The sequence below is a fragment of the Sphaerodactylus townsendi genome, linkage group LG05 (assembly GCF_021028975.2).
Source record: "Sphaerodactylus townsendi isolate TG3544 linkage group LG05, MPM_Stown_v2.3, whole genome shotgun sequence".
NCBI classification, from domain to species: domain Eukaryota; kingdom Metazoa; phylum Chordata; class Lepidosauria; order Squamata; family Sphaerodactylidae; genus Sphaerodactylus; species Sphaerodactylus townsendi.
The window spans coordinates 103,260,755-103,332,843 of record NC_059429.1 but is presented as its reverse complement, the minus strand read 5'-3'; the positions used below and the strand labels follow the sequence as shown (position 1 = coordinate 103,332,843).

Here is a 72,089-nt window from a genome sequence, read left to right as displayed (position 1 = left end):
CTAGTCACTGTACCTAACTGACCCCTTTCCAAACAAAAATGTGACTTCCCTGCAATAAACAAAAACAACAGGACAAGCACTAAATCTCAAAAAGCAACAGAAACGAAAACCCAGGAAAGATCTTCAACGGGTTGAAATTTATCTCGAAATTTTGACAATAGCAGATTTATTCAGATCTCGGTACAGTATCAAAACAAATCGAACCTAACTACTATTTAAATTAAGTCGAATTGGCAAAAAAACCTCAAGACCGCACCCTTCCTATCCTAGGTTAAAGGGCCAGCAAACTCCTCAAAACGACTGATAAAAGATTAGGATACCTCGTTTGACCCATCCATTGAGGACCTTGCCGTGGGTACTTAGGGGAGGCCTATGGTACATCAAAGCCGCTTTACAAGGCATTTCAGCACCTGTGTCCTTGGACAACACCAAATATAAACTTAAAGGAGAGGAGGAAACAAGAACCCAGCAGCACCACTATGGGGTGAGGGGGCAGGGAGCGGGAAACGACCCCCCCCCCCCGCTCAACCCGACAGCACAAAGTCCAGAAGCCCCAAGGCAAATTGGAAGGAGGCTGGCGGGCTATGGGAAGCCAGCCAGAGACCCTTCCCCTTCCTAGGATACCTTCCCCGAACTGTTTCCCTCACACACTCTTCCTCAGCGTCTTCCTCCCGACGATTCCCGCACCTGCTGCGATCTCTCCCGCTCCGTCCACGCCGCACCGGCCAGGCCTACCTCGACCCCTCCGTCCGAGGCACAAAGGGAACACCTCACAGGGGAACGGAAAGAGCCGTCATTTCTCCAGGCCCACCCACCGCTTCGCCAAGCCACAGGAGGCGGCTCGGCGTACTTCTTACCAGCCAGAAAGGCGACGGCTTCTCGTCTAAGATGGCAGCCGGTCCGGGGCCAACGACAAACCAAAGTCGTGTGTGGAATGCGCATGCGCCAGAGAACGGCGGCGGGGCGGGCTGAGAAGACGGGCGAGACTACGACTCCCTACATGCCGCTGGGAAACGTAACCGCGCTCTCATTGGCTCCTCCGTGTTCGCTCCGAACTACCTACGTTCTCTGATTGGGTGTGGCTTTGTTGCTGTTATCTTGTTGGGCGGGGGTGTAGGTGGTCTTGGGGTATTCTGTTGGGAGGAAGGCGATGGAGTAGTGGTGCTTGAAGTACTCAGATTGATTGTGCAAATGCACAACGTCTTTCTAACTGTGTGGGCAAGCTGCTATTTTTGAGAATACAAGCAGGATCTTTGTGGCATATTAACGGGGAGCGAATTTTTATTCTAAAAACGTCAGCTTTTGTGTAATAATTTTTTTTAAAAAAGACCTATTAGTCCTGAAGGAACCACAATAACCCCGTTGGGTTTTTCCTGCAAAAGGCTATGCCTTCTAGAAATATGTTAGACAGATGCACAAAGATGATTTTACCTGGGCATCTTCGTACTTATAGCATTGTCCGGGAGATATGGTTGCCTCACATTTCTCCCCACTCCCACGCCGTCGGGAATCTTTTAATAGCTGGCACAACTAGCAGAAAATCAGTAGGTGACGTTTTTAGAGTAAACCTTTACATCACAAATCAGAAGTATTTGAAGTAGATGCTACAGTTAGATCCAAGATTTTTGAGGTGTACCCTCCATCATACTATACCTTTTTTATTTTCAATATATCTGCATGTAGGAAACAGGCTCTCCTGCTGAGTATATGCTTTTCTATGAAGCAGTAAGAGGAATATGAAAATAAAAACATTAAAAGGTTGTAATGATTCTATGGATGAAAACATTATTAATTTATCCTTGTTCAAAAACCTATGTTGGATGCTCAGCAAAGCCTTTTCCAAACTATCTAAGCTGATTTTGTCTTTTGCCATGTTTTCCATCCCATTTCTGCTATTTATTTCTAAACTAACCGCAAGACATTAGTTTGATGCAGAGAGTGTCAGACTATGAAAGATTTGGGTTCAAATTCTTGTTCTGACATAGGGTTGTCACTCCAATTTGGGAATTCCTGGAAGTTTGGGGCCAGCGTCTGGGGAGGGAAGGAATCTCAGCAGGACTGTGATACTCCATAGAGTCCACCTTCCAAGGCTGTCATTGCCTGTGCGAAAACTGATTGCCAACCTCCAGGTGAGGCCCAAAGATCTCCCAGAATTCCAACTAATCTCTGGAGGAAATGGCTGTTTTGGGAGGTGGACTGTATGGTTTCATATCCTACTGAGGTCCCCTCCTTCCCAAACCCCATCCATGAAAAGCTCCTAAATCTCCAGGAGTTTCTCAACCTAGCCAGATGCTGCCAAGACTCTGTTCCTGTTGGACAGCAACTCTACTAGCACTCTTGAACCATCTGCCAGATTTCTGTGCGCTGTCATTATGATATGTTCGCAAATGCTTACCAATTTTAATTCACGGTTTAATATTTTAGTTTTTTTATGCTGCATGTCTAAACAGATTTTTAAATTAATTTAACTTCCATTATGTAACAGATATGCCATTAAAGGTCTCATTTCATTTCTCAACCTAGCACTGGCAACCCTACGGGACATAATTTTTGTTTCACTTTAGATCTCTAGGGTCCACTTGGAGATTAGTTACTCTAGGCTAGCATGAATCCCACTAGATAATCCCGAGCCTGTCAGTCTCACCTACCCCTGGTTGTTTTGAGAATAATACATAAGAGCTGTTCTGATCTGTTTTGAGGAATGTTAGGATTAAAATGGCATAGATGATAGATTTTCCCCCTCTGTTGTTCATTTGACTAAGTTTATAGGCCTTCTGAATAAGAAAGTGGCAGCCTCCTCCAGGGGACTCCAGCTCAAGGTAGACTCAGGCTTCCATCCTGGGGTCAGTAAAATAAGTACTCAGCTTGCTGATAGCAGACAACTGGGGAAAGCAATGACAAACCATCCCATCTAGTTCATCTAATAAAGATCATGATATGACATCATTCCTTAGATTAGTAATCACCTGGTGCTTGCACAGGGTCATATTTAAATTTCCCTTTTTAAAAACAACAAAAAACAATGTGCAAGCTTCCAAGTTCTCCACATTTCTTCATCAGACTAGGCATTTTAAAAAAACACCCCAAAATAGAATGTGGGGGAGATTTTTAAAAGACAACTTATGCATTGACCTTAAAACATTTAAAGATACGGTGGATTTACTTAAAATTGTTTTCAATGCTGGAATGTTGATTCCAGTTAATTCCCAACCAAATCTTAGCAGCTCTACCTCTGCTGTCTACTTTGGACAAACCAGATATGCCTGCATATAAAAGACCCAAATCTGATATCAGAAATGTCAACATTTAGAAATTAATGGGAGACTTTTTCGTTCTACTAGTGAACCATAGCCCTGATCTGTAAGTCACCATTTGTCAGCAAAAGATCTTCAAAAGGAGATTCCAGCATGCTGAATTAGAATTAATCAGGAAATTTGAGATTAGCTAATTAAGGTCACAGTAAACAGTGAATTCCTATCACATCATCTCCAAGAAGATTTTGTTATCTGCTATTACTGCTGTTGTGAATCATCATTGTCCTTATCTTACATACCACTGAGCTTTGCATAGAAATGTCACAGCCAATTGTATTTCCTTGTAGCTTTGACTCCATTATTTTCCAGATGTGGACACATTTCCTGCATTTTGATGAAGCAGGCACGGTCAAGAAAAGCTGCTGGCTCAATAGCAATGCCATCCCAAGTCAATGGGCTTAGAAGGGTGTAACTTGCTTAGGATGGCACTACACATCTGTTAAGGTTTATGGTGCCACAAGCCTCTTGGCTTTGGGGAGAGCACCTGATGCAGTGGATAGTGAACAAATTAGGATGGACAAAATAGAAAATAGTTCTTTGCCATCAGAATCCACTGCCAGTGGACATAGTGACGGCAGCAAACATAGATGGCGTTAAAAGGTAGTTTGAAAAAATCATGAATGAGAGAACCATCAATGGCTACTAGCTATGGAAATGAAAAGGAAGCTTCATAGTAAGAGACAACAAACCCCTGAACACCTATGGTAGGAGGCAACATCTGTGGAAGGCCTTAGCCTCTCTGTCTTGTTTGTTGGCCCACGGGGACGACTGACTAGCCACTGTGTGAAATAGGAAATAGAGCTAGAAATGTGTGAAATAGGTCCAGATAAACTACTGGTCTGATCCATCAGGGCTCTTCTTATGGTTCTTAACCTTCCCAAGATTGTCTGTCTCATTCTTTCTACTTATAAAAAAGGAATAGACAAATGCATGCTGAGAGTTAGGTCAGACAATTGATTAAGTATGATATCTAAATAGAATTTTGAAACCATGATGGAAACTGTAATATATTTTAATTACTAAATTCTGGGAACAAATAGTCCAAGAGCTACCACTGCAGTCCTCATGTCCTTCCCACAAGCTGAAAAACAAAAGCAGCAATTGCATTCCATATTCCCAGTTGCTACGTTTTCTAGACAGAACCCCCATGAAAAGCTTTTCCATAAATTTACCTGCATTTTGGGAAACACTGGGCATACTGAATATCTTCTGAGCCTGCAAGTATTAAAAACCTGTGGCAACCCTATCTGGAGGTGTGGGGTTTTTTAAAAATCACCTTGCCCCAATAAATGTATGGCTTCCAGCTCTGCCTTTACAATGATCTTCAGTGAAGTGCAATCCAATTTTTATGATCAATATTTGGAGCAAACCATGTATACCAAATGCTGTCCTCAGGGTGGAGGTCAGGATAGTCTCACTTGAGGCACACAGGTGGGTTGAAGCAATCACTTAAAATTAAGCTATAGCCCCCCCCCCCCCCCAGGGACTAACACCTCTTTTTCTTCAAGATAACCATTGCTCAAATTAACTGAAAACTGTTGAAGGGAAATTGCACAAGTGCAGTTTCTTCCCTTCAGCCCTGTTACATCTGGTCTTCAGAAAGCCAAATAAATACTTAAGCAACAGATTTGAGACCTGGCCCTTCAGTCTGATGGGGCCTGGGTGCAGCAGCATTACACTACAATATTCCTTTCCAGAGACCTCTCCATGCCAAGCAGATTAACAGCATTAGAAATCCTTAAATACTGAAGAATATTTATTCTGGCAAACTTCAGTGCCCTTCCCTCAGCCTTTTCAGAAGGTAACATTGCAGAATTTTGTATGAGGGCATGCAGTATACATAAACAGATGGGTAACTCCTTAAACAAGGCTGGATTATAGTGACGCCTTCAAACCCATTTGTTGATCCCTGCATTATATCTGGCAGGGGTTTTTAACTGGTTTATATCAAAATAAACTCAAGCTAAGCTAAAAAATCCCCACCAACACTGGATATAACAGGATTGGACAAATGACAAGGGAGAGAAATTCTGCACGTGTTCCAAGACATATCCTGATTGTAGTATGATATATAGTTTAACTGAGCGAGGCAGAAAACACTGGCTGAGCTAACCACAATAAAGCAGTTGGACAGATGGTTGACTGAGCACATGTGAGACCACATGGTGATGGCAAAGCATGCTCACTTCTCTGCCACCAATGCAGTTGCACAATGCCATCCAGCATCGTGTGTGTGTGTGTGTGTGTGTGTGTGTGTGTGTGTGTGTACCCAGAAAACACTGTGATGCTTTTGCCATGCATTTTGCATGTAAAATAGATCATATACGCTATGGCTTAGTTTTCACAATTGGTGCCAATCAATGTCTGAATGCTATTGGAGTGCAGTCTGGTCCGAGTTTGTATAAATGACTATCAGTTGGTGAGTCCTGATGATGTGGACAAGCTGCCCAGAAGTGTGCGGCCAACTGCATTTAGACTTAGGCAGGCCAGTCTGGCTTGGCACCTGGTGAGGGTATGAGGCTGCTTCCCTGAATACATTTTCATGTTTTTATTATTATTATTTTTGTTTCTGAGCTTCCTCTGGGCAGTTCCTGGACAGGTGGCATAAACATGTATTAAATAAACTAATAAAATAACTGGCACAGTGGTAATCCAAAGGCAAAGACCAACTCTCTTGGGAGAAATGAAGCTGGCATTGCGTAACACTTACAGCTAAGTTTGACTCTGCAAGGTAACAGTGCCTTCCAGGCTCAGAAAAGCTGTTGTAATAGAAGCCAAAAAAATTGCTCTGGAGCCTTGATGAACTGGCAGCAGAGGTAAGACTAGAAAATGCTGTGCTGCAAAGCAACAGCACGTCTTGCCTGATCTGGTCTTGCAGTTGTTGTTCAAGCATTTAGTAAGATTCGTATGAACTTGTTAGACCAGACTTTGAACTTAACCTCTCCCTATATATCCATGACTGTCATTTCATTTCAGCACAGGATTTTTTTTTACCCTCCTTGTGGCACTCCTGTTCCAGTCCATGGCTTTTTTTCCCTCCTGCTTTTTCAGTGGACACATGCAGAAAAAATAGTTTTTCAACAAGGTAATTAATTGGATTGTTTTTTAAGCACATATTCATCTAACCCCCAGTGATTAATACGTTTATTCCCATATTTTCTTTCGAGTATTCCTGTAGCAGGAATTCCAAGCGTGGTGCCCATGGACACCATGGCACTTGCCACGAACCCTTTCCTGGTGCCCGGCAAGTGTTTTTAGAAACTGGGTGGGGCCAGATAGGGCTGTTGCTCAGCAGAGCTTCTCAAATGCCACTGGAAATTTGACTGGCTGTTTGGATTTTTTACAAGTTGCTTCGATAGCAGCTGCCCCTGCAGTACAAGAATCTTCACTGTATGACTGGAGGTAAGCTGTGTATGCAAGCAATTTTTTTACCACATGTCATGGTTGTGCTCAACACCACTTCAGGGGGAAGGGACACTCATTACACAGTGTTTCCCTTTTTGTGCACCTTCATCAGCTGCCGCAAGCCCTTTATGTAGTCTTTTTTGTACATAAAGCTACAGAGTGTTGTATTTTAAATCTGGGTCTGCAGCTGTTCCTCTTGGTTTGGGGCCTGTCTGCTTGCCCTCCACAATGAGGCATCCCCATGTCTCCTCTGAGAGAGAGAGGGTGTGCCTCTCACACATCTGCCAACTGTCTGTGCCCTGAGGGAATTTTTTTCTTCAAAATCTCTGACAGAACAGCCCTGACTGAGCAAATTTTTATTGTCAGAACAATAAACGTGTTGAGAATGTTTATATAAACGCGTTGAGAAGAGTTCATATTTCTCTTCAGTTTTCCCACATATATTTCTTTAAGACGCCATCTAAATAGTCTTTAGCTGCTCTTCCAGGGCACTTGTCTGTTAGGCAAAGCAGTATCTATGGAATAAAACTAAAATAACCTGTTGTCTTTCTTTCATGAACAAAATTAAGAAATGGCACCAGAGGCTTGTAAAGTTGAAACTGTAAATGGAAAGATTTTATTTGCAGGAACAAGTTTAAAAGAGCTAAACTAGCAAGGGATTACAGAGAAAAATACATATAGGTACAAATAAAGATGGTTTTAGAGAGGCTACTATGTACAAGATTTTGTTTAGTAACTTCTTCAGTTGATACAAATTACAGACAGGACACTATCTTCGTGCCTTTCTAATGATACTGTAACTTTGAGAAGTCGCTAGACAAAATAAATTTCTTATTTCAATACAGTTGTTATGGAGTTCTGTTTGGTTATTTATCCCTTTTTCTAAAAAACTTAATTTTTTACCCTCAGGTAAATACTATACACCACAGTTCTTTGTACACTAATACTAAGACAAACTCTCTTACAGTCTCCCTCTTACATAACTCCCCTTCTCTCAGAAACTTCATTGCTTCATATCAGAGTGGAGTTCTCTTCAGAAAAAAAAAATCAAGCCACCAGTGTGATTTATCAGTGTAACTGTGTTGTGTTTAACTCCAGGAACTCAAGTACAGATTCCTTTACTTATTTCTGCCCTTCGTGGCATTTAGTTCAGAGAAACACAGGCCACTCTGAACTGGCCCTCTGCTTCCAAAGAACAGAGCTACTCCAGAGCAACTGTTCACTCTGCCTCTCACAACAGAATTCTTTCTCTCTTCAGAACTCTCTGTCCTTGGGCTTTATAATGCTGTGCAGCTCTCACAGCCAATCTTGTGGAGTTCTAAATTAATCCATTGGGCTCTGAACATTCGATTGACCGTATAAAACCTAAGTGCTTGTAAACATTACACCCTCCTTCACTCAGTGAGCAGCTTTGCCTGTTGCTACTCTCTGATGCCTAGCCCTGTGATCTCCAGTCCAAAGGCACTCATTACACAGTATTGCCATTTTTGCTCACCTTCATCAGCTGCCGCGAGCTCTTTATTTACTCTTGTTTACACATACAGGTTATACTTTTCTTGACAGCTGTTTCTGCTTCTCTCTTGAGTAAGCTCCCTTGGCAGTAGGATTGCCAGGTCCTCCCTGGCAAACAGTGGGGGATTGGGGGTAGGGAAACCAACTACAGGCAAACTCCTGGAGATTTTGAAGTGGAGCCTGCAGAGGACAGAAACCTCAGTGGGGTACAATGCCATAGAGCCCAACCTCCATAACATCCATGTTCTCCAGGGAACTGATCTCTGTAGTCTGTAGATGAGCTGTAATTCCAGGACATCCCCAGGTCCTACCTGTAGGCTGGCATCTCTACTTGGCAGCTCCTTTCCTTTTCTTCCTCTCTTAGCTGGGTCTGCTTTTTTATTGGGGTCCAGCCTGGAAAGCAGAAAGCTGCCCCCACCCATTGCAGCTCCCCCTCTGGGCTGTTTTAAAACTTGAATGACCTGATGACAGTTCAGGGCCATGTTTGGTTCTAGTGGCCCACCCCCCTCACAAATGGGTTTATTTAAAAAGGCATCTTGCTAAACAGAACATCTGACTGAAACATTGAAGAGTTGCTATTAGAGTTACACATAACCTCTCTCCTTAACATTTTGATGGCTGACGGTGCATCCTGCAGCAATCATTGTGTGCTTGTACCCACCTCCCCGTGTCAGAATTCTAGAGGTACCCACAGGTTCAAAGACATCAGGGATCCCTGGCCTATAGGACGATTGCTTAGAACAGCATCCTAAATTTTCAGCAGAAGGCAGCTTGTGAATCTACAACTCAGAGAAGCTGGAGAAGGAGCACAATTTGCCATAGGAGCAGAGGAGCGAGCCAGATACCAGGATGGCGCTTCATTTGTGATGGATTTGCAGGGGAGGGTGATTGTTGCTCCGAAAGCAACTTGGGCAAGCTACCCTTTTACTTCCGGCAGGGGAAGGTGAGGAATGCCAGGAGACAAGTGGCTTGAGTTAACAAATTTTATTTGTCAGAGATTCTAGTGGCAAACAGGAGAGGACTGGACTGACAAAGGAAGTGAGTCGTTTTTTATAAGGAGGGGCTAAGAATACATCTCTGTTCAAAACAAAACCATAAATCTCATGATGAAACTTTACACTTCAATGTAGCACTTACAATTAACTAAGAGTTCTCTTCCATTTTGGTCATCCCGACCTTATGTAATATATCAAGTTTAGGGAGCGTGGCTAAATCTCAGTGGGAGTCTTCAGGCAGGTTCCCAAATCTTCCTGGGCAACTAGGCTTTTTCTAAAACAATGTGTGAAGCAGAGGCTTATCAACTTTCAAAGGCACAAAGAACATAGTTTTCACTATTCATTCATCATCAAGAATATATTATAGAAATTCCATTAATATATTTATTAAACCATACATAGAATAATTGTTCTCTAAAACCATTTTAATCCTAATATGTAACCTATTTAAACAAACTTTTAATACACCTTCAGCAAAATCCCTAAACTCCCTTAAACATTACATCAGACCTTGTTACAAAAAGTTTGCACCTGGTATTCTAATCTCCTTTCCTTAGAGAAACTATCTATCAGACAGAAACAAAGGGGTGTACATCAACTGGGTTCTGTAATTATCTTGGTGTGTGTATGTCTTGCCTGGCCTATGTTAAAACCAGAAAACTTTGACCAGCTGCAAGGGCTTCTGGACTGTATTTTACTTCTGTTATTACATGATGATTCCCGTTACCTCATCTTTTTGACCATAGCATGGGTGGTCTTGACCATAAATTCAGGGATGAGCAAACAAGAAGAGGCCTGACTCTTCAACATCCCTCTACTCAGCTGGAATGTAAAAGGGTTTGGAATGAGACTTTGACCTGAAGGCATCAGATATCAATGTAAATAAATAATGGAAAGAAGTTGGCCAATTTTGTCTTCCAACTGAGTCAACTGCTGTTCTTATTCTGCATCTGTAGGCAAATACGTATGAAGCTTAATGGGATTACGTACTTCTAAATTTCAAGTACCTAGGAACTGGTTGCAGTTACACAGTAGTATAGCAACACAGCCAGGTATAAATGACATTTTTATACATGATTAGACTTAGATTAGGTCATGTGTATTGTATAAATGGTGCAAGACATATGCTTAATATATGTTTCCACAATGTAATATTAATGTCTTGAGTCAGCCCCCTCGCTGGACGAGCCACCATGCCCGAACTTACCCATTACTGAATCACCTCAGGCCAGCTCAGGGAGTCTTAGATGGCTAGAAAACTATGGCTAGTTTCCATAACCCCAGGCTGCTGGCTGCAGCAGTCCCACCCAGACCAGAGGCCAGTTTATCTCCATCACTGCAGATGGCTAGTGGGCAATGGGCATAAGTCTCTTCAGCTGCCCGGTCTCCAGCTGCAACAGCCCTGACCTCAGCAGAGGGTAGTCCGTTCTACCTGCCACAGATGCTGGGGCTGGCCAGGTGACTGACTTGCTCAGTTTGAGTGGAGGGTAGCTGGGAGGCTGGCCAGATGGGGTGGAACACCAAGAGCACCTCCTGCTGGAGACCAGCTGGTTTCCCGTACAGAGGGCCACGCTGGAGAAGTGGCCCCAAGGAGAAGCCAGCCTGACTGAGGCCTCTGACACCATTTGGGGGAAGGGGGTAGGATTACCCATGATTGCTGTTCTACTGAGTTGAGTCAATTGATATCAATTAAGTCCAACGGGATCATCACGACCTTTGCAGCTCCCCTGAGGACTCCTCTCTGGACCTTTCACTGACTCCAAGCTTTTTGCCATTCTTGTACCAATCACTACAGTTTTATGCCATGCTTGTCTAGGCTACAGGCCAGCCTTTGAATGATTGCTATAGGGGGGAAATTGCCCCTGTCTCCCAATATTCTGCTTCTGCTGCAGAACTGCTAGTAGAGGTCTCTCCTCCAATAAGCTGGTCCTTGGCTCTTCCAGAGTTGTCCTGCAGCCACCTTTCACAATTCTTTTTAACGTGGCGACAGTAAAAAAAAACAGCAGTTGGGACTGAAGTTGCTATTGGATTGTTGCTCCTGTGAGGAAGGATTTTAGCCTGGCCAGTAAGATGGGAACTTTCTGGGGATCCACTCTCTCTCCTCACTGCTCCAGGATCCCTCTTTTGCTGCCGGCCACCAACATAACTTTCTCCCACAGGCTTGTGGAAAGGCAACTTTGTATCTTTGCTTTTTTTCTCAATGATCTATTTTGAGAACACAGCCACGTCAATCTAATCGTAAGGAGTCTGGACCTGGATCAGCACCCCTGGCTCCTCCAAGATGACTTGACAAAAGTGCTCCTTAACAATCAGGTCACATAAATTTCCTAAAGTGGTTACTCCAGCAGCTTGTATCTAGATGGCAGCGGTTCAAATTGACTTCGACATGAAAAATGTCAGCATCTCCTTTGATTTAGGAAATGCCCTGTGAAGTTTTAGCCACAGCTGGTTTTCTCACAGAGCAAAGTGCTGCATAGCCAATTGCTTGAACTGTCGGTAGTTCTGAGTGCCTCGTGCACACATTTCACTGAACCTTCTAGGCTGGAACAAATTGTCCCCTCCCAAATGGAACGGGCAGTTCACCCTTCCCAACTGGAAGTTTCTCAGCTGCATCAAATGTTCTAATGAGGACTGGCCTAGAAACTTGTCCTTGAAAATAAGCAGTAACCCCCCCCCCCCAGCCCCCCCCCCCCAACTCTGCACCTAAAACTGGAAGATTCTCTTAAGATGGATTCTTTCTTGAGAGGGGTGCCTCACAATTTGATAGTAAATCAATTCACTTTTTATTATTTGTTTTTATGGTTCAGGACTGAATCCTGACAGTGATAGTAGATTCCATCGATAACCCTGGGGAGACTGGACTTAAATCAAACTTTACATCAGTGAACCTTGCTGTGGCATTTATGGGTACATCAGTTGGTTTCCTCATTTGTTCATTTGCCAGACATCTTTTTGCCAAAGCAGAGAGCAACTCCTGGCTTTCTTCTGCTTTATTGGAGTAGAAGATTGCAGGGAGTGATGTCTCCCAAGGATCCGTTTTGCGACCAGTGCTCCTTAACCTATTCATAAATGACCTGGAAGTAGGGGTGGGTAGCGTGGTGGTCAAGTTTGTGGATGATACCAAATTATGTAGGGTGGTGAGAACCACAAAGGATTGCGAAGAGCTCCAAGCGGACCTTGATAAATTAGGTGAGTGGGCTAAGAAATGGCAAATGCAGTTCAGTGTAGCAAAATGTAAAGTGATGCACATAGGGGCAAAAAATCCAAACTTCACATACACACTACAGGGGTCAGTACTATTAGTCAGAGACCAGGAAAGGGATTTGGGCATCTTAGTTGATAGTTCCATGGCAGCTGTGAAAAAAGCAAACTCTTTGCTGGGGATAATTAGGAAAGGAATTGATAATAAAACTGCAAAGATTGTCATGCCTTTATATAAAGCAATGGTGGGACCGCACTTGGAGTACTGTGTTCAGTTCGGGTCACCACATCTCAAAAAGGTTATCAAAGATATAGAAAAAGTGCAGAGAAGGGCAACCAGGATGATTGAGGGACTGGAGCACCTTCCTTATGAGGAGTGGCTGCTGTGTTTGGGACTCTTTAGTTTGGAGAGGAGATGTCTGAGGGGGGATATGATTGAAGCCTATAATATTATTCATGGGGTAGAAAATGTTGACAGAGAGAAATATTTCTTTCTTACAATAATAGAACCAGTGGGCATACATTGAAAATGCTGGGGGGAAGAATTAGGAGTAATAAAAGGAAACATTTCTTCATGCAATGCGTGATTGGTGTTTGGAATATGCTGCCATGGGAGGTGGTGATGGTCACTAACCTGGATAGCTTTAAAAGGGGCTTGGACAGATTTATGGAGGAGAAGTTGATCTATGGCTACCAATCTTGATCCTTCTTGATCTGAGATTGCAAATGCCTTAGCAGACCAGGTGCTCAGGAGTAGCAGCAGCAGAAGGCCATTGCTTTCACATCCTGCATGTGAGCTCCCAAAGGCATCGCGAGTAGCAGAGTGCTGGACTAGATGGACTCTGGTCTGATCCAGCAGGCTCTTTCTTATGTTCTTAAGATACTTCAGAAGAACCAAGAAGACCTTTGAGTCGGCAATACCCATTAAGAAACAGCTGCCCCCACTGTAAGCTTGCAACATCCCAATATTTTGTCATGGCAGCCAGTTTTGTGGAGGTACCCATTCCTCATCCTTGGAATCCCGAAAGTGCCCACAACACTCCTGCTTTAAACAGTTGTACTATTTGTCTCCAGACCAGTGGGCCACCCTATCAATCACTCCATCTAAGCCTAACCTACTTCACAGGACTATATGAATTCAAAATTGAGAAGGGGAGAATGGAGGGATGGTGGGATACTGGTTAAAGTAAATACAAAGAGATATGCAAACAGGCTGGAGTCTAGTTATGGCCCACGATCACTCAGCAAGCTTCCATAGAAGAGTGGGGATCCAAAAGTAAGTCTCCCAGATCCAAGTCCAATACCCTAACCACACACCATGACACTCTAACTACAGATCCATTGCTGCCACCAGGGTGATTTTATCATCTCAGCAATAAGGGCGCCATTCATTGGGGCTGGGGGGATCTCCCGGTGCAGCTTTGATAAAGTTTAAAGGAGTCCAAGGGAATTTAAGTGTTGTGTATTAAGTGTCAGGAGGATCAAAATTGCTTTAATTTGTGTGTGCATTTGGACTAATTGGCCTTCAGATTCTCTAGTTTTAGTCTGTAGTCTTATGAGTGCATCTTTTTGGCAGTGTGTCACGTGTAAGAAGTAATGGGCAGGGTGTTGCAGCAATGACGTGGTGAGAAACAGATCTTTTTTAAAGACTAGAAACAATAGCTGCAAAGAGGGAATGGAAGCTTGTTTTCAAATAAGAGTCCCCCAGCTTCAAAGGTTTACCATATTGTACTTTGTGCTTTTGCGTTCCGCGTGTAGATTCTCTACTTATTTGGCTCCTTTATACACTGCAGATTAAAAAACAACAACAACAATGTTATGACTCATTTAAATAATTTACAGCACAATATGCAAAACATTATTAATAGAGGAACTTGTAAGTAGCAGGCACTTGCGAAAGACAGACTCCAATTACCGGTCTGTACTTGGGCACCATTCCATGAAATAAACCTGTTGTTATGAAAGTTACTTCCCACACAGTTGTGGTGTGCAACCCCTGATCCCAACCCTTATCCTGAGGGATTGTGCTAATGTGATTAAAATTGCTTCAGCCTCATAGGGACCACTGTGCAGGGTTTCCATACAAATGAGTGCCCACAATGTACCACATTCTGACAGTTGTTATAGCACAAATGTAATATACAAGTCAGCTCTTTCATCTCAATTGTGCTGCTTTTAATTTTTTTTACTGAGTCCTCTGTGTTTTAAAGTACTAATCAGTTACACAAGTATTGTTGTCACCTCTCACTTGGGACATCCTTGGAGATTTGAGGCAAGTGCCTCAAAATGGCAGAATTTGGGGATGGCAGAGAGCTCGGGGATGGGGGTGGGTGGGATGTGATGTCATACAGTCCACCTTCCAGAGCAGTCATTTCTCCAAGAGAAACTGATCTCTGTAGTCTAGAGGTCAGTTCTAATTCCAGGAGAAGTGCAGGCTTCACCTTGAGATTTGTAACCCTAAGGCAAAGGGTTCCCCCTCCCCCACAAATCATGGAACAGATCAGAAAGCATAAGTAGCATCTTCAGCAGGAATGCAATTATCATGTAGTGTGACATTTTTAGCCTTTAATGTTGCACTTCCACAGGATTGGTCCATGTGAATGGCACTGTAGCAATCATCAGGAAGACTGCATTTATTTAGTTACCTATTAGATGTGGAATGGGTGGAAGTGGGCAACCACATAATTACACCCCTACCTTGATCTGGAGGAGGTATAATCTCTATAGTTGTGACTGTACTTGTGTTTCCACTGGTGTTTGAAATTGCCAAGTATCCTTGTGCAATTGTTTGGTCTTTAGGTTTGCACAGCCTTGCAAGTTTAATTTCTGAAGCACTTCCTTAAAAAGCCAATACCTTAACATGAACCAGCAGTATTTATTTATTTATTTTATTTATATTTCAAACTTATAGGCCGCCTCTTCCCCTGTGAAATCAACAGGCTCAAGGCCAAAATACATAACGCTTAGTCAGATCTTGGGTACCTGACCCAACTTGTAGCCATTGGTACGATAGGTGCTCTGGCCTTGGGATTTTTGATTTGCTGGTTGCCTTCAAACTTACCCTGCAGATCTGACTTACCCTGCAGATTATCACTTGTCAGAGTCAGGTGCTAGATCTAGCACCCAAGGGATGCAGCCTTGTGAACTGGTTGATCCTGCAAGGCAATCTTCCCAGACCTCTGTCTAAATAGGCTGAGAGGCAATTGGGCCCAGCTGCATGGCAGGCAGGAGTTCCTGAGGCTGCATTGTGCTCTGGCCAGGATCTTGCAAGGAACTATCACCACCAGGGTACTGTTCTAGCTGTGGTGCTGGTGGTTCATTGTCAGAAGAGGTTGTGCCACATCAGGCCCTTTCTGGTCCCTCTGGCTCTCCATAGCCATTGGTTTTGGCACTTCAGGCTCTTCCCTTGAGGACTCTGAGTCAGAGGCCTTTTCTGCACACTGAATTTACACCATATTTTAAGTGTTGTCAGTCAAATAGTTTTCCATGAATGTTGTCTACATATCCCCTTCCAAACATTGTTTTTGTTTGGTTTAGTCAGTTCAATCTCGTATAAGAAGTGATTTGTTCGGGGTGGGCGGGGGGGAGGGGAGGTGCACATCACATCAGTCAGGACATGGCGAATGATTACATTAATTTTTAGCATGCAACCCAGTTCAGTTGGCCTGATGTGTCACTGCAACCATGTTTCTCTTTTTGAAAAATTGCCCCATTCTTCTCTGTGATTCTCTGATTTGAACTTCTAGCCAAGCACCATTTTTATTGCAGCTTGGAGAATCTCTCTGCTGCAAGTTTGTTCGGTGCATTTCCTTCAACTCCTTTGCATTTAGAAAAGTTTGCACTCAAAATGATGTGATCCACCATTATGCATCACAAACTGAGTTGTGATCCAAAATTACACATATCTGTATGGCCCCTCCCCAATCCCAAAGACACAATCCTCTATAAAAGAAAAGACTAGAAACTTTATGATCCTAGCCTTTTACTGAGGCAACATTAATGTAGCACTCAGTCACCCAGTTGCACTCAATCAATAGTCTCAATTTTAAAAAATAAAATATGAGGGAGGAAATGGAGGGGGAGATGGCTGATCAAGGGAAAACAAAAACACCTGAAATAGAGGGATGGACTGCTACGAGGAAGAGGGAATGTTCTCTGTGAAATTGAAAAAGTTGACCCAACCCATACAGCCAACGTATATTTCTTTCTGAAAATTAATTTCAGAAGTTCTGTATGAAATGGATAAAACTGGTCTGATCCACCTCGAAAAAGGGGGTGGGGGTGGAGAAACATTAGCACTCACTTGTCCATTTGCACAAGTGCTCTATCAATAATCTTTTTCAAAAATTAAAATATCCAAAGAGGCAAATGGAGGAAGAGAAAGGAGGGGAAAATGGCTAAGGGAAAGAGGAACTAGCTGGAAGGGAGGATGGACTGTCGAAAGGAGGAGGGAATGTTCTATATGAAATTGACAAAGCTGTTCTGATCCATCCAGCCTCTTTGTATCTCTGCCTTCAGTAGCATCATGTGAAATTGACAAAGCTGGTCTGATCCACCTGCAAAATGCAGGAGAAGGGCAAAAGGAGGGGAGGCTGGAGGGGAGGTTGGACAACTGCATGCAGGCATGGTTAAGAGCTGGGGGTTGGTGGGGTAGAGAAATAAAGACCAAGTCATGATCACATGCTAAAGGGAAGCTAGTTCAGAAATGAATGGAGTAAAACATTGTGGTAAAAGTATTAATGAAAACAACAGAGAAAACGTTAACTGGAAACCAAATGAGGAAAAAATGTGCAGAAGACCATGGAGAAAACAAACCATTTGCTAGCAAGGATTCATAGTAAACAACTTGTGCAGAAAGCCCCCAGTCACAATTGGAGGAACTCACCTTTACAGTATTCTGTTACTTCTTTTGGCTCAGGAGTGCTGCAAGGGGAAGGAGGGGTTTCAAGTCTCCCTCCAGTGCCATTGTTGCCATCGGAGATGTGGGAGGAGACTTTGCTTATAAGTCTGGTCAGGCACTGTACACAGTATTTTGACCCTGAGATCACTATTTTTACTTGGGCACTAATTCAAAGCAGAGGTCTTCTTTAATAATTCCTGTTTACCATTCAAAAATGATCTAATTCATAAAATAGCAGAAGGGTAAATAAGGTCATGCCTGCCTGCAATTACTTTCTGCATTAAAATCTGATCTAACTGTTCAGTAATAGAGTATGCATATGAATTAAGAATTTTCTTTCTTCTCTTTCTTATACCAAACAAGTTTAGGGTATTCCTGACAATGAAAATAGGTTGCCACCCAAAAGAGTAAGTAAATGTGTCATATTTTAAATTTAACTTCAGCTACTTCTACTCACTTCTGGAAGGGTCAACAGGTTAAAAGCAATTGACTTCCTGAGATACAATATCAACAAAATCTTCTGTGTAAGATAGATGTTATCACTTCCTGAAGAACAAGTAGGGTGAATTGAAAAGACAGGTTTTTTAAAAAAAATCTGGCAGTTAAAACTGCAGTAATAATATCAGCTCTCTAACGTGCAGTTGGAAGGTAGGCAAGGAAATTTCCCGGTGCCTAGGAAATGAAAAAGGTTGGATCCAGCACAGTGTTTCCATAGGCGCAAGGACTTCTGCCAGTCAATTATGACTTTCTCAGTTCCCCACTCTTGTGGCAGTGTGAAATACCTCATTTTGGGATTTGAGAAATGTGAGCAGTAAACAGCAATATCTAATATTCTGTAGGTGGATATCCTTGCATTTGCTGAATGCTGCACTGAATCCAACCTACCATCTAGAAAGTCAAATCCAGAACCTGTAACCAACTGGTTACAACTAGACCAACCCAAATGACCCAGAACTGTAAGCTTCAAAACTCTTCAAGATGGATGTTGTAAAAAGAGAAGGGGGAAAAACAAATGTGTTGTAGGCCATGATCTTAAAAACTGCTTTTTTTGTATGCTATCTAGAATGTCAGGCAAATTTGAACAGATCAAATGGTGCTGGGTTGCATCTTTGGCCTTCTGCTGGTTGCTGTTTTGGTTGGTCTTACTAAAAGTTATCACAGGGTTTTCATTATTGGATTGTGCCTTGGACCAGTGTAGCCACTTGCACCCTTTAACTTTTATATATATCTGGGGATCACACCCTCACCACTAACCAACCTTAGAGATAGTTGGTTTAGACCAGCGATTACCATACTATACCCAATATACCATTCAACCTTTGTTAACAACCAGGCACAGGCTTTGAAATTGTTTATTGTCTTTCCACAGACTTCTGAGAAATGTATATGAAAGGAAATCTGTGGGAGGCAGGAAACACCCAGCAACCACTTGAGATTCCAAAGCTTTGCACCGATGTAAGCCTCAAGAACAGCCAGGCAACCAGTCCCCCTTAGGCATTATTACAGGGAATGGAGTGGATATTCCTCAGAATTCTGAGTATTCCTCAGAATTCTGGGTATTTCTCAGAATTCCTCAGAATTCTGCAGGACAAATCCCCTGCTGGGACAACTGGTCTTCATATTCATCTTACTTTTGGCTCATGCATTGAAACTCATTAATAATCACACATTACAAATCCTTGTAAATGCTCCCCCCATCTCCCATTTGTCTGTCCTGCTGAGAGTTCTATGCTTGGAATTGAATTTGAATTGAGACCTTAATGTTTGGGGAGAGGAGATTGAAGTGTTACCCCTCCTCCACCAATTTGAAATAGCCTCTGCTAGGTACCCTTGTCCTGTTGGGGAAAATTGTGTGAACTGAGTCTGCACATAAGTTTCCTCAGTTTGGCAAATGGCATATCCTAGAGCCATTATAGGTGGGGAAACTAAGTGTTAATTTCCAAGCATGGAACTGTATTTCCAGAACCTGTCTGCCAACAGGTCTGGGGCAGACTCCTGGGAGACACAAAGGCTTGGTAATTAACATTGAATTGATCTGATCAGAAGAGGGCCCCTCCCTGGATGAGCTCTCGCAGCAGCTGCAGATGTCATTTAGGTAGACAGGCTCTGTTCTAAATTCTTGTTAATAGAAGTAAGAATGTGAGCAGTATCTAATATGCTCTCAGAAGAGGTGCAGAGGTGCTCCACTTTCATCTCCATCTGGAAAGGCGATGGAGCTTTATCTATCCCAGAGGGCATTTGGATGTTGAGATCTGCTGGGTAATTCCGATACCGTTTGTACCATGTTCGTTGTTTCAAATTTTGCTGTTTTCGACATGGTTGTTCACTTTTATTGATAATTTTTTTTCCTAGGAGGGGTCGTCTTAAGGTATGAGAAAGGAACACCAAATATTTTGAAATAATAAGAAAATGCCGAGGCCCCAGTTTTTGACACAGGAAATCTGAATTCAGACATCTCTAACATTCTTAAGATAGTGTGGAATCAGCCAGCTAGCCACAAGTGAATTCAGTACTCTATTAATGGCTTTTAATTTTTTTAATCAGTTTCTGGACTTTCTACTTATCACTCTGTACATTTTCTTAGTCAGGAAAAAGTCATTAGTAACTCAAATAATCAGTTCTGTTGGAAGGAATAGACTGTGAAGTGTTGCTTAATGCTAGCACAGGCTTTAGAGTTGCAGAGAAGGGCAGAAGCATTATCATAGGTTACCCTTTTTTACCTTTGTTACCCTTAGGAGTTTCTTCCTTCTGATCACTCTCCTTTCTGTCTCCCTTTGTTCACCAGCTGGATATGTGTGCCTTCACGGTGGACAAAGGGAGACAGAGAGGAGAAAGATCTGGCAAACATTTACAATGTCAACTTAATCCTGCAAGCACCAAAACCAGTTCAGCCTGATAATGTAAAAAGAATATAAGGAAACTATAACATAACAGCACTGCTGGATCAGGTCAGTGGTTAATCTAGCTCAGCATATTGTCTTATACCGTGACCAACTAGTTGCCTTGGAAGGACAAACATATTATTATTAGAACAACATGGGGAAAAAAACTATGATGAAACAGCACCTACGCTGCTACTAGTAGGTGTCAGTAGACTTACTAGCAATCTGTCAGGATAACCTGACTTGGAACAGTTCTGATGAAATCCCACTTGTTTCTTTCTGGATTCCAGCAAATCTGTCAAACTTTCAATCCTGAGGAGGAGCCTGAAACAACAGAGGAGGTGGTGTGATCCTGGCATTGGCACAAATGCCATTTATGCCGGCATAAGGGGCATTTACGCTGTTGCAGAAAGGTATTTACGCTGGTGCATGTGGCAGCACAGTTGCAGTCCAAGTGCCAGTGCTCCTCCAGCGCAGGAGCCCACACCGGTGCTGAAGGTGGCACTCCCAGGGATGAGGATGGCTTTAGTTGGCTTCCTGAGCCCTTTCAGCCTGGAAACACCCCCATTTGTCAGCATGGACATACGCCGGCAAAATCAGTGGCACAGCACATTGTGCTGCATGGGTCACTTTCACATGAGAAAGGGCAGTGTGGCTGCCAGCTTGCTATTATGAGGCAGCGTGGTTGCTGAGCCATCCCCAGCTGTTGCACAACTACTCCCCTTTTGAGATTGCACAGAAACTCATCTAAGATCCTTTTTCCTTAACAATAGACCCAGTCACAGTCTATCATCTCCGTGGACTGATCACAGGTGCTTCTTGCTTTGTTGACTTTTACCATCACTCCTGCCTAGGTTACAGTCTGGACCAGACAGGCAATTGTGATTTCACTTCAGTTCTGCAAATATCAGATCCTATAGCAGGTAAATATGTGAAATTTACATCTCCATAGCCCATAATGCTTCTTTCATATTTTGAACCATACTGGTCCAGTGGTCCAATAACTTTTTGAAACTAATATTGAAGAATACACATGTTCAACAGAGAGTCAAAATACAATTAAAAAGAAAAAGAAAAGGAGACTTCTGAAAATCTATGTGAGTTTATATGTTCCTCTAAAGAAGAACATCAGCAGGAGAGTCAAAAAGATAACTGAGAGAAAGTGGCAAAAATGTAAATAAGGAACAAAAACAGGAGAAACTTTTTTAAAAGTCTTATTCCTTAAAAAAAAGAAGAAGATTAGAAACCAAGTTTAAAGTGTTTGACTTTCCAGGAAATCACTGTACATGTCATATTGTGAGCCAGAAATCTGAGGGCTGGCAGGGAGCAACTTCCTCGAAACAAGTCACTCCTTATAATGTTACTGCAGTATAGCAATAGACTTATCCCACCCCCCACCCCCAAGCCCTGCAGTAGCACTGGAGGAAATAGCAGGCTCAGAGACTGAGTCACAAATGTGAGTGAGACCTTCAAAAATGCTCACCTTCTGATCAACATAAAGGTCATTTGACTGAAATCTCTACAAAACAATTATATGAAAATTGGATATAGGAAAGATCGCAGCAAAGCATGGGAGAACTTGGAAAATGGACTATTAGTTGTTGCTTTGAAAAACCAGCTCCAGTTTGAATGTGTCCACAGGGAAGGCATCCAACCTCTGAGAGTCAGTGTGGCGCAGTGGTTATGAGCAGGGAGACTCTAAACTGCAGAACCGAGCTTGATCCCCCACTCCTTCACATGAGTGGTGAACCAGATTTATTTCCTCATTCCTACACATGAAGCCTGCTGGGTGACCTTGGGCCAGTCACAGTTCTCTCAGAACTTTCTCAGCCATACCTACCTCATAAGATGTCTGTGATGAGGAGAAGAAGTGAAGGAATTTGTAAGCCACTTTGAAACTCCTTATGGTTGAGAAAAGCGGGGTATACTGCTGGTCATGGCACAGTCCAACTGATAGTGGAGGGTGAGGGATTGCTTCATTTTCTTTGTTCTCTTCCTGTGTGGGTGGTGATGACTTGACATCAGAGATGCATCAGTATATTAGTTGTCTGGTTCCATCTCAGGCTATTACAGGGGTGTCACTGCACATTGCTTCAAGATTAGGTGAGTTGCAGCAGGGTTTCTATGCCCTCCGCACTTTAGAGTTAAATCTTTTCAGTCAGTTCTTCCCTTTTGCTGAGCAAGTATAGGTTAGGAAATGGTGGCACTGTTGCTTTGGGGCTTAGATTTGATTGTGTGTTCCTGCATGGCAGGGGATTGGATGGCACTTGTAGTCTCTTCCAACTTGATGATTTCATGATTCTAACTACGTTTAAAAAGGTGAGCCTCTTGACGAATGCAGGGAAGAGTGAGATAATGCTGAACGAAGTGCAGCTGATGTCTCCTAATTTTCCAGGGGCAGCATGAATACATTTGCACCTCTGCCTTTCACAAGTATAATAGAAAAATAACAGGGGTGTTTACAAAACAAGCTGAAATAATAATCTCAGTGATTCTATGAGATCTGAGCCAGGTCACAAGTGCTTCTTTGGTTAGTCATTAAGGTTGTTGCTGCTGATGGATAAACACTGGCCCTTTTGTCTCAACATTTCATTTTCAGATATCTCAGTTTGCTGGTTTCACATACTCACATTTGGGGATCATCATTTGTTAACATATTTCAAAATTGCAAGGTTTCTAAATTGATCTATTAAGGTAAGAAAATTAGCTGGGATAGTAGTATCTTCTCACCAGTACTGCTTGGAAAAAAAACCCCAGAGACCTAATTATTACCTAATTAAAATGGGCACTTTGTTCCAAAATTTGGTCCAGCATACATTTTTGTGACTTCAGATTAATGAAAGTTTATGCTAGTCTCTAAAGTGCCAGGGTGCTTGTTTTATTTTGATGCTACAAACCAGCACAGCTACCCACCTAGTATTGCGTTAATCAGGGATCCAATCTGGTTTCTCACAAAACAAATCTTCTCTGCCCTCTACTGGAGTAACAGTTAATGGGACCATCGAACATAAATAGCTTTAAGGAACTAGTAAACAGAAAGGAAATATGGAAGATGGTATCTCTCTGAATCCCCCCCTTATTTCCCCAAAATATCAGTTTTTACAGATTGCCAAGGATACTGCAGGCCAGGAGAAAAATTCTGGGATTGAGATACTCAAAGCAAACTCCCAGATCCTTTTCGCATGTCCTGTTGTCAAGCCAGGTGTCATTCATCCTGAATCTGTGCGTTTCATTTTTCTGCCTAAGTGTAGTAGCTTACATTTATCTCCACTGAAATTCATTTGGTTTGTTTTGGCCCAGCTCTCTAATCTGTCTAGAAACCCAACTTTCACAGGCCCCACCACTGGACAGGGGGGAAACGGCCACACACCCCCCCACCCCCCCACCCCGAACACATGCGTACAGGCACCATGGCTATATTTGTCAATTTCCAGATGGGGTCTGGAGATTTCTTGGAATTACAGGTTATCTCTAGATGACAGAGATTAGTTCCCTTGCAGAAAAAGGCTGCTTTGGAGATTGGTCTCTTTGGCATTATACCAGTGGTGGGATTCAGCAGGTTCGTACCACTTCGACAGAACCGGTTGAAAAATGGTGCTTGTAAACAACCAGTTGTTAAATTGTTTGAATCCCACTGCCAGAAACGGTTGTTAAATTATTTGAAACCCACTGCATTATACCCTTCTGAGCTTGTGTTTCTTGTCTCCAGTTCTCCACATTTCTCAGTGTGTACATAATGTGCCATCTATTTACAACACCCCCCCCCCTAATTACTTTTGTTTGCCTCTGGTTACCTTTAAGATCTGGGACAATAGTTAATAACCTGAAGGGAAATTATTGCCATCATCAGTGGGAAGGAGAACTGGTCTGGTTCGATTTATTTTAATGCTGATGTTATGTATTGTTTTAATTCAATGTAAGCCGCCCCGAGCCTGGCTAAGGTCACGGATGAGCAGGTACAAGTTTAATAAAATAATAATAAAAGAAATAATAAATGTTGGCCCACTACCAATGGTCCCAGCCTTAATGCTTCTGTAATCAAAAGTTCAGTTCCCCCCTTCCTGACACATAACTATGATGCCATGTGATTATGATATTATGAGCTTGCAGATTAGTGGACCCCATGTCTTTACTGGTATGTGTGTGTTAAACATGGGTCTCTGTTCTGGGTATATGATTTAGATAGGAAACTCCCTGACAAAGAGATGTAAGTGGGATTCCTGCTGGCAACACAAGCTGAAAGCAGCAGCAGCTGTTGCTAGTTCAGCTTGGCTGACATAAGGAGCAAGAAGGATTGAAAAAGATTTTTCATGTTCTAGTATTTTGCATGCACTTTCCTCAAGCTGTCTAGTTGTCTTGATTTAACTGCTATATGAATAAAGCAATCCAAGCTATTATGTGTCTCCAACTGGCTGTAATGCATACCAATGGGTCCATTATGCATGGAAGACTTACCTTGGGGATCTTCACTGTGCAGGTGGTTGTAGTGGGGTTTCCTCAAGTTTCTCTGTTTACACACGAGGAGGCACTCCCTGCACAGCTTGTCTGCTGAACTCTCCCAGGTCTGCTTTTCCTAGTTCTCTTAACTTTACCCAACAACTCACTCTTAAAGGTACAAACCTCATCATATGCGGTAGCCTCAAGATTGCTGGTTTTGGAAAAGCCTTTAAGAACATAAGAACATAAGAACAAGCCAGCTGGATCAGACCAGAGTCCATCTAGTCCAGCTCTCTGCTACTCGCAGTGGCCCACCAGGTGCCCTTGGGAGCTCACGTGCAGGATGTGAAAGCAACGGCCTTCTGTGGCTGTTGCTCCCGAGCACCTGGACTGTTTATTTATTTATTTATTTATTTATTTATTAGGCTTTTATACTGCCCCATCCCCGAAGGGCTCTGGGCGGTGTACAGCAGATAAAATGACAATATAAACAATTAGACATTTAAACATTTAAAAGCAGCGATAAAACTAGAAATTTAGTTTACTCAGTCTCAATAATATATGGTTGGCGCCTGTTAAGGCATTTGCAATCTCAGATCAAAGAGGATCAAGATTGGTAGCCATAAATCACCTTCTCCTCCATAAATCTGTCCAAGCCCCTTTTAAAGCTATCCAGGTTAGTGGCCATCACCACCTCCTGTGGCAGCATATTCCAAACACCAATCACACATTGCGTGAAGAAGCGTTTCCTTTTATTAGCCCTAATTCTTCCCCCCAGCATTTTCAATGTATGCCCCCTGGTTCTAGTATTGTGAGAAAGAGAGAAAAATTTCTCTCTGTCAACATTTTCTACCCCATACATAATTTTATAGACTTCAATCATATCCCCCCCCTCAAAGCCGCCCCTCCTCTCCAGACCCTAAGGGGAGTCCCCAAACACTGCAGCCTTCTCCTCATAAGGAAGGTGCTCCCAGTCCCCTCAATCATCCTCGTTGCCCTTCTCTGCACTTTTCTATCTCTTCGATATCCCTTTTTTTGAGATGTGGCGACCAGAACTGAGACACAAGTACTCCAAGTCGCTTGAGTCGCACCAGCATGTAGCTTTATATATAAAAGGCATGACAATCTTTGCAGTTTTATTATCAATTCCTTTCCTAATTATCCCCAGCAAAGAGTTTGCCTTTTTCACAGCTGCCATGCATTGAGTTGACATTCCCATGGAACTATCAACTAAGACGCCCAAATCCCTTTCCTGGTCTGTGACTGAGAGCACTGACCCCTGTAGCATGTACGTGAAGTTTGGATTTTTTGCCCCTATGTGCATCACTTTACATTTTGCTACAAATCACTGTTAAAATCACTGTTTAAATCACTGTTATATTGATACTGCTGTTATAGCCTTTATATTGATATTGTTGTAGCCCAGGGGTAGGGAACCTGTGGCTCTCCAGATGTTCAGGAACTACAATTCCCATCAGCCCCTACCAGCATGGCCAATTGACCATGCTGACAGAGGCTGCTGGGAATTGTAGTTCCTGAACATCTGGAGAGCCGCAGGTTCCCTACCCCTGTTGTAGCCCTTTCCAAAATATAGTCACCCTCCCAAATGAAAGAGGCAAAACTTTTTGCAGCAGACTGAACTCAGGTAAGTGGGGTGGTGGGGTAGTGGGGTGGGGGTGGGCATGAGAAGGGGGGGTGCTGGGGGGCAAGGCCCAGCCACTTCTAGGAAGGAGGAGGGGCATGGCTGGGCCTCAGCGTAATGTGCGCACGCCGCCTGGGCAGTCCTTGGCCCGGGCGGCGCGTGGACATCGCACTGAGGCCCAGCTATGATCCTCGTCCTTCCCGGAAGTGTGGGGATGATTTTTCCGTCCCCACGTGACTCCCATGGGGATGCCCGGGGCATTTGTCCCCAGATGTCCCCACGCCTATGCTTCCACTTGCTGGCTACTGAAAGATGCTGGCAGGACAAGTAGGAAGCAGGAAGGAGCCAGCAACATGGAGGGGGAAGGCATGGACAGCAGTACAAGGGAGTAGGAAGCATGAAGATAGGTAGACTGGCTATGGGCAGAGGGGAGATGTCTAGGGCAAAGCTTTGCTCACTGGCAAATCTGCCTGGCTTTGGCAGTGAAGGTTGCACTAGAAATGGTGTCGCTTGCTGTGGAGAGAATTGAAAGCCAAAGCAGGGCTCAAGTAAATACGCCCATATACAAGAAATCTTGCCACAATGGACATTTGCCTTGCAGCACGGCAGACATCTTGTACATAATCAGTACATAATCTTGGATATCACACAGTATGTGCACATCCTGGGATGTATTTCATAGACTCAGGTAGGAAATGCCCAGCACATGTACAAATAGTAGAATACCATAACACTTTGCTTGGCAGTGAGCAAATCCCCACTCAAACAACTATGACATTGGCAGCACTGCTGGCCCAAGAGATGGTGGGAGAAGGCTTACCAGACCTGCAGAGATGGTGGAAGAAGGCTTACCAGACCTGCAGTTGAGTCCAAAGTGAGTCCTTGCAGTGCTGGAGCTTGGCTTGTTCCACGTATGTCTGGTCTCTCCCCCTATTTTGTTTGCTAGTGTAACCTCAGCTTGTGGGTTCTGTGGGGCAGTACTTGGAATGAGTTGCAACAACAATTTTTAAACAACAAAATGGTTTACTTTTCTTTACAATTAACACTTTTAAAACATCAACATTTAACGTTACAATTCAAGGTCCTGTTCAGGTTGCATTTCAAGTCCTTCTATTTACAGTCTACTGATATTGCCAAGTCCAAATTCTTGCTTTGCGAAGAGTTGGCTGGCTCCTGAGAGACTCCAAGGGCTTGATGAGACAGGTTGCAACTTATGATGTGAGAAGGTCTCCAGGAGAACTTCTCACCCATTACAACCACAAAAGAAAACCCTGAAACAATAAACTCCAACATTTTACAACATAGCAAAACAAACGTCGTAACTACCTTCCCAGTAGTTCCCTAACAATATTGCAATTACTGCTTATCAAGGTGTTAAGGGCTTATAGAAATCCAAGGTCCAAGCCTGGTAACCCCTGTGATCTTCTGCAAAGAGCTCTTTCAGCCTTTCATGCTGCTCTGAGTCTCCACCCCTTACTGGGTCAACCCATTCTGGAGCCCAATCCATTCTGGGCACATAAGGGGTTTACATTCTCCCCACTCAAAATTCACCTGTCGTCTTGACAGTAATCACAATGCAAACTCTTGAAATCATTTGCACAATGATTTCCCAGAGATTCCTGTAATTTTGGAGGAACCACATTTGGTGCAATCCCTGAATGCAGAACATTTATGTCTTTCCCTTAAGCTTAGCTGCACTGGCAGTTTGCAAATGTTGCAATTCAGCCAAGCAGTTTGCAGAAGGGATGGGGGATTGCAACTGGAATCCCTTCTTTCATTTAACTGCCAAACAGTGTTTCAAATTAACACAGCAACATCTCTTGAACTTACATAACAAAACAGTTTTATGGGGATCAGACCCCAACTTGCTGCACACTTCCATTGCAAGCAATTTATATTTGCAATCTCACTTCCAAGCCCCACGTTGGGAAACTTTCATTTGTAACCTCATAGCTTCGTGGTTCTGTGGGCGAGTACTTGGGAATGAGTTGCAACAACAATTTTGTAAACAACAAAATGGTTTACTTTTTCTTGCTACAATTAACACTTTTAAAACATCAACATTTTAACGTTACAGATTCAAGGTCCTGTTCAGGTTTGCATTTCCAAGTCCTTCTATTTACAGTCTACTGGATATTGCCAAGTCCAAATTCTTCTTTGCAAGTTGGCTGGCTCCTGAAGACTCCAAGGGCTTGATGAACAGGTTGCAACATGATGAAGGTCTCCAGGAGAACTCTCACCCATTACAACCACAAAAGAAAACCCTGAAACAATAAACTCCAACATTTACAACATAGCAAAAACAAACAACTACCTTCCCAGTAGTTCCCAACAATATTGCAATTACCTTATCAAGGTGTTAAGGGCTTATAGAAATCAAGGTCCGAGCCTGGTAGCCTTGTCTTCTGCAAAGAGCTCTTTCAGCCTTTCTGCTGCTCTGAGTCTCCACCCCCTTACTGGGTCAACCCATTCTGGGCCAATCCATTCTGGGCAAGGGGGTTACACTAGCACACCAGCATCTTCACAGGTGATAGTGGAAAGTGGCACAGAGTTTTCAAGGAAAGAGACAAGCAGAAGTGGTTTGCCATTGCCTTCTTTTGCATAGCAACCTGGTATTCCTTGGTGGTCTCCCATCCTGCTTAGTTTCCATAATCTGACAAAACTAGCCAAAACTGGGCCATCTAAACCATCATGGGTACATATTTCAATTCCCCCCCCCCCCCACTCTTTGGCCAATATAGTTGTCTCGATTGTACACGATGCTTACAGGGTGGTTTGCCATTGCCTTTCCCAGTCATCTACATTTTGCTTCTGGCAAGCTGGGCTTTACCTGTCTCAGAAGCATGGAAGCCTGAGTCAACTTCCACTGAGACCAAACTCAGTTTGTGAGCAAAGCTTCAACTGCAGTATTGCAGTTTTACTGCATCACGTGTCTCCTAATACTTCTTAACTAATAAGTAATTAAATTGTAGAATTCACTAGTGGCGGGGTCTGTAACCTGCGACTCTCCAGATGTTCATGGACTATAATTCCCATCAGCCTCTGCCAGCATGGCCAATTGGCAGGGTCTGCAACCTGCAGCTCTCCGGATGTTTATGGACTACAAATCCCATCAGCCCCTGCCAGCATGGCCAATTGGACATGCTGGCAGAGGCTGATGGGTATTGTAGTCCACAAATATCTGGAGAGCCACAGGTTGCAGACCCCTGTGGCCTGATCCAGCAGGCAGGGCTCTTTTTGTATTCGTATGGCACAGTGTGACAGTGGCCTTGTTTCAAAGACAGCATTGGTGTGATATATAAACACTTAAAAAAAATCAGAGTTGTCTTTGGCTGGAAACAGTTTTCTAAAAAGTCTAAGATCTTTCCTCATTCAGGGACCCCTAGGGTTCCACCCCACCCCACCCCCTTTTGTGACTTTCTCTCATCATGCAGGGCTAAACCGTGATCATTCAGGATGCAATCACATGCAGCTGCAGGGTGGCGAGCGAGCAAGGGTTAAAACAGGCACGGACTGAAGGGAAAAGGTGCTGAACGACCAAAGGGCACACAACGGGGAGGTGTGTGTGGAAACCCTGTCAAGGCACCGCCTACCAAGATGCCAGCAGCAGCACCCTGCACCGCTATGCCCAACGTGAGCATCAGCAAGGCTTGCGCGCACTGCACAGCCACGCCCCCCTCCTGCCCTACATGGGGATTGGTGCAAATGGCTTCATGGATTTGAGAAAAGGGGGTCAGTCTATTTAAAGCCATTTTTTGCCGCCCGCCGGCTCCCGCCACATTGCCTTCCTCCTCTTGCTCAAGCGCTGTGGTGCTCCAGCTGCAAAAACTCCAGCATGTCAGAAAAGCTGCCCTACAAAGTGGGTAAGTGGCTTCCTCCTCTCCTCCTGGGGGCTGGTGAGGCAGCTCCGTGCAAGGCCTGCAAAATAGCTGGGTCCCTTTGCAGCCTTAATGGCGAATTACATAAATCCAGGCGGTTGTACTTTTGTTTCCCGTGGGGTTGGCGTCTGGCGCGGATTTTTTTTTAATTGTACCTCTAAGCGTGCTTCATGATACCAAAAGGGTTTATATTACGTTGATTCATTCTCTTCCCACTCAAAAACCACGCGCGAGGCGAACTGCCTGCTTTATAGAGTGGATTTGACTGCTAAAAGTAGCTGTTAATGCTAACTCAGTTTGAGTCCGTCGAAGGGACTTATTTTTGCTTTCTTTAATTTAAAACGGACTTTGGCGTGACTAGCTGGCGTGAAAGCCTTTGAGCGTGCTCCATGTGGCCTGGGGAGAGACCAGTGACTTCTGGGAATTGTAGTTCCTCGGATTCCCCGGTAGAAGGAGGGCTCTGGTCCGGCAGACGCGAGGACTACATATCCCATAATCCTTCCAGGGACCATGCTGTCAAGTAGCTGCTGGCTACTGGCTGTGTTAAGCACACTGGAGCTGTCTGTCAATAGTCCATGCTATAGAGAAGCTAGGCTGTTTTGAAATTAGCTTCAAGAAGTATGTCAGAGCACTGCCCTTTAAAGAGCATAAAAAATACACAGTTTGTCCAGTTGCATAAATGCAGGTGTTGCGCAAAGTCATGACCATATTGGCCTTTGTGCCCAAACGAAGGACAGGACTATAAGGACAGTGACTATAACAGCTCTGTATCGTTGGGCTGTTCCTGACTTGCAAAAAAAAAATTTCTGATTCTTTCTAGTTATATTTTCACAAATTCATTCACTTCCTAATTTATGGGTTAGTTTAGACTTTCTCCAAAGTGCCTCCACTGTTAATAGAGAGCTATATTTAACTATTTTCACCTGTTATAGTGAATGCCTATATGTGTGCAGACCTGTTAAGGAGTACCAAAACATTTCCAGTTTTCAAATTAAACCAGGGACTTGAACTTGGATAAAGGCAAATTGTACATCTCACATTGAATGAAACTTGAGAACCATTCAGAAGAAAGTGCCTTCAAGTCACAACTGACTCATGGTGACCCTCTTCACAGGGCAAGAAATGAACTGAGATGATTTCACATTGTCTTCGTCCATGTAGCAACCATAGACTTCTTTAGTGGTCTCCCTAATATAGCTGACCCCACGTCACCAAGTTGTAACTCACATATAACGAAAACACTGAGTGTTCATTGTACACATTGGATGTGCATTTACTGCAACTTGTAAAGAGGTCTATTGTATCAATCCATTGCCATTTTATCCAAGGAGTGTTTGTGGCTACCCCCTTTTGCTTTATTCTTGCAATGTCTTTGTGTGGTATTATGCTGAGAATGACTGCCTTGAGGTTACTCACTGATTTAATGGGGGTTTTAACCCATTTCTCTTGGATCCTTGTTTGATGCTTATCTTTACAAGAGACCTGATATTCACATAGTCTTGTCATGTGTCTGAAAGGGTAGTAGAACTGCATGCTGAAAGTACTGAGAAATTGGAGAAGTTTTCAGGCCCAAAGGCTCCCCAGCATGTAAGTCACTATGGAATAGAATTGCTAAAATGGCCTTTGTGTGTCTCAAGAGCCTGATGAGCATTTAAACTATACAGCCGTCTTGTTAAAATATACCAAAGTGAGGAAGCCGCCAATGTGTGTTGTTTTCATTTACTCTAATTTTCCCATTATTTTCCACTGATGTCGTGAAAAAGCCTGGAGTGGCTAAAAACATAGAACAATCTATTCTAGTTCTAGTTCAGGCTTGTCTTTATGTATTAAGTGATTTGCATCAGCACTTGGATGTCTGTGCCTGTTCAGAAACCCTGTAGAATTAACCAGAGATGGAGCTCTCCTGGGTTGATTTTGAGGAAACCCTCCCATGAAGCTATGAAATATGGACTTCAGTCTTAGATCTTTGGGTATTTCTTTGCTTTTGAGTCATTTCTAGCAGAAATGGCAACTGAGGGAGTTGTCTGAACCACAAAGTGCAGCAGAAGTTGCTGATGGGACAAATACTTGGTTAATGAAATACTAGTGTAAGCTAAAAGTGGGCCAAAGAGGAATTAACCATTAAATCCTGATCAAGGTCTGTTAGTGTGAGTAGATACTGTGATGAAGGATGTTAATTAGAATGGGCCCAAATGGTGGTTGATTCTGGTATGGTTGTACCCACATCTGAATACTTGAAATATTTTTTCTTCATTAAACAAACAACCATCTAACTTTGCATACAGTTTGACTTTATGGCAGCAAAATCTTCTGTGCCAGTTGCAATCCATTGCGTAACCATCTTTAAGAGGAAATCAAGAAGGCCTTCTCCTCTTCCTTCCAGCTCCTATTCATTATGTTTCTTGATAGCTTTGTAACAGCTGTGCTGTCAATGTTAATAATAATGCCTGAATAACTGCAGCGTTGTGTGTTTGTGTTCCAACCACCTGTTTCTCTCTCTTCTAACAGCTGACATCAGTCTTGCAGACTGGGGTCGCAAGGCCCTTGAGATTGCTGAGAATGAGATGCCAGGGTTGATGAAGATGCGGGAGATGTATTCTGCATCAAAACCATTGAAAGGAGCTAGAATTGCTGGTTGCCTACACATGACTGTGCAGACTGCAGTTCTGATTGAAACTCTGATGGCCCTGGGAGCTGAGGTAAAGTTAGAGGTTTCCTTGATACACTTGTGAGAAATAAGCCCTTGAATGTTGTGGGTCAAGATAGAATCAAGCATTGCATACCCAGTATTGCCAAGGAAACTGTCTTTTAATAAAATACAGTTCTCATCTCCAGAGATCACATGATGCTGCCTCATAGAAGAAAAAGAGTTGGTTTTCATACCCTGCTTTTTTCTACCAAAAAGAGTCTCAGAGTGGCTTACAAACTCCTTCCCTTCCTCTCCATAGAACAGACACCCTGTGAGACAGGTGGGGCTGGGAGAGTTCTGAGAGAACTGTGACTGGCCCAAGGCCGCCCAGCAGATTTCATGTGCAGGAGTAGGGAATCCAGTCTGTTTCTCCAGATTACAGCCTGCTGCTCCTAACTACTACACCACATTGGCTCCCATCAGTTCATCAAGGTCATCATTGCCTACTCTGACTGATTGTGCTTCTTCAGAGTGTCAAGCAGAACTCCTTCACATTATCCATTACTAGATCCATTCAGCTGAAGATACTGGGGATTGGACCTGGGATGTTCTGCATGCCAAGTGGATGCTCTGCCACTGAGCCATGCCCTCTCCCCTGAAGTCAGCATTGCCTGCTCAGACTGGCAGCAATTCTCCAGGGTCTTATGTAGAGGTATTTCACTTTGTGTACCACTGGATTCTTTCAGCTGGAGGTGCTAAGAACTGAACCTGGGAACTGCATTCCAAACCTGCTTTACCTCTTCAGCACAAGTGTTTGGAAGCCTTTTAGCCACTAAGAGTCCTTGACAGCAAAGGTGGAAGACACACCAGGATGCTTTTTTGTGAGCCAGCTTGGTATAGTGGTCAAATGTGATCTAGGGTCTGGTTCCAATCCTGTGAACTTGGAGATCCAGGTTCAGATTCACACTGTGGTATGAAGCTTTTTTAAGCCAGCCACTTTCTCAGCTTCACATACCTCACAGGATATTTTGAGGGATAAAATAGTGAAGGGAGAACCATATGCTCTGAGCATGTGGAGGAACGGTGAGATTATTGTGTGTGTGTATATATCCCATCCCAAGTTAGTTTGCAGTTGATTGTTAATGGATTGAGAGCATTCAGCCTTTCTTTAGATCCTTGTGATTGAGGACTGGCTGTGGTGCTGCACTCTGCATGTTCATATAAACAGCTGAGGTTGGTGGGACACAGAACAGGACTTTTTTCGTGGTGGCCTTTAGACTTGGAATTCACTGCCACACTTTTTGCCTTCTGGAGGTCTGTAAAACCTTTCTTATTCTAGAGGGCATTTGGTCAACTGATTTGCTGACATTCTGCTGTTTGTTTGTTTTTACTATTGATTTTATACCGATTATATTACTTGCCTTGTTTCAGGGTCATTTGGTTACTATGGGTCTGTAGCTGACTTTTTGGCTGTGCTGCTGCTAGCTTCCATTTTTTAAAGAGTGCGGTTTTTAAAAATTAATATTTGAGTACTACTCCACTGGAAAGGAAAGGGCAAAAATTATCGTCAATAAATAAAGCTAGGTTGCATGGAAATATACTAAAAGCCTCGTAGAGACAGACTTGTTACTGCTGGTTGCCTCATTGAGTAGCCTTTCTGTTTATGAAATTTCCTGCAAAGAAGCATTAGCTTCCTGACCTGATCTTGGTAATGAGGGGCTTCTTGATTTCCCCCCACACTAAGCTGTTTTTTAAGCTCGGGGGGGTGGGGGGGTGGGGGCGGGGCGGAATTAAAGTGTAGTGTCCATGAATGTGTTTGGGGTTGTTTGTTCCAGGTGCAGTGGTCGAGTTGCAACATTTTCTCCACTCAAGATCATGCTGCTGCAGCTATTGCCAAAACTGGAGTTCCTGGTAATTTCCCCCCTTTTGCATTAATAATTGAATTCCATAGTAATTTGCTTTGCTTGGTCCAGTGAATGTCAAATGACATGAGGGAGCAGACTATTCTGCTTGCATCAGAGCAGAAGAAACATTGTTTTATGTATTGTCAAAACCTCTCACGGCTGGAATCAACTGGCTGTTGTGGGTTTTCTAGGCTGCGGGGACATGGTTTGGTAGTTTTTGCTCCTAACATTTCGCCGCATCTATGGCTGTGCCCCAGAGAGAAAAGCATCTTACTATGACACATCTCTGAAGATGCTAACAAATGAAAAGGTGTAGTTGAGCTGCAGCAAGAAGCAAAGAAAACTTACTACACCAAGGCAAAGGCAAAAAACCATAAGAATACAGAATACGTTGTATTTAATGTGAAACACAAAACGCAAACATGTATTAACCCCCCCAAGTGCATAAATAGGTACATTAGTCTAACACATCAAAGTTCCATAACAGAATCCCTGGTAATAAGTCCAAAGGATTCTATATTTTAATAAAGTTGTGTCCCATAGAACAAGAGGATTCTATATTTTAATAAAGTAGTGTCCCATAGAATTGCTGGCAGATTGAAAGATTAGGTAAGTCACATATGAACAACGATGACGGGGAATTCCGGATAAGAGACCCATTTCACGCTCCATGTAAAGGGCTTGATCGGTTTAAACACTGTAGTAGCATGGCCAGTCTTGGAAATCAATATGAGGCATAGCAATCATAAAAGCCTTCTTATGTTCCCATTCATCAAGTAGGACTATGCACCCACAAGTAATATAGTAATAGGGTGTGCATCATATACACATTTGTGCTTTGTATTTTACATTAAATGTAACATATTCTGCATTCTTACATGCTGATTTTGGCATTGGTAACTATTTGGATTTGGAAGGAATTGTCAGAGTTGGTCCTTGGGTAAAGTGCATTAGTACCCCAGTGAAGCCCCAGTTCACCATGATGGCAGCAATAAGGTGGGCACTTACATCCTATGTTTCTGTGTGCTTTCAGCTCTAAAGTAACTTTTATGAAAAGCAACAAAGTAAAACCAGTAACATCAAATGCTTCAGTTGCTCACTGGTCATGGTGTGTGATGGCCCATCTGATGGATTTATTTGCAAATAGTACTAGTACAGGGGTCTGCAACCTGCGGCTCTCCAGTTGTTCATGGACTACAATTCCCATCAGCCCTGCCACTTGGCCATGTTGGCAGGGGCTGATGGGAATTGTAGTCCATGAACAACTGGAGAGCCGCAGGTTGCAGACCCCTGTACTAGTAGTAGCCATTGCTTTCAGACTGGCCTCTATAAGAAAAATGCCCATGGGCTGCATTAAACATCCCAGGTGTGATGCCTACAATTAGATGAAGATGAAGCAAGGTGATGTGTGTCTGATGCTTCTTCTATTACTTGCCTGTGAAATACCAGTACGAAGCTGCTATCAGCATGATGTCATGGAATATTGCTCACAATGCAGTGCTAATAAACCCTTCAACTTCATCTAGTTACAGCAATGTTGTCTTTTCTCCCTGTAAACTCTAAAGTATTTGCAATCGAGGAGGAGGTTTGTGTAACCAGAAATAAAGATCAAAGCTCCCAAGTACTGACTTCATCAGAAGAGAAAGAAATTGAATTTGCCTGTTTGATCAGTAAGGTCCACCAGTGTAAAAATAATGGTTGATATTCTTAGTTCAGTCTTCATAAAAATTTACTGGTCAACTGTGTTTTGAATCAAATGTCCCCACATCACAAACAAGTTGGAACTACAGAATAAGAAAAAGAGTTGGTTTTTATACCCCGCTTTTCTCTTCTCTAAGGAGTCTCACAGCATTTTACAATTGCCTTCTCATCTCCTCCCCACAACAGGCACCTTGTGAGGTAGATGGGGCTGAGAGAATTCTGAAAGAATTGTGACTAGTCCAAGGCCACCTAAGGTCATAAGGAGGAATGGTGAAACAAACCCAGTTCACCAAGCAAAATAAGTTGAATATACACAAATATTTACACTTTTCAGCTAAAAAGGCAAACTATATATTAATAGTTAATGATTTTAATTTTAACCTAAGTATAATAAGCTAAAGATTAGTATAATACCAACCAAACCTGAAGTAGTGGTATATTCTTCCTGATGAAGTTAAATATGTTCTGAGTTTCTTGAAGTGATCAAAAGTCAACTTAAATATAAATGTATGTAAATGTAAGATAGGAAGCAACTGCGTTAATTGGAGAGAGAATTATCCTCTGTGTTAGGCCTCTGAGTAAAGATACACGGAGGGTTAGATTATAGAACCTCTCAAAATGTTGACATACATTTGCTGTAGTTTGATGAATGGCTGATTCAAATGACTGAGAAGTGTGAGCCTAATTCTCAGATTATGGTTAGGAAGAGCAAGAGGAGATCATCTCTGGAGTTCTCACCGTCAAATCATTTGAGAAAGCTAAGGATTGAAGTTGTTTTGATTTGAAAATAAGGCAGCATAGCCCTAAATCTTCTTTTGAATCAATGTGTAGCTAGACACAGACATTCTTATTTAAGCTTGGATCCTCTTCCTTTCCTTTTTTGTTCCTCCATGTCAAATTTCAGATGCTACATCCCTTAAGGCAAAGAGCTTTAAAAAAAAATTAAATTAGTATGTGGATGTTGGTGATGCTTGTTAGGTAGTGCTACGGTTTGCAACTAAGAAAGTAATATTTTTTAAATTAACGTATTAACATTCAGAGGTAAGATATCCTTTTTCTTTCAAACGTGGCTAGACTACTTTGATTTTTGGCTATTATGCATAGATGAGTCTCTTCCTGATGCTCAAAGGAAGATTGCTGCTAACTATCATTGATCAGGAATGCATTTCCATTTGTTTCGCCCTAAAACTGCTCTAAGAGTTTTTTAATTAACGTCGCTCTTTGATTTGGATCCAGTGTTCGCATGGAAAGGGGAAACAGATGAGGAGTATGTATGGTGTATCGAGCAGACTCTCTATTTTAAGGATGGACAACCCTTGAATATGATTCTAGATGATGGTGGCGACCTCACTGACTTGGTTCACACCAAATATCCCCAGCTCCTGAAAGGTAACTGTGTTACTCATCTTCCTTAAGCATTTAAATTTGCAAAATGACAAAAGAGATTTCTACCTATTATCCAGAGATCCTCAGAGAGATACTGCAATTGGTCCAGAACATAGAGTGCTCAATGGAACCCCAGTGAGGGAACATATAGGACATGTTCTCTACCAACTGCACTGGCTACCAGTTGAAATCTGGATCATTTCAAGGTTTTGGTATTAGCCTTTAAGAACACGAGCAGAATCTTCTGGCAATCCCTGGTGTCAAGGATATATGGCAGTCTTCTACCAGATCCAGGGCCTTTATGGGCCTGGTTCCTACTTCTTGGATTGCACTGCTGGTTGATATTAGAGCTCTACGGGAGATCAAACTGTTACGCAGAGCATGTAAAACCAAATATGTAATTGAAGCCGATATGGTCTAATTCTATTGAAATCTGTTGGCCCCCAACAGTCCTTCCTTTTGCTCAACAAGATCTATAGGATTGTGCAGAAATGGGTTTTGTACAGGCAATGCAAATTATTCAGTTGCCATCAGGAGTTTTAATGATTTATAGTTGGGATTGGTATTTTATTTTTTAATGATTTAACCATTATCTAAAGTATTATTATATGATTATTTTAGCCTCCCTGAGCCCAGTTTAGGCTGGGGAGGGTGGGATATAAAATAAAAGAATAAGGTTAGATAATGTAAGGCCTAGTGGTCTATTCTAGTGATTGTGGTGGTGCTGCAGGTATGCACTCTTAGCTGTCATTGCACCTTTGACATTAAACTTGATCCAAGTATACTAAACTGAGGCTTTCTGTGTGGTTGCCCAGTTCATCATTCTTCTCAAACTGAGGGGAAAATTGTGCTTGAATATCACACCATCTGTGCAACCATTTGAAATGCCTGTGTTGCTTGTGTCATGGGGCAGGAGGAGGGAAAGGGTTTTAAAATGGTGATAATTAAAACTTATATTGTGTGTTGGGAATTTTGTGACAATTTGAAACACTGATCCCCCCCCCCCCCCCGTGTCTTGTAATTAGAATGTATAATCTTAAGCCCTTTAGGCAGAATACTGTTAACTGGATGATGTGTTGAACCCCCACCCCCAGTCCAGGCAGAGATGAGCAAATGGTACCATAAATAATAAGGGCAAATGGAACAGGGTTTCTTTCTCCCCTTCCTTGTGCGAGACCAGCATGGTGGCAGGTTAAATGGGGTTCTGCAATGGGAGAAATGTGCTGGAAGCTGCATGGTGCCACCCTGAGCCCTTCCAGGGAGGGCGAGTTATAAATGTAAATAAATGAATAAGATAAATCCTGGTAGACCAGTAGCAGCGGGCAGGAAGCCTCATTTGGTCCCATGACAGTGACTGGGAGCTGTGCAAGTCTCTCCAGCATCAATGCTGTGGCCAGGAGAAGATTCAGAGACTGGGAATCAAACCATCCTGGTGGAAGTGTTTAGGAAGAATAAAAGTTAGAGGGAGAAGGGTTTTCCCATGAGGATTGCAGGACCCACTTGTCCATACATCTTTTTCTCAAAGTGGCCAAATCTGTGGAAACTTAAATCCACAGATTGGTCCCATGATTAGACTAGCTCTTTCTACTAGATAGATCTTCTGGGACCGAGAAAAGCCCCAGGGTTGCAGAAAAATCTGAAACCTAAAAAGAAAATATATATAATGTGGGGTTGAAAACCATATAACTGGGCATGGCCTGGTGATCAGTACTGTCAACCAGACTTTTCTCAGGGAGCAGCTGTCAGGAGTATGGAAGGAGAGAAAACTCAACAGGGGGTACATAAAGGCAAGTAAACTGGAGGGTGGGAAGGAGGACCAGAAGCAGAAAAGGGGAGAAGCTATGGGGGTTTCCAGGAAAAGAAAAGAAAATTAGTGAGGGAGGAAAAATGAGATACCTCCCACAAGTCCTTGCAGATACATAATTAACAGTTATAATTATCAATTGGCAAGTTTCCATGTGAGGGACATGATGAGCAGGGGCCAGCAACTGGTATTCCTGAAGCCATGTTAACATCAAGCATAAATAACATTATGAACAGCAAGAGATTTTTAAAGACAGTGTACCAATGCCATGTGCATATGAAATTTAGCCCTATTGAAAAGTGACTCTACGAAAGGCCCACTAGAGGGGGGCATTGCTCTTTCTACTGTATGCTTCTTAAAGGCAATGAAACAAAATCAACTGCAAAGATAATGTTATTCAGCAAGCATTTCCGCTGTAGAGGGGACAAGTGGGTTGGAAAATGATGAATAACTTGGGTAGAAATTTTCATTCCATAATCTGTACTTATCAAGTTTCATTCAGACCTTTTTTTTTGTTAATGTTCATCTGCTATTAATATTTGCATGCCATGTAATCCCTACTACATTCTGTAATTTGTTGCCCAGGGTTCCCATATAGTTCTTTTAGGTATACTTGCATGAAAGTGAGCATCACAAGACCTGAATCTGTTCATGGATCCATCTAGCATGCTTGTGGTTTCTAACTATGGCTAGGCTTTTGCTTCTGAGAAGGTCTCAGAAAGAACACATAAGGAACAGTTTCCCTGTGTTGCTTGGCCTCACATTCAAGATATACTCCTACTTCTGATATACTCCTTCTTGCTGGAGGGGCAAACTACACTTTTTTCAGCTTTTCTTGAATGTTAAATGTACACTATTGTACATATCCATGCCAGGGACGTAGGTAAGGAGGGGGCTTCATGGGTTTAACTCCCCTCCCATTACATGTCCGGTGGGGAGGGCGGTCGCTCCTGCGCCCCGGCTGCGCGCCCCTCCCACCCCAGCTGTGCCTCCACTGGGCCCAGGCAACCGAGTGGTGGCGGCGGCCCTGCAAAAACGAGAGGCCAGTGCTGGGGGTGGGGGGAGTGTGTGCAGCAGAACTTAGGGAAGCCACCTGCACAGGCAGTCGGCATCACACGCTTTCAAGCTGCAAGCCAGCCAGCCAGGGAAAGAAAGCTTCCGGGCTCAAAACCTGCTTGTGAGAGGTGGGTGGGGGCGTGGCCCTGCCCCCTTGAGCCCCACCCCTGAACCCACCCCATAAAAAAGCTATACCTACGTCACTGATCCATGCCTATTTCTCACAAGGAAAAAATAAGTTATATATACAGAGAGTTATATAATTTTGTGTTATTTTGATGTATTAGCAGTTCTCAGGTCTTCTTTTTAAAGGGAAGATTCTTTGATTTTGAAAAATTGGATTTTTTTTTGCATTTATTTTTTTTTCTATTTTTTGCTGCTTCTTTATGAGCCTACTTAAAGCAGGGTTGCTTTAAGTGCTAAGCACCCAGGCAGTTCTCCTCCATTCTTCAGCTATGAGGTGTACTGTATACCTCATCCAATGCTTATTTTCTACGAACAAAAACAGATAGTTATAGACTTGCAAACTATCGTTGGCATTGTATTGTCGAAGGCTTTCACGGCCGGAATCACTTGGGTGCTGTGTGGTTTCTGGGCTGTATGGTCGTGTTCTAGCAGCATTCTCTCCTGACGTTTCGCCTGCATCTGTGGCTGGCATCTTCAGAGGATCTCTGGCATTGGCATTATTTATTTACTTATTTACTTATTTACTTATTTATACACACCCTGTCTTTCTCTCCAATGAAATCTATAAGTGGCTTACAAAATTCTCCTGCATTTTGACCTCATAACAATCCTGTAAGGGAGATGAGGTTTACATTGTGCCTGGTCAAAGGTCATCTTGCAAGCTTCTATGGCAGAGTGGGGATTTGAACAAGGGTCTCCCAGATCATAGCCAGATATTCTTAACAACTTCACCATTCTGGTTCATTGGAAAAAATCTCATGTGTTTCCAGTTTTCCTAATTACCTGACTGAGTTCTTGCATGTCTAACGTAATCTGTATGATTTGAAAGGCTTATCAAGAGGATAAACATAATGGAGCTTTTCCAAGGGACTGATAATGCACGACATTACATTCATCTGGCAACATAGCTGAGGGATGTAATAATATCTATTATGAAAAGCTGCGGAGACCACTTAAACCTGTTAACTCGGTGTAACTGGATCTGGCAAGAACACTTGCAGATCTGTGGCAGGCCGCTATTGCCAGATTTATTTTGAAACCTGGATCTGATCTTGGGAACCATATTGGTCCCCTGCACTGATGTTTGTAAAATGTTGAAACTCTCAATTAGTGCTCCCCTGGTCTGTTTCCTTGAATGTAACAATAGACTTGTAAACATTCAGTGTAGTTTTTATAGGCATTGGACTACAGTTAAAAAACCTTGTTATCGCTGGAAACTGCTCTATGAAGATACCTTGAGACAAGAATATTTGGTGTCAGTGTTTCTGCAAGGGGAAGTCTTATGACACTATCTGAAACCACAGAATACTCAGAAGCCTCTGTCACTTTGAACTGAAAAGCAATTTATCTGGGTTTATTAAAAAAATTAAGGAACATAAGTTCCAATTTTGTACTGGCTCTACCTGTTCCAGATCTTTTGCACAGAAGGAGAATGTCCTTCAATGCATTATGATGATGCTTTCCATAAAGAATACTTCTACAATCTCCAACTATAAGTGGACAGCTTTGAGACACATTGCAAGTCCTGTAGCATGTAGACTTGTCTTACAAAGACAAGTCCATCAAGCCTAAAACTCTGTGCATCAATGGACAATCCCAATTACATCTTTGATTTTGGACATTTGCATTAGATCTGCATCTCTTGCAACTGCTATAATTATTGCACAATAGTGTTACAGTAACACCACTCTTCTATCCCCATGTCACCCCATCCTGTCCTGGGGTAGGGCTTGTTCTTTAAGATACCCTCTGAATCATTTATGGTTCTTGAGAACTATATTCATTCATGTTTCTGTGGTATTTTGAGCTATTTGACAGGTAAAGCATATATAAGCTATATGAAAAATCAGGGTCTTTTCATGCATGCCAAATAATGCAGCTTCAATCCACTTTACAGCTGGATTTTACTGTGTGAAATGTATTTATTGAAAAATATACCTCACCTTACACCAAGTCTCTAGGCAGCTTACACAATAAAATATCACAAAACAATAAAAGATCACAATAAAACATAAACTATAACAACTAAAAGAAATAATAAAAACCACATAAGTGTAACCCCACACTCCTACATCCTCCAGCCCCCAGGCTAGCACCTGTAGAGGGGGTTTCCAGGAAGGCTAGCCAAATTCCTGGGCAAAGAGGAAGGTCTTTGTCATGTGCCTAAATCCATAAACGGTGGGTGTATGACAAATCTCTGGGGGCAGGTTATTCCAGAGCCTGGGGCAATCACAAAGTCCTCCTGCGTGCCTCGCCCCCCACACCTTGGCGGGGGGAGGTGCCACTAGGTCCTTCTGGAACAATACAACCTCATCCAAAACTATGGTTTTATTTATTAGATTTTATAGACCACCCAACCCCCGAAGGGCTCTGGGTGGTGTACAGTAACAAACAGTACACAATAAAATACAAGTTATAAAATTAAATATTAAAATCCCTTAAAACATAATAGCAGCATTATCATAAAACCTATATTAATTAATATTAATCATTAGTAATCAGTGGTGTCCGATCCTAAGGTTGGGGGGGATCAGCAATGCCAAACAAAGATGTAATACAAGGCAGTGCCGGAGATGGTATAAAATGCAATACAGGGCATCAGGAGGGGGCAGGCAATCCATGGCTAGCCTCCCCAAAAACCTGGTAGAATAATTCGGTTTTACAAGCCCTGCAAAACTCACCGAGGTCCCGCAGGGCCCTAACAGCAGATGAAAGAGTGTTCCACCAGGTAGGGGCCAGGGCCATAAAAGCCCTGGCCCGGGGAGAGGCCAGCTGCATCACTGAGGGATGGGGGAACTGTCAGTAGATTAGCTTCTGCAGATCACAGAGGCCTGCTCGGGACATATGGTGTAAGATTTTGTGGACTTGGGAGCCAGAACACAGAACCTCCATCTCATCTGGATTCAGCCTCAGTTTGCTGGTTCTCATCCAGCCCAAAACTCGTTGTAGATAATAGTCCAGCATGTGGAGTGCCTCTCCTGATTGATGAAATGGAGAGATAGAGCTGGGTATCATGTGCATATTGATGATACTTGACTCCAAATCTCCTGATGACCTCATCCAGCAGCTTCATGTAGATGTTGAATAGCATTGAGGATAGGACTGAGCCCTGGGGAACCCCGCAAGGCAGCTCCCAGGACTGTGAGCACGAATTCCCCCAACTCTATGTTCTGGAAACAATCCCTCAGAAACAAAGGGAAATACATGAGGCTTCACCAGATGCAACTCATAAACCCAGTGTACGGCTTTAAAAAAATCAAATGAAAATTTCGTTTGAAGTTTCATTTTTGCTGTGTCTTAACACAGTGCTCCCAGCCCACTTCCCTGGAGCTGGTCCAGCAAAATACCATGGTGTATGGTAGGGATTCCCATACTGGCCAGTACTGCCCCCTGGGATTAGTGGAAACATCAAGGGGGCAATGAGGAATTTTAGAGTGGTACCGGCGGCAGCACGGATTCCTGGGCCAGCTAGTGGGAAAAAGGTCTTGTCTTTCCATCCTGGTGACTGGCGAGTTTTAAAGTAAAAGAAGCAGCAAACTCAGTGTGTAGCAATGGGGGTGGGGAAGCCAAGGCAAAGAGCCCAGTTCAGAGGTGGGATCCAACCAGTTCTCACCACTTCTCTAGATGTGGTTACTATTTTTTTCTGAGCGCCGAGAAGGGGTTACTAAAGCAACCTCCCTGCCCAATAGGGACTGGAGGTGCGTGTGTGCGGTGGCGCCACTGTTTGAATCCCACCAGCATCGGAACCTGTTATTAAAAATTTTGGATCCCACCACTGGCCCAGTTGCTGTTGCTTTGCAAGTCAAATGTATTTTTTTGCAATCACACTCTCCTCACTTTGTAACCCAAGCAGGGTGGAGTTAAGAGCTCCATCACTGCTACTTTGTAAGGCAAGATTTTTAGCAACAGCATATGTCACTTTGCAAGCCCCATCACTGCTGCTTTGCAAGGCAATTTTTTTAAAAAAGGAAAAGCAGCATCATTCCCCTCACAGTGTAACATGGGGTGGGGTGGGGGATGCGTGGGGAGCCAAGTCTTGTTGTGTCGTGGGGGAGAGTGGGCTACAAGTCCAATAAACATGTTACTTCCAGATGAACAGTATGTCTTTACTACAAAACCCACCCTGAAATACCAGTGAGACCTACTGACCAAAAATTTTAATATGTACCCCAAATCATGTTAGCTAGATTTCTGAATGTGTTGCAATCCCTAGTTTCATGAGACTAGATACTGTGATTCATTCGTGGACAATATGCTTGGTGTGCAGAGTCCCTTATTCAATTTCTAGCTTTCAATGGAAGGATCTCACATGTTGTTTGGTTTTCAGGAAAAGACCTTTCTTTGTCTGAAGCACTGGAGAACTGCTGTTCTCCATGTAGACCAGAGCATTATGTGGACCAATAGTCAGCCTGTATAAGGTAGCTTCCAGTGTTCAGATAGCTTCCTGTGATCCCACTTTCCAATGGCCCATTATGTTTTGATTTGATACTGCTTGAAATGAAAACATCGGGTTGTATCCAATTCAACAGATATTATGATAGTGGAAGAGGGAATATGATTTTTTTCCATTTTTTTACCATCTCCCACTGCAGACTCCCATATCTAACCTAGTGTTGTTTCTGGAGATCCCCTAAACCCCAGGAGCAACATTTCAGAAAGCAGGGTATAATGGTCTGCAGCAGAAATATGAAAGTTCTCTATTGTAACCTCTGCTCATAGTTCTTTGGATGTAACTTTTAAACTCAGTGTATAGTTTTTTTAAAAAATCGAATTATGTTTGATGTTTCATTTTTGCTGTGGTAGGAAACCAGATGTATGGGGCTTGTGAAACTGCTGTAACAAGCCTGCTCTTAACTTCCCCATAGGATTCCTGTCTTAATTCTCTTTCCTCTATCACATCTCCCAAACACAAGGCTCAGTTTGACATCATGACCCATAAGTGGAGAAAGGGTTGCTCTTGTGAAAAAAAAAAGAGCTTTATAAAGTAAATGTGAATGTCAATATAAGCTCCAAGCTTTTATCTTGTGAATTTGAAGACATGTGATGGGTAGTTGCTAATTTTCCCCCCAGTGATTTAGCTGTAACCTGGGACGTGTACTAAAAGTTTAATGTCGGTTCTGGCTTTTAACTGTGCCTGTTAAAAACCAGTCCCATCAGTTTTCTTTCACAGTCTTGAAAATATGGTTCAGCTGGCAGTAATTCATGCCTCTACCATCTGCACATTTTGTAGTCTGTATTGCACTTTGTAGTCCTCCTTTTCTTTATGCCCCCCCCCCCCCCGTCATTGTCTTGACAAGCTATACAGTATTGCTATTTCAGGTAATTTCAGATCAATGCCTTCCTTACAAGATGATTAGAGTCCCTATACAGGGGCTGTACCATCTCAACCATGTAGGTGCTGGGCTGAGAAGAGCCTGAAAGAGAACCTGCCCCCCACCCCCCGGTCCTTCTCCCATCATCCAGATGTAACTCAAGCATCATCTGAAAACAAATCACCTGTATGTCTGACTCCGTGAGTCCCCCTAACCTCCTGCTTTTTGTGGGGGTCTGTGCATGTGTGAATTATTTCCAGGCATTAACTCCACAACCCTAATGTCTCTAACCTTGATGGTACTTTTGCAGCCAACCATTAGTTTAGCACCTTTAGTCTGACTGTCACCCAAATCTATTAGATGCAGGTGTGAATGGTTGCTTTCTCTGCTACTTCCCTCCCTTGTAGATTCCAGAGAGATTTTAATGCCCTTGAAACTCATACTTTGAAGTCTTCTGTTTAAAAGGCTTGCACTGAGAGGAGCGCTCAGAAACAAAGGGAAATTTGTGAAGCTTCACCAGATGTCAAAGCCAAGCTATTTTTTTCACATCACCAAAGAATTCTTATAAAGAAATTTATTTAGGGATATTTGCATTAAATTTTGGGGTTTATGGTAAGGTTGTGTCACATTGGAGAATCTGTTGAATTCTTTCTTGCAGGAATCAGAGGTGTCTCTGAGGAGACTACTACTGGAGTCCATAAACTCTATAAAATGCAGGCCAGTGAAACTCTGAAGTTGCCAGCTATCAATGTTAACGACTCTGTTACCAAGGTAAGGCATAAAATTCTTTCTGTGTGCTAGTTGTTTGTCCAGGTATTGGGATCTGTTCTACCATGTCTCCCTACAAATATTGCCTTCTGTGGGGATGTAAGAGTCACCAAAGCAAAGAGCCACCCTTGGCTTTCTTCCATCTCATTAGAGCAGGAGGTGCTTCAGAAGAGCCTCAGAGGCACCATCTTCTGATCTGCAGGGAATACACATTTGAATATAGTTGTCTCCCACATTTTGTGATTGCTGCCCATAGCATCCATTTTGTGATGGCACCCACTCGCCTTTCTCAGAGTTCCAAAAGGGCTCACAGGCAAAAAAGTCTGGGAACATTTAGTTTCTGTGGTTTGGGGGCCTTGAGAGCTCTATATGCTGCTGTTGTTGCCACTCTGTCCATGTTGGCACTGTGGTCTTAAATTCAAACTCTGCATTCTTTCTCCTCATCTTCTGTCACGGGGTAATCTCTGTAGACGTAAGCTTCAGTGGTGTGAGAATCTGTAGTTTTCCCCCCAGTTTGCTTGGCATCAATCCTGTGTGATTGAATACGAGGCCAAATATGTGTGTATTTGCAAAGGAAGTCTTGTTATTCAAGCTCAACCTGTTGACTTTCAGAAAATATCCAGCATGCAAACTATTTGGAGAGATCAGTTTGCTCAAAATTCTATTTTCCTCCCTAGAGTAAGTTTGATAACCTTTATGGCTGCAGAGAATCTCTTATCGATGGCATTAAGCGTGCCACAGATGTCATGATTGCTGGGAAAGTGGCCGTTGTGGCAGGCTATGGCGATGTTGGCAAGGGCTGTGCTCAGGCCCTGAGGAACTTTGGTGCCAGGGTCATCATCACAGAAATTGATCCCATCAATGCACTGCAAGCAGCCATGGAAGGTAAGAACCAAAAGTCTGCATTCACTCAAGTGGCAGCTTGATCATAGAGAGCTTGGTGGAGACTGCGTCCCTCTGGTTTGCTCTCTAATATTTTGCCCTGGGCAGAAACAGATGGGTCAAACTAAATCTGCAGCAAAAATGCTTACAGGGTGATAGGTCCTGGAATTCCTATGTTTATTCCTCAGTATATACGAACAGTGACTTGATTGAACAGGGACGTGTTGAAAAGGAGTTAGTTTCTGATATGCTCAGTGTGGAACACATTGCATACTTCCCTTTGAAAGTATTATAAGCACACATGCTGAGCTTCTGTGCTACATTGTCTTAGCTTAGCTTACCTTGCAGGTGGTTGAGATTAAATTGTGTGACCTCAGCTGGAAAAAGACTGTGCTATATTTTACAATATTGTATATTCAAAAATTGATAGAAGAGACTTTTTCCTTCTTTTCTTTTCATAAAATTAATTTTTGACAATACATTAATTTTCATTTTTACAAATCCCCCAAAAAGTAAAACTTGCTCAACATCTATTCAATTTTGAACTTGCAGTCTGTTAAATTCCGATTGAAAATTCCAAGGGTAAATATATCTAAGCACAGCATTTTGTCCTTACGCATATAGCCCTCGTTACCTGTAGTTATCCAAGTCTCTGGCTTATATAGTCCAAAAAAGACATTCTGATAATATGTTAGTCTGTTCCTCCATTCTATGAAGTCTGGATGGTGATCTGCTTCCCATCTTGCTGCAAATACAATTTAGGATATGGTTGGCATATATTTAAACTGTTCATTATGCACTTTTGGTACATTATTGGGCAAAATATTTAATAACATACTTTTCACAAGTATTAGAAACTTCACTTTCAATATCTTTTGCATTTTATCATGAATCACAATCCAGTATTTCCTGGCATTCAGACATTTCCAACATTTTCCATTATAACCATTATTAACTTTAGCTATATCTTTAAGTGTTATAGACCATCTAAAAACATTTTATACCAATTTTCTCTTAACATTTGATATTCTGTAAATTTTGATTTCTTTGGTCCAAAGGCTCTGCCATTAATTCATACTTACATTTTCTCCAAAATTTTGCATCTGTTTTACCATACAATCTTTTACTTGTTTTATTTCCATATCATGTTGCAATAGCAATCTGTACATTCGTCCTAACAAATGTCTGACTTCTCCAGTTCAAAAGTCGTTAATTGTTCCCTCAATATTGCAACCAATTGATAATATAGTAGCCACGGAATATTTTCCTTCAGCCTTGATTGTTTGCCCAGAATTTCCTTCACTATTATATTTTCATAGCTGTTTTCATCTTTGTATTAGTGTCTCAAGAGGAGTTGATTGAATTAGAGGACTTATTCTTCCTCCACATTGAAACCATATTCCCATCTTCTTTTTGAATAATTCTCAGTGACTGTTTTATCCATACAGAGTTATAAATTTGTTCTTTAGTACTGATTGTTTCCAATGTTACACTTCTCCTTTGTGAGTCAGCAATCAAGTCAGATATCCAAACCAATGCTGCAGCTTGCTGATATGGTTTGACATTTGGTACAGCATGCCTGCCTTGTTTTGTTTTTTTCAAATCTAGCAATAGCTTCAGTGCTATACTTGATTTCTTCCCATTCCATGTAAACTTAGTTAAGATTTTCTGCCAAGTTCTTAAAGCTGCCTTCTCTGTATGGGTAGATAACATTTGAAATAAAAATATTCATTTTCACTGCTGATATTCTTCCTTACCAAGACATTTACAACTTCTCTCATCTCTGTATATATGCGTTAATACTTGTCACTCCAGACCTTTGGTAATTCTCTTTATAAAGACTATTATTCTGTCCAATTACATTTATTCACAAATATTTGACTAACTTTTTGGTAGCAATGCACTTTGATATTGCCTCTGCTGCTGCTGCTTCTGTCTGTAACATATACAGTGTTATTATCTTGATCTTATTTCTGTTCAGTCTATAACCAGAATAGATTTCAAATTTGTGAATTCATTCCATTATGCATTTCAACGAGCTGTTAGGTTTGGTAACTGGAATTAGCACATTGTCTGCATAGTTTTTCATTTTGTGGTCTTCTTTATCTTTCCTAATACCAATAATATTTTTGTCTTGTCTGATTCTTGTAGCTAATATCTCCAGTGCTAATATAAACAATAGTGGTGAAATTGGACAGCCTTGTCGAGTTCCTTTTTCTATTTCAATCTTCTTTGTTAGGGATTCATTTATTTAAAAATTTGTATGAGACTTTGTATATGCTTAGCATCCGATTGTAATTTTTTTTCACAACAATTATAGCTGAAAGTTTAAGCAGATGCATTCCAGAATTAATTCATGACAGGATTTGTCCCACAAAATTATATGAAGAATAATATCAGATGTCTATGAAACACAATTGAATGTTCTAAAAAGAAAATAGACAAACTGTGTTTATGTTCTTAGATGCAGAAGAGACTTCCTTAAGGAGTCTGTCCACTGATAAAGTCAAGAAAGCACTTCATTATGAAATAGTGTTTGTGCCTAATAAATGAACCTGCAACACAGGATAAAACTGAATCAATGCAATGTAAAAACACATTGGCATTGTTCGGATGGACAAAACATCCCAGGGGAAAACCGGAATCATACATACCGGGATGTTTCCATCTCGGTTTCTCCCTCTGCATAGCAGCCCATTAGCATGTTCAGGCTGGGAGGAAGAACTTCAGGTGATTACGCATGGCTCCCAGTTTATTTTCATTTTCCTTGCTGGCGATGCCGCGCATGTGCGAACTGTTCTGTTTTTCCTGCTTTCTGATTGACTGCAGCCGGTCAGGTGGGAAAAATAAACCGGCCTATCTCCCACAGTGTTTGCTTGTGTATGGGATCGGCACCCACTTTTTCAAAAGAACCGCCAATTTTATCGTTTTTTGAAAGGCGCAGGATAAGGCAAATCTCATGGGGTGGACCCGGTTTAGGCCCGGAAGTCATGTGTAATTCATGGCCAAACTGGGATGGTTCACTTCCTAATCCCAGGATATATTGGCCATGGGGAAAACGCCAATATCAAGTATATTATGTGAATGTGTATCTGTTTGAGAGTGCAAGATTTCCATAGAGCCACTTCACATATTACCCAAGGAAGCCAATAATGTCCACTGATCCTGATTCCCTGGTTAGTATATAACTTTGGTATGGATATTTCATTATCTTACCCATGCACACAAAAGCATAATGTGCAAAGAGTCCCATGATCTTCTTTGCTCCTTCAGGTTATGAAGTTACGACAATGGAAGAGGCTTGCAAAGAAGGCAACATTTTTGTTACAACCACTGGATGTACAGACATCGTGCAGGGAAGGTAGTGAATGCTTAAGAAAAAAATGGTTTACGCTAAGTGCTGTTTTTCCTCTGCTATTTGAGAAAGATGTGCAGAGGATCTGTGGAAGTTAGTTCACCTAGGTGACTTTTCCGATGGCTGCTCAGTGTTGCTGCAAATGGTTTAGGTGTTTGTCAGTCCAGCAGCTGGCCTAAAAACCGGATTTCAAGGTTTGTATTGTGCATGACGATGTGAGCTGAGCCAGCTTTAATTTTTTCCAGAACCCTTTAATTAGCAGAAGATATTCTGGAGTGTAGAGTGAAGAGCTTCAACTTCACCCCTCTTCTTGAATCCCTTAAAATTACTGTGTAAATAAAATTCCAGAGGCTGTTATGATGCCATTGTCCTTAATATGAAAAAGAGCAATGATCATGTGACTAAGTGATCAGGATGATTCACAAAAGTCCCTGCAGTAGTAAAACAGGAACCTGTAGAATAAATGGTTCTTAACCTGAATGTCAGTATGTGATTACATTTGGGGTACATCTGGCCCAATTAGGATTATAAGTCTACCATTTACTTAATAGAAGTGTATGTATAGCTGAGCCTTCAACCAGAATGAACCTGCAACTTTTACTAATTTCATTCCGTGACTTAAAGCATATAAATGGGACAGGTATTGGCAACATGAAGACAGGTTGATTGAACAGATGGTGGCAGGAGACTAGACACTGCTGTGATATGTGGGGGTAAATGTAACCTCATTTTCCCAGTTCCATGAATGTACGTGGTTTTGAGTGATAAACTACCCCCACTCTTTTCAATCTTTTCTTAAGTGACCTCCCCTCTGCTCTCTCAGCAGTGAACAGCCATGCCCCAAAACTGGGTACATCCCATGTATCAATTCTGCTCTATGCAGATGACGCTGTCCTTCTCTCTCGATCCAGAGTTGGCCTCAGACGCTTAATGAAGCGCTGTGTGGATTACTGTGAATCCAACAGACTGACAATTAATTATGAAAAAAACCAAGGTATTGGTCTTCTCTAGGTGCTTTAAGAAGCTCACATGGGCAATGAAAAGCACCAAAATTGAACAGGTTAAGTGCTATAAATACCTTGGCCTCTCATTTCTCCTTTAACCTTTCATATGGGCAACCCAGAGGAAGGCTGCTCTCCTAGCTACATCTAACAGTATGTCAGCATTACTCACGTTTCTTTTACAGCAGTGGCCACTCCTTTATCCCTCCTGCCATCAAAATTTTTCAATGCCAAAGAATTAAGCCTCGAGATTGCTTTATGGAGTCCCAATTTGGATTCAAGCTATTAACCAATCCTTGAATTCTCTTCAATCCAAATTTTTTCATAACTGGATTCCCAAATTGCGTGCCCTATGCAGCCCCTTGTCTGGAGTTAGGTCAAAACTCCTTGGAGTCAGCCGCTTGGCTGAGGACTTTTAGATTCTGACTGCGAATTCATTTTCTCTTGGACTGTAATTCCCTGGTCCACCGTCTGCTCTCTGACACCCATTCCAACCCCAGGTTTTCCATAATTGAAGAAAAAATGGCCTCTATTGGACTGTCAGTGGATTCACTTTGCCCTATTCAGAAGCTTATAGGAAATTAAAAGGTCAACTATTGGATAGAGAGTTCTCTACCCTAATCACCGCAGCCAAGAAAATGTGCTCCCCCCTGTATTTTTCTCTCCCATTTGAATGGGGCCATTTGGCACACTACCTGTATTGCTTAATAAACCCTGTTCAAAGGAGAGCCATAATGCTCGCCAGGTTTAATGTTATGCCTTCTGCCTTGTCACATGGCAGATTTAATAAGCAAGAAAAGGCTAAAAGATTGTGCCCATGTAACAATGGGTCAGTTGAATCTCTGGCCCACCAATTACTTCACTGCCTCAGATTCAAGGAAATCAGATCCAAGTATGTGAATCTTACTCCTTTACATTTACCCCATCTCTCCGATTTAATTAGATTACACTACTTGTTGGGCAACCCTGATCCTTCTCTCTGTATGATAGTGGCAGACTTTCTCCTGGAAATTACTAAATGCCAGTAGATTTCCTTCCACCTAACATGTATTTCCTGTATTGTATGTACTTTTTAATCCGTTTTTAATTATTGTTGTACTGCTGTCTATGCCAGTAAAGGCTTGCTGAAAGAGTGATAAACTATTGGGAATAATGGACAATATGGAGATTTTTCCTGGTTTCCAGGGGCAGTGGAGCAGATCCAATAAGTATGGGTTTTTGAGCATTTATTTAAGACTTCACTGTATTTGGCACAGTAGATTTTACCCTTGTAACAGTCTGTTTGTAGCTGGCAATGAAGCTGGCCTTGTAGCTGGCAATGAAGCTACTAATCTGAGTGGTTGGAATCAAGGTTAGGGCTGTGAGCTCCTTCTCACCTGAACTATAGTTTTCTTTAGGAAAACAGTTCAAAATGTAGGATAAAATGAATTGCTGTTCCTGAAAAGGAGATTCTTGTTTTGTTCTAGGCATTTTGAGCAGATGAAAGATGATAGCATTGTCTGTAATATCGGGCACTTTGATGTGGAAATTGATGTGAAATGGCTGAATGAGAATGCGGCAGAGACTGTGAACATTAAACCTCAGGTGAGTCATCTTGAGCTGAGATCTCTTTTTCTAAGCAGATACTTGGTTCTTGGGAAGACCAAGTCATAGAAGAGGGTGACTGACCACTATCAGAGTTGAAAGGGTTGTACTTTTATTTAATCTGTCTCTGTAAGTATTGCAGGAGGGGTGCCTTGTGTCTGCTCTGATCAAGGGAAGAGTTAAATAGAATGGCGGGGTACCATATGCCCTCTTCAACAGCTGTACATTTCCAAAGGTATCTTGCAGCCTGTGTGATTGGAAACTGGCACACACACCCCCACCCCCACATCAAGGGTGGCACAACATAGTGACCTGGTTCTTCCTCTCCCATCCTGGAGGGTAGAAGTGTGGTGCACACTTGTACGGAGCCAGGCTGATATAATGACAAGCAGTGGCGTAGGAGGTTAAGAGCTCGTGTATCAAATCTGGAGGAACCGGGTTTGATTCCCAGCTCTGCTGCCTGATCTGTGGAGGCTTATCTGGGGAATTCAGATTAGCCTGTACACTCCCCCACACGCCAGCTGGGTGACCTTGGGCTAGTGACAGCTTCTCGGAGCTCTCTCAGCCCCACCTACCTCACAGGGTGTTTGTTGTGAGGGGGAAAGGGCAAGGAGATTGTCAGCCCCTTTGAGTCTCCTGCAGGAGAGAAAGGGGGGTATAAATCCAAAATTATTATTCCTATTCCTCCTCCTCCTCTTCCTCCTCCTCCTCCTCCTCCTCCTCCAGATCAGAAAGTGATTACCATAGGAGGGAGTACCATAGTAAAAACTGGAGAGGAGTTAACAGTAACTAATTAATCTTTGGTGAAGCAAGTGATAATAGAAACAACTCTTTTCAGAATTTCAGATGAGCAGATCACTGGATAAACAGATAACTTTTTTTTGCAGAAAAAAATGAGTGGAATTTACTTAGATATTCCTATTTATTTCTTTTTACAACTACGTACCTGCAGACTGAAAGAGAAACCAGCTGCCTTTTTCAAGGGTTGAAGCTCCAGGAGCTGAGCACATAGGTGCAATCTTTTACCACAGAGCTACTGACTTCGTAGGTAGCAATTTCTGTAGAAATGAAGCCTCTGACTTTTTCCTTGAAGTTTTGTCTTCCTGATTATTTTTATTTTTATTTATTATTAATTTTATATACTGCCCTTCCCCCAAAAGGCTGTGGGCGGTGTGCAACATAACATACGACAATAAGACCCAATGGAGCACATAAACAAAAGACAAATTATGAATAAATAATCTAGGCTCCAATAACTAGAAATGCTAAAAACTCTTTAAAATACAGCAATCAATGCAAAATTTTGGGTTAAAAATGGTTACTGTTTGATTTTCTGGCAGAAGTGTCTCCACTCTTCTACTTTTTGGGAAGAGGTGGCTGTCAGAATTCCAGATACCTGGCTAGAAGGGCCAATTGCCTGACCAGATGGAATCCACTCCTGCTTACGGAACTGAACGAAACTGCTGGTGTGTGTTGGGCTTTTCAGGCAGGCAGAAATAGAAACCATCAAAGCCTCTATTTATTGTTCCTGGCACAGACTAAACTATTAAACAGTGAGGATCAAGCCCTGCAACAAGTCCTGTGTTAATCCCCACACCTTCAGTTCAATGGTCTCTGCTCTTGACATTTTAGGCATGGTTTAACTTACTCACTTCAGAAAGCTTGCCTGGCTTGTATGGTCTGCCTGAAACTGGCCTGCACATGATTATGTTTTGTTGCAGCTATTCTCAGTTGCCTTCTTTTTTAACACATTCACAGTATGGGTTGTTCTATGCTGTAGTGACAAAAACGTCTGAGTTTTTATGGTTTGAGCCTGTATTTCCACCTTGTCCTCTTCTGATGTTCAACAGCTACTGGTTTTCATTTGTTTGTTAGTAGCTGCAGACCTGGAGCTTCTCAAAGACACCCTGTCATACTTTGTTGATGGGAATGTGTGGGACTTCTCCCTCCCCTCCCCTCCCCTGCCCCCCCAAGACAAAAAGCACTAACCAGTTCTGAAACGTTCCAGATGCTGGGAGCATGATAAAGATAAGAACCCATCTGAAACAGCTCTGCCCCCTTCAAGCAACCTGTCATTAAAAACTGTCCTGCCACTTTTGAAATCCTGATGTTCAGTGCCAGTAATCAAAAGTAACCAGAGTGTAACAATGTCTGAGTGGAACCAGAATGATAGAATTCCAAAGAAAAGACTACACTCTAATGGGGTTAGGCTTTTGAGTTTTTTTCCTGCAGGCCTTATTCATTTGAAAAATGTCCTTTAAAACTGCTTTCAGACCTCTTTTGGTTTGTTGGAAGGTTTCTGTTTGTTTTAGGAGGCTTGGATTGTTAGTTTTCAAAAATATTAAGTTCAGATCTAGAAGCTATGTTTGCTGAAGAGGCATCCAGTATGGAACTTCCTCTGGTTCTTATCACTGATATAATGAGGGAAGTAGCCTGCTTCTACTTTTAAGGAGCAAGCAAGTTTTATATATCCAGGTCACAAACAATTTTTTTCCCCCATGGTGAATTTGTGAACATTTGAAGGGACATAAGCAAGCTTTAATTTTTTTGTCTGATTTTGTAGGAAAAGCAGTTATAAGTTTGCTGATTCTGGTAATGCATAGTTTTCCTTTAAAAAGGATATACATTATCGAATAGTAGTATGTTGAACTCTTCCAATAGTATTATTGTACATACTTATTGTATATATTGTTTATAATTACATTGCATATATTCGAGGGTTACGATCAGTTACAAAGGGGGGGAAGATATAGCATTTCATTATATGAACATGATTGTACGTCATTTACAAAATACGATAAAATATGTTTTTTAAAAAATCAATGAGCTGTCTTTATAGTTACGCAGACACAGATCCAAGAATCTTAGCTGCTTGGAAGACTGGTCTGCTGCTCATTGAAAGGCATTGGGTTGTCCCGCCCACCACATACTGACTTAGTTTTAAGTTGGTCCATGGCAGGCAGGTCCACCCAATGCTTTTCATTGGTCAGTAGACCAGTCTTTCTAGCGGCTAAGATTCTTGGATCTGTGTCCACGTAGCTATGAAGATAGCTCAGTGAAAATTTTAAACAGTAGAAAAACTATGTATTGTTGGAATCAACCAACTGAGTACAACTATGTACTCTTTGGATGAAGAGGCACCCAGGATCAGAGCGTTCAGAGCAAATGTCCTGGGGCAACCTGCAGCGAGTGGAGGCAGGGAAATCTCTTCTGCAGCCCACAAAATATCAGTTGAAAGCAGAGGGTGAAACTGACCAGAGTGCTAAATAGTCTGGTGGGAAGAGGCCTCTTTCTCCCTCCGGTGCCTGTGCTGTGCAGAAACAATGTGAGAGGTGCCTTTGTTAAAACGTCCCTTGGACATCTTATTTTGGGTGTGCAACGTGAAAAGAGGAATTCACCTCTTTTTAGGATGTTGCCCAGATGTCTTTTTTGTGCTGTAGGCATTACCTCCCATAATGGCTTTGAATTACTAGCTCTGAATTGTTTAAAATTTTAATTTAATAGAAATATTGCAAACTCTCTGTGATCCTTATATTAAAATTTAAATAAATGAAAAATCGACTGGAATGCAAATCTCAACACTTCCCTTCCAACTTGTTTGAAGCCATAATTCTATGTATTCAAGAATAGCTAGGTAAAGAATGCTTTCAGAGCATGCACATTATTTTAACTATTCCAGGCCTATTAAATACTTAGCACTATTTTTATAAGTTCTGGTGATATTTCCAGAAACCTTTCTCAAGAACCCCTTAGATATGCCTGATTACATCGGAATATTTAGTAATTACATCAGTGTTCCTGGATTTCTAGTCTGTTTGGGACCTAAGCTTGGTCTTTTTTCTTCTGGGGCAACAGAAAATAACTCCACACCACCCTCTATATGACAGTCCTTCAAGTACTTGAATATGGTTATCATATCCCCCCAGTTATCTCCCCTCTAGGCTAAACATACCAAGCTCCTTCAACCTTTCCTTATAGGACTTGGTCTCCAGACCCTTCACCATCTTCACTGCCTTTCTCTGCACACATTCCAGCTTGCCTACATCCTTTTAAAATTGTGGTGCCCCAAACTGAACACAGTACTCTAGGTGAGGTCTAACCAGAGCAGAGTATAGCAGTAACATCACTTCACATGATCTGGATATTATACTTTTTTTAATTAACAGCTCAAAATCATATTTGCCTTTTTAGCTACCATGTTACACTGTTGACTCATGTTCAGGATGTGGTCTTCTAAGACTCCTAGATCCCTGTTGCATGTACTACTGCCAAGACAAGCTTCCCCATCTTATAATTATGCATTTGAGTTTTCCTACTTAAGTGCAGGACTTTTCATTTTTCTCTGTAGAAATTAATGTTAGTTTCAGTTTTGTTAGTTTTCCAGCCTGTCAAGATCATTCTGTATAGTGACTCTGTTTTCTGCCATATTTGCTACATCTCTCAATTTGTATAACCTGCAGATTTAATAAGCATCTGCTCTGTTTCTTCATTCAAATCACTTATAAAGAGTTGAAGTCCCAGGACAGATCACTAAGGAACTCTATTTCTCATGCCTGAACCAATTGAACCAATTACAAATCCACCTAACTGTAGTAGGATCCAAGCCACATTTTGCCAACTTGTCAACATGGAATCTTGTCAAAAACTTTACTGAAATCAAGATAAACTATGTCTACAGCATTCCCCAGAACCAGCAAAGTAGTAACTTTAAAAAAAAGGATAAGGTTAGTCTGACATGTTCTTGAGAAATCCATGCTGGCTGTTATAATCACAGCCATACTTTTCTTCTGGCAGCTCTCCTGTTCTCCAAGATGAAGCAGTGCCTATTGCTTTAAGAAACAAATTCTGTCTCAGGGGCAATTGCTGGGCAAACACAACAGTACCACCAGCCTTCAGTTCTTAGTTCTGTCAGTAAAAGGCAGTGGGGAGTAAGGCTCCTCTCTGTGTGTGTTTGTTCCAATGTGGAGCAGTGGTTAGTGTGTTAGAATACTTTTTGGGTGGCTTTAACCTAAGTTATTTCACAGAGTTACTGTGAGAGTAAAATTGAGGATAGGACAATGATGTTTGTTATCAAGGAAAAATGTGCTAAATACATACAAGTGTTTGATGAAGTTTTTCAAATACATGTTTCCATCTCTGCAGTGACTTTTAAAAACTTTTGCTAAAGGATTCTGCCTGTTTGTCCACAGAAGCTATCGCTCTTGCCTTTCTCAGGCACACCATCTGGCAGTCTTGTGATCCGCCTTGCTCCTTTGCAGGTTCTGACTAACTGCTTAGAAATCACAAGAGTCTCATTGCTTTTATTTCCATTCAGGTGGACCGCTACACACTGAAAAATGGCCGCCACATCATACTTCTCGCAGAAGGAAGGCTGGTGAACCTGGGGTGTGCCATGGGTCATCCTAGCTTTGTCATGAGCAACTCATTTACCAACCAAGTGCTGGCACAGATAGAGCTTTGGACAAATCCTGGCAAATATGCAGTAGGAGTCCATATCCTGCCAAAGAAAGTAAGTTTTACTAAGGTCTGTCCCTTCCTTCCTTCCTTCCTTCCTTCCTTCCTTCCTTCCTTCCTTCCTTCCTTCCTTCCTTCCTTCCTTCCTTCCTTCCTTCCTTCCTTCCTTCCTTCCTTCCTTCCTTCCTTCCTTCCTCAGAAATGATAATAGGAAAATGTTTTTTTCTTCTGATGTAAGGCATATTACATGTACTTGTTTGGACAGCTTTTCAGCTTATACCATCTTTTTAAAGTTCTGAAGCATTTTAGTGTATGGCAGGATATGATAAGAGATGGTATCTGTGCACGGACAGGTTGAGTTGTTACATGATAGCAGCCATTCACTGATGATGCGGGGAAAGTCCTACACATTAGCTGAGGCACAGATCTTTCTACAGGAAAGCTATGTGAGATTCGAGAGAGATGTCAGACATCTTTATGTTCATTTTAACCATAAAGCAGCTGGAGAATGTAGGACCTTTAATCCACTCGTCTGTTTAACGCTTTCACTTATCTGCACTTTCCAAGCTTCAGAATCTACTTTTTTAAAGTAAAGAATTTAGAGAATTAAAAATGAGCATTGTTACAGGGAGCATTGTTATATGTCTGTGGAGCTTACTTACATCTGCCGATATCTAAAACTCGCGTCATCAAAAATTCTGTTTAAAATTTTCTAACCTAAAAAGATCTAAATATAGGTTTTTTTCTGATCCACATGACGATTGTTGTTACTTACTGTCCCAGTCCTTGATCTATATCAGGGGTGTTCCACTCTGGCGCTTCAGATGTTCATGGACTACAATTCCCATCAGCCCCTGCTGGCATGGCATAGCTATATAGTCCAAAAAGACATTCTGTTTCTTTCTAAATTCTGTAGGTGACCTATTATGTATCAAGGATGTTAGCTTCACCATTGTTGCATATTCTGTTTGTTCATCCATGTTGTAAGATCTGGAGGTGGTTCTGCTTTCCATCTTTTGTCAGTGCGATTCTAGCAGCTGTCACCATATACTTAAACAACTCATTATACACTTTTGGTACATTAATTGGCAAAATATTTAACAATGAGCTTTTAGGATATAATGTAAACTTAATTTGCATTATCTTTTCCATGTAATCATTATCATAATCCAGTATTTCCTTACTTTTTTACACGTCGACCACATATGATAAAAGGTTGCATCTGTATTTTGACAGTTCCAGCATTTTCCATTAAATTGTTGTTAGCTTTAGCAATATCTTTGAGTGCAATGTACCATCTAAAGAACATTTTATATTTCTCTTAACATTTAACATTCAATACATTTAATTTCTTTGGTCCAAAGACTCTCCCCATTGATTCATACTTAAAATTTCTCCAAAATTTTGCATCTATTTTATCATGCACTCTTTTACTTGTTTGGTTTCAGTATCATAATGTAATAAAAGTTTATAAAGTTTCCCTAGGAAATATTTTGAATCTCCAATAATTTATTGTTGAAGGCTTTCATGGCTGGAATCACTAGGACAGTGGTTCTCAACCTTCCTAATGTCACGACCCTTTAATATAGTTCCTCATGTTGTGGTGACCCCCAACCCTAACATTTATCCATTTTACAGATGGAGAACACTGATGCAGAGAGTCTTTGGCAACCCCTGTGAAAGAATCATTTGACCCCCAAAGGGGTCCCGACCCCCAGGTTGAGAACCACTTCACTAAGATGTTGTGGGTTTTCCGGGTTGTATGGCTGTATTCCAGTAGCATTTTCTCCTTACATTTCGCCTGCATCTGTTGCTGGCATCTTCAGAGGATCTGTTGGCAGAAAATACTACCGAAACACAGTCATACAACCTGGAAAACCCACAACATCTCCGATAATTAATTGTTCAAAAGACATTTCCCCGCCAATATCATCCCTTTTCTTACTGTTATTTATTTCAATGATGAAACTGTTTGATGATAATAACCAGGTGTCATGATGGGGCCGTTGGGGGGGGGGGGGATTCAATAAAAGCCTTGAACTCATCAAGTGAATTATTATCTAAATGGGGAATCTGACACCAGGGCATATTTTTCCTTCCTCTTTAATAGTTTGCCAAGACTTTATTTTTCCTCGTTTATCCATCATGCTTTCATAAGTTAAATTATCTATTTTCATCTTGGTGCTGATATTACTGTAGAGGTTGACAGGGGATGTCAGTGGTGAAGTGATAGGGGGTGTTCTCCCCCTATACAAAGAAACCTTTTTTAAAATAAGTTCTCCCTTAAAGTATGTGACTTATCAGTAACTTGTTTTTGAATCATCCATTACATTCTTTTTTTTACCCACAGTTAGTTATGAAGTCCTTCTTTGATGCTCATCATTTCTAATTTAAAGCTTATTTTTTGCTGAGCAATGATCCAGTCTGGTATCCAGACTAAAGCTGCTGCTTGTCTTTACAATGTAATATTTGGTACTGTAAGACCTTGTTTTCTTTCATCTTGCAGTAACTTGAGTCTGAGCCTTGATTTCTTCCCATTCCATATAAACTTGGTTAAAGTCTTCTGCCAATTTCTTAAAATTGCTCCTTCTATGTGAATTGATAATGTTTGAAATAAGATCAGTCTTGGTAAAATATTCATTTTCACTTTTGATATTTTTTCCTAGCCACAATTTTTTCAGCTTTTCTCATCTCTGTGTGTCTTCATTTATGCTTAAGCAGACCTTTTGATAATTCTCTTCATAAAGATTGCCATTTTGTATAGCTACATTTATTGCCAAATATTTGATTGTCTTTTTGGTGACAATATGCACCATTACCTTCTTAGTTCTTCTTTCTCTGTCTTCGTCACATTCAGTTACAATATCTTAATCTTATTTTTATTCAGTTTGTAGCCACAATAAATTCCATCGATTTGATCCATTACATATTTTAAAGAACTATTAGGTTTGGTAACTGAAATTACCACATCATCTGCATACCTTTTCTTTTTATAGTCTTCTTCATCCTTTTTATACTAATGATATTTCTGTCTTGCCTTATTCTTGTAGCTAATATTTCCAATGCCAATATAAACAATAGTGGTGAAATTGCACACCCTTCTCTTGTTCCCTTTTCTATTTTAAATTTCTTTTTACTTCTAATCTAGTCGATTTACGTTCTTGCTCTGCAGTGTTCAATTTGTCTGTTATTCTCTTTACCAATTAATTCTTGGGTTGGTTTTTTTGCAGCTATTCCTAATAATGTTCCCTTAATAAAAGCTTGGCACCCATTTAATAGTGGAATGAAGTGATCCCAGAAAGTTGTTGCAGTTGTTTCTTCTGAGACTATGCTTATATATAACTGTCATGGATAAGGAATGATGAGCTTTTAAGAATGCTGGTTAATCTTTAAAACTAGCCTTCTTGAAAGAAAGAAAGCTGATATTCTCAGGATGCCGAACTTTGTATGAAGTAATGTTTTATGACCGTGTACAGGGCTGTTGCTGAGTACATGCAGCCCAGGCTCATACAGCACAGCACCACAAAGCAGTGTTCGTGTCTCTTTGTCTTTTTAATTTTTTAATTAATTAAAATACTTTTAGATTAAAAAGAAAAAGGTTATTTTGGTGAGAACCAGCACAGTGTAGTGGTTAAGAGTTGAGGAGAACTGTATTCGATTGCCCACTCTGCAATACTCCTGAGTGAAAGGGACCAGATCCCGGCACTGCCAAAGGCCAGCTTCTATCAGTAACATAACCAAGCACATCTGGGTCTGGCCAGTAAACTCATACCACTTGAAAACCAAAATAGAGCTTTATTGAGAACATTAGAAAGATGTTTAAAATCAAGTAGAATTACAGCTTGGCAGTACCAGGTACACAGAGAAGAACAAAGTTAACTCTCTAAATACTTACTGAGGTCCTACACAGCATAATTGGTCTTGAGGCACAGCAATCTGTTTGATTCCCACTCCTCCATATGTACCCTGTTGGGTGACCTTGGGCTAGTCACAGTTCTCTCAGAATTCTCTCAACCCTACTGACCTCACAAGGTGTCTGTTGTGGAGGGGAAGGTAATTGTAAGCTGCTTTGCGACTCCTACAGTAGTGAAAATCAGGTTTAAAAACCTACTGTTCTTCTGGTTAAGCATGCAACAAAACTTTTTTTATAAATTAAAGGACTTGGAAAAACTGTGAGGCATCTAAGAAAAAAAACATTTATTTTCTCTTGTGTAAGAATTGGTGCCTCTTGTGTTTTTTTGTTCTACAATATTAATTTTCATTAAAATTTTGGAGATATAAAGAACACATTATATACTGTACATACCAAATATTGTAACATTATGCTTCAACAATACACACATAATGAACTCACAAAGCAAATACAAACAGCATTCAAGCTAAACTCCCCATGTCCATTAGTAATACATCTTAGTATACATCTACCTTTCTTATCCTCTATCTTAATTTACAGGATGATTTAAACTTAATATACCGTAGTAACAATATGTACTCTATCTGTCAAGTTAATGTAACTTGTCCAATACTCCCAATTCTGGGGTGCTGTGTGGTTTTTGGGCTGTAGGCCGTGTTCTAGCAGCATTCTCTCCTGACATTTCGCCTGCATCTGTGGCTGGCATCTTCGGAGGATCTGATGCCAGCCACAGATGCAGGCAAAACGTCAGGTGAGAATGCTGCTAGAACACGGCCATACAGCCTGGAAACAACACAGCACCCCAGTGATTCCGGCCATGAAAGCCTTCGACAATACAACTCCCAGTTCTGTTTGTGGCAAATTACGTGTTTGATGTGCCATTCTTTCCATTGTATAAAAATAATGTACTTTAAGTTTCCACTCTTCTACCTGAGGCATTTTGGTGCTTCTTCTAAGGTATCTGCTGCTGCGATGCATGTGCATTTCGTCTAAAAGCAAGCGTGTCTTTCTAGAATTGTTCTCTGTTCATATACATGTATATAAAAACTTAATCAGACCCATTACACCACATGGGTTTTATGAACTCTGATTTCTTTGATCAGTAGATGGTCCTAATTTTTATTCCCCTATTTTTTCTTTCAGCTGGATGAAGCTGTAGCTGCTGCTCATTTGGATAAACTATGTGTGAAACTGACAAAGCTGAGCGAGAAGCAGGCCAAGTACCTGGGCTTGCCAAAGGAGGGTCCCTTCAAACCAGAGCATTACAGATACTGACCAGCTAGCGAGGCCCAAAGATCTCAAGATGCAGAGATAGTAATCCAAAGTACTTGCTTTCCTGCTGGGATTCAGAGGACAGCTGCTCCCCTTGTCATGTATAGGCACACTTCATACCATTTCTTTTTGGCAAAAATCCATCTCTGTCTCCCTCCTGTTCCTGTGGGATGCAGAGGCTGTGTATTCCTTTAGGCTTCAGTGTAGGTTCTTCTCATCCTGGTGCCAGATGAACTGGACCACAATTAAGATCATGCTAAAAGATAATTTAATGTAAGAATCACTTACATTGATAATATTTTCTACCTAACTGTAAACATAGCAGTGTAGTTTTTGTTGTAATATGGTCCCATTTTTGGTCGCTCACACTAGAAAGAAAATCTGTCTGGAACGGTAACCTCTAGAAATAGTTTCCAAAAGGCTGGGGTGGGGAACTGCTTAGCTGTCTGAAAAAAAACAGCGGGGAATGTCTGTTGTGGCCTAGCTTTTGTATCTTGTGCCTGTCCTATCAAAAATTGAGTTTGCTAAAAATCTGCACTGCTAATCTTGTCTTTATTGTGGGAGCCATGTTGGGAAGAAGAATGATATTGTTATAACATGCCTCTATTGCCATACAACTGTCCAATGATTTTTATCAAGTTGATATGTCCTGCTTATGTTTAATGCTCAGTAACATTGCTTGAAGACATAGCTCCTTTTCATGACAGTTGTTCTGTTACCTTATATTGTTTGCTGTGGCTACAAATCCTTAAAAAAAGATCTTACGGGGGTGCTCCAAATCTTATAGTGTATAGCTCAAGCCAGGCATTGGCTAATTTTGCGGAGGCTGAGTAGTTTTCCCCCTTATGTGATAGTGTTGACCCCCACAAAATATGGATCTGAACCACAAACCTTCACACTAATTTTAAGTGCTAGGTTTCCACTGACAAAGTCTGGAAGCATCTGGTGCAGCAGCGTTACTAAGGCTAAGAAAGTCTATGTCAGATCAGAGTCTGGATGGAAGATTTTCTAGACGTATTATGTATTTCATTTCCATGGAAGAAAGGCAAGGTAAAAATATTTCTAAAATAGAACCAAAGGATGTGAATTTCCAGGATCTGGGTGTGGGTTATTGTACTTCATACTCTAATTCTCTCTTGCCAGTTAAGTACATTTCAATACAGGTGCAAAATATCCTTTATGCATCCATCCCTGGATTCTCAGGTTTCCTCATATATGGCACGAAACTTTGTATGTTTCAGCCATGTGTTCACTCAAGAGATGGCAATGATGTCTACCAATAGTACTTCAAAGTACAAAGCGCCCAAGTACTTCAAAGACTGGGAGAACTCCTGCTTCAGATTCCTAGAGATAGTTAACGCTGGCCAATGTTATTGTAGTCACAGGCATCCACAAGCCCAAAGAAGGGAGTAGAAAGAAGTTGGCAGGGTCTTGTGTGGGTAAGCTTTCTCTGTCATCCTTGGGCAGGCCCATGCACAGAACAGTGATCTAAGGTTAACATCTACAAATTCTGCCCTTCCCTTGAAGGAAGAGGGGTCTCTCTCCCTGCTTCCCCATTTGAACTCTTGCCGCTATCAGTCATGATTATTATTAGAAGAACAGAAGGTCAAGTCTTGGGTCTCCTTGCTGAAAGTTTACAAAGCAGGCATACAGGAACTGTCACTTTCCCTTTTGGAACATGTTTTGCAAGCCTCTATCTGCTTCTGGCACTTTACATGAAGTGTTTGGCTTCTCCCCAAAGTGGAAATTAGCTTCTAAGTCCTGAAACCTGGAAGCCTAGCTTAGCAGCAGGTACCAGTGGTTCTAAGAACTGAGACTACTGGGACAATTCCATTTCAAATGGTTATCACCACAATCACATAATCTACCCTCCTTTTTCACAGGTATCATCCTTGTTTTGGACGTTTTTCAAGCCAACATGAAATGAATGATTGGGATAATTCACCCTTTGTCCCTCAAAGCATAAACAAAAGCAAAATCTCTTCCGTTGAAGGGCTAGATAGATCTTGACCTCCAGAAATTTTCTGCATAGGCACTGAGTTTGTATATGTGTTTATACAGATGGCCACATTAGTTACCCGTAAGCAACTATTTTTTAAGACTAAATGCTGGTAATTCAGTGGGTGAAGCATTTTTACATTCTAGCATCCAGGTGATAGGAAGGGTCAAATGGCCATCTCTGCACTCTTTTCTGATTCCAAATTCAGATGTGAAGTTACTTTTTCACTATATGGTGTCTTTGTGGTCTGCCAATAGGCTAAATAAGAGCTCGAAATGGCTGTCTTTGGAAGTTTGGGAAACTGATGCAAAGGGAAGGGTTAAAAAACCTGTTCCCTCTGCACTTTGGTCCTTATGGTAATTTGACTCCATGTCTAGTTACTGTTTGAAAGAAAAATACCTGAGATCTCTGCTTGAAGTGTTCTGTTGCATTAAGACCTTCAAACAGACAGTAGACAAATGGATGTGTGTTTAGAGACATGTTTCAAAGATCCCTTTGATGAAAATAGAATCTGGTTTTACTCTTAAAGCTTTGCTTGTTTTTCATATCTGGAATTAAATTTTACACCAATTGAGATTCAGTGTTGCTCTATTTTGCTGGTAGAAAACAGACTTACACCTGGATTGTGTTACTCAATTCTCTATTCTACTATACATGAGATCCCTGGCAGCTGAAAGTGTGCCCAGACTCAAGTGAAACAAAGAAATAGTTCCCCTGGAGGATGCAGTTGTGCATGGAGTTTGTCATACTGTCACTCACTGGGTAAAAAATTGTGCACGTGTGAACTTGCCTGTAGAAATTTTCAAATACTTTTTTTTAATTTTATTTTTTAAAGTATAAATACATGGAATTTTAAAAATGCTCTTGTTTATAAAAATCCCATAATATTCACTTATAATATATACCTATATATACTGTGTGTGTGTGTGTGTATATATACGTATTTATACATATATGTGTGTACAAGTGTGTATGCGTGTGTGTATACACACACACACACACACACACACACACACACACACACATATATAGAAGAAGAAGAAGAAGAAGAAGAAGAAGAAGACTTGGATATCCCCCCTTTCTCTCCTGTAGGAGACTCAAAGGGGCTTACAATCTCCTTGCCCTTCCCCCCTTACAACAAACACCCTGTGAGGTAGGTAGGGCTGAGAAAACTCCGAGAAGCTGTGACTAGCCCAAGGTCACCCAGCTGGCATGTGGGAGTGTACAGGCTAATCTGAATTCCCCAGATAAACCTCCACAGCTCAGGCGGCAGAGCTGGGAATCAAACCCGGTTCTTCCAGATTAGATACACGAGCTCTTAACCTCCTACACCACTGCTGCACATACATACACACACACATACAAAAAAGCATAAAAAATTATATAACCAAATGTTAACATTTGCTTAAAAAGGGAGATAGAGTCAGCAAATAAAATACTTAATCCATATTTTAAATGTATACAATCAATAATGGGTTGCCAATGATTATGAAAGATGGTTTAAATTATCTCCTGTTTCTTAGCTGCGGAAGTTCTGTCAATTTGGAAAATATAAATATTTGTCAAACCTTAATTTATCTGTGAGTTGATGTTCAGATTCTTAGCACTTGGCCAGTTATTAGCAATAAGCCTTTTAACTGGGGTGCTGTGTGGTTTCCGGGCTGTATGGCTGTGTTCTAGCAGAATTCTCTCCTGACGTTTCGCCTGCATCTGTGGCTGGCATCTTCGGAGGATCTGATAGTAGGAAAGGAGAGCAAGTGGAGTATATGCACCTGTGAGTAAGGGTCAATAGGTGAGAGCATCTGAATAGGAGTGGCCTGGCAAGTGAGTAACAAGTGTAGCATGTGAGTAACAATGGAGATAGCAAGGTCAATAGGTGAGGCATCTGAATAGAAGTAGCCTGGCCTTTGTTCCCTTTGATTGTTTATTGTCTATAGTCATCCTGTGCTTGTGTGAAGCTGGTTAGTCACTGTCTTGACTCTTTTAACTGTTAAAATATCATGAGTTGTTTTTATTGACTTCCTTAGAAGACTCAGGAGAAGTATTTTTGAATATTTTACTATCTCATAATCATAATTGTATGATTGCCAGGAATACATTCTTCCAGAAACTTTCTATAAGTGGACAGAGCAGCCACATATATCTTAAATCTGCAGGATTTACACCACATTCCAAATAAACAGACTGAACAGTTCTATAATTAAGTTAAGATTTTGCCTGATAAATGTCTGACTCTTATGTTGAGAAGATGATGTTTGATGTAATATTAATGTAAATGCCTGGTGGAGTGCTGTAACAGGTTATGGTATTTATTGATAAATATATTCATGTAGTGAAGCAGAAGGTTCCTCTGTGAAAGTAAATACCAAATAATTCTGCTGGTCTAGAAGTGGGTTAAATAAATAGCCTTGTGGCACAGAGTGGTAAGCTTCAGTACTGCAGTCGAAGCTTTGCTCACAACTTGAGTTTGATCCAGACAGAAGTTGTGTTCAGGTGGCTAGCTCAAGGTTGGCTCAGCCTTCCATCCTTCTAAGGTTGGTAAAATGTGTACCCATGCAATGGCAAATCACCCTGTGAACATAGTCTGCCCAGTCAATGTTGTGATGTGATATCACCCCATGGGTCAGCAGTGATCCAGTGCTTGCCAGGGAGCTTGCCTTTACCTGGAAGTGGGTTAATTTTTCCCAGCTCTGATTATGCTGGTGCTTCATTTCTTATGAGGTGTGCAGAATAACCTTATCTGGCCCACTGATACAAACATAAGCTTTTGGGCAGGAGAAGATGAATAGAATTTCTGAACCATGGCCAATGGTGTCCCACATCCATCTGTAGAAATACATTTTGCTGACTCTATCTTGATTTTTTTTTCTGATCTCATGACTTTCCTTTTAACTCTAAGGGGAAAGTGATAAATTCTTGACACTTGACCTGCTTTTAGCTGGCAAGAGTGCATTCATCTTCATCAGTATTTTGCTAGTCATCTGGTGCTTCTACTCAGTGATACATCTTTGCTAAACACTGTTTTCTGTTCACTATTCCCTCCCAGTTAAAGTGAAACCTTATCCCAGATGGTGTAAATCTCTTAATGTTTTTATCCTCACATTCCATACTTGAGCTGCATGTCTTGAATTGACACGGTTTGCTCCCTCAGGCATGATGCTGCTGTCAAACTTTTGAATTTGGCATACTTATGATACTCTTCCATTTAAAAAAATGTGGGCTGGTTTGTCACTAGTTTTTTCTCAGTTTGTCTGTTTTTCCTGTGTGGTGGTCATTATGCTTGCGACATGGTCCAGAAAATTCCTGCCATGAGGAAGCAGTGCACATGTTATAATAAATAGCCATAAATACTATGTATATTGATGCAACAGCAGATTAGAAGCTAAATAGGTCAGTGAAATCTGCATGAGTCAATAGGAACAATATAAGCATATTTTGTGTTGAATCCAACTAAGTTTTTCCTTGGTGAAAAACAGAGGACATCACTTCTATGCTGGGAGTCGTGGGAAAGGCATGGGGGGAAAGCATGAGGGATGGGGGTTATAAGTAGGGATGGGTGAGACTGAGTGAAAAATCAGGTTTGGACACTTTCCTAAAACTTAAGAGAGATGGAACCTGGCAGATCTCTTGCAAGAGGGAATTTGATAATTTGCAACACCTATGCCTTTAATTTCTCTGACTTAGCACTAGACGCGGCACTGATTCCTCATTCAGTTCCACAGTTCTGTCAATCAATTACCTCTCTTGCTGTCACAAGCAGTTCTATGTGTGTAATGCTTAATGAAGATAAGAAAGAATGGCAACCAGGTTTGATGGAGTGGACAGAAAAAGGTATCCCATCTCCATCTCTCAAGCAGCACTGTGTGATTTTTGGATGCGTTACAGAACAGCATAAATACTTCTTTGATAGTAATCAGGAATCTTTTCAACCTTATCAATTTAACATCTGTTTTGGGTACTGGCTTTCCTCTATTGAGTGGGGGTGCTTCTAAAGAGGCTTCACCTTTTGGTCTGCAGAGGACACCTATTCAGAGACTGACACCTTCATCATTGGAGGATGGCTTGGAACAGCCCAATTCTGTGATTGCCCTGGCCCCTCATGGCAGACATTTTGTGGTGATGCCCAGTACATTCTCTTGAAATTCCAATAAAAACCCCAGGAGTAACAGTTCAGTGTTCTTGTGTCTCTCCCACCGCCCCTGCAATAAACACTGGGTCTTGCCAACTGGTTGGGCTGAGGAATTAAATTCCCAGATGAGGAGAGCCTGCTTGGATCAGGACTGTGGTATACGGGGAGAGGACCTTCCTTCACACTGTTTTTCTAATCAATTGGAGAAGCTGCTACTTAACCCACTGGGGTTACATACAAATTGTTCCAATGGAACAAATTGTTCCTTGAGTATGCATCACATTGGAATAGCAGCAAGGAGGAAGGCTCAAGCCCCCACATCTTATAAGTTTGCCAGCTGTAGCAGGCAACTTGTTAAGAGGAAATAGGGACATGTGCAATGTCACTTCTGGAGAAAAACCCAGAAGTGCTAATATCACAGGGGGACAATGTTGTAGGAGTTGCCCTGATGAGATGACATCACTTCAAGTTTTGCACCAGAAGTGATGCTGCGTGCAACCTTGCCTCAATCTGTGAAGCACCAGCAAAGAATGGGAGTAATTGGCAACATGGCCACCATCTCTATTTGCATACCATAGTCCCAGTCTGAATTGGACCTGACAACCATGGCTGATTACAGAACTTCCTGTTCATGTCTAGACAACAGGTCAGCATAGACATGGGAGGAGGAAGGGTGCACAAGGACAACACATTGAATTGGAACTTATGAATAGCATGAGTGATAACTGCATATATTTAAAATCAGTCACATGACTGCACTTCATGATCTTGCTATGTGAAAATAAATGGCAGATGCACCTTGTGTTTTCTTTCCACAGCAAATGCTGAGGTTCTGCTTTTAATTGAAGAACAAGGGTTGCTGGGATTTCCTGTTCTAGGCAATAGATAATGACTCGAGCTTGGGAGAAATGAACTGCTATAAAAGGGGAGGGGGAAGGAAGAAAGAATGAAAAGGCAAAACGCTGATTAAAAGCGTGTGCATTGGCCATAGGTCTTTAGCAGAAGATGGCAGCCTCTGTGGTTTGTGAATAATGACTTAATCTTAGTTAAAAGGACTGGACTGTGTATAATTTTCAGATCAAACAGTGGTGCTTTCTACACCAATGATGAAGAGGTAGGTAATGGGAGGGTTAATTCCAAAGGACCCCTGTGCCATCTTCTCTAGCAGGCTGGATTCATTTGGAAATGGAAGAAGATGTCTTTTTTTTTTCATTTTCTTCAACAATCTGTTAAAAAGGCATATTAAAAATAACTGGGGCTGGTGAAAATCCAGCTGCAAACAATATTTCCTGACAGTAGCCTTCATTTGTGACCTTGAAGAGATGAAGCAATGCTTGATTTGAAATTGAGTTAGGGATATAAAGTGAAATGGAAACAAATTTCATAAAATGGCATCAGTATGAGTGGATGCAGGAACAGGCTCAGGCCAGGCTGTCACACTTAATATAGAGTCCGTTTTTATACAGACTTGTGGGGAAAGTGGAGAGAGATTTAATTCAAAATAGTTCACCCCTTAGCGTGATGATGAATGTTCTGTGCTGTAGAACTGCTAATAGAAGCTGATTACAAACATGCAAAGCTGATCAAA

At 41.7% G+C, this 72,089-nt stretch overlaps 2 protein-coding genes across 6 annotated transcripts in view; one reads left to right on the top strand and one right to left on the bottom strand.

Moving 5' to 3' along the window:
* Positions 1 to 932, bottom strand: part of ITCH (itchy E3 ubiquitin protein ligase) — a 61,381-nt gene extending 60,449 nt beyond the window's left edge. For 2 of the 5 annotated variants that reach the window (XM_048498597.1, XM_048498596.1), the window contains exon 1: positions 688 to 850. The gene's annotated coding sequence lies outside the window, so the exon portion shown is untranslated. The other 3 variants (XM_048498595.1, XM_048498598.1, XM_048498599.1) reach the window with 3 other exon arrangements.
* A 29,028-nt stretch (positions 933 to 29,960) lies between these two features.
* AHCY (adenosylhomocysteinase) lies at positions 29,961 to 66,948 on the top strand. The gene is made up of 10 exons (XM_048498031.1): positions 29,961 to 30,151; positions 32,675 to 32,865; positions 34,631 to 34,706; positions 37,637 to 37,789; positions 46,803 to 46,915; positions 47,590 to 47,797; positions 51,068 to 51,155; positions 53,617 to 53,734; positions 59,049 to 59,243; positions 64,245 to 66,948. The coding sequence occupies exons 1-10, from the start codon at positions 30,124 to 30,126 to the stop codon at positions 64,374 to 64,376; spliced, it is 1,302 nt and encodes a 433-aa protein (XP_048353988.1). The 5' UTR covers positions 29,961 to 30,123; the 3' UTR covers positions 64,377 to 66,948.
* The last annotated feature ends 5,141 nt before the right edge of the window (positions 66,949 to 72,089 follow it).

What these genes read in the sequence shown, in the direction of transcription:
- AHCY (XM_048498031.1), top strand. Translation starts at nt 30,124, where the DNA reads ATGTCAGAAAAGCTGCCCTACAAAGTGG. An exon ending in AAAGCTGCCCTACAAAGTGG is followed by an intron (nt 30,152 to 32,674) that starts GTAAGTGGCTTC and finishes CTCTTCTAACAG; the next exon opens with CTGACATCAGTCTTGCAGAC. An exon ending in ACTGCAAGCAGCCATGGAAG is followed by an intron (nt 47,798 to 51,067) that starts GTAAGAACCAAA and finishes TTGCTCCTTCAG; the next exon opens with GTTATGAAGTTACGACAATG.